Genomic DNA, 72,089 nt, shown 5'->3' on the forward strand with positions numbered 1-72,089 from the left:
TCAAAACAAAACATCTTTCACCTTCTGACATAAAATATATTTATTTGAATATCATCTTTCACCATCCTTGGATTGTGGGAAATTTGATTTTCAGCACCTCTACTTATTCCCTATATGTGCTTGGAGCATGTTGGCCCTCAATATAAAATATTTCTCAAATATCTGAAATAATTTCTCATTAAAACTGAAAATACATGAACTCTTTGGAAGTATGCTGACAATGTGATAAAGATATCTGGTGAGAGGTGAAGTGGGATACGTCCTCAGAGAGGGTATATCTATAAAAAATGTATTAACATCAGTTTCCTGCAAGCAAAATAGAAATTATAGTATTTCAGCTACATGAGTTATGCCAGTTTCAGGGAAAATTAGTCACGTTGCTCTCTTTTTTTCCAAGAGTTGCCTTCACCATATGGAACCAGGGAACAATACACACATTTCAAAATTTCTTCTCGTGGGACTTTCAGAGGTACCAGAACTGCAGCCCCTCATATTTGGGCTTTTCCTCTCCATGTACCTGATCACTGTATTTGGAAACCTGCTCATCATCCTGGCCGTCAGCTCAGACCCCCACCTCCACACCCCCATGTACTTCTTCCTCTCCAACCTGTCCTTGGTAGACATCTGTTTCACCTCCACCACCATCCCAAAGATGCTGCAAAATGTCCAGATACAGAGCAAAGTCATAACTTATGAAGGCTGCATTGTCCAGATGCATTTTTACATTCTCTTTGCAGGATTAGATGACATTCTCCTGACTGTGATGGCCTATGACCGCTTCATGGCCATTTGCCACCCCCTGCATTACACAGTCACCATGAGCACCCAGCTCTGTGGATGGCTGGTTCTGGTCTCCTGGATCATTAGTGTCCTGAACTCCTTGTTACATAGCTTAATGATATTGCGATTGTCCTTCTGCGCAGACTTGGAAATCCACCACTTTTTTTGTGAAATCCAACAGCTGATCCAACTTGCCTGTTCTGACTCTTTCCTCAATAACGCAGTGCTGTATTTTGGATCTGTAATTATAGGGGGTGTTCCCCTGGCTGGTATCATTTACTCTTACTCTAAGATAGTGGCCTCTATCTGTGGAATCTCATCTGCTCAGGGCCAGTATAAAGCATTCTCCACCTGTGCATCTCACCTCTCTGTTGTCTCCTTATTTTATTTTACATGTTTAGGAGTGTACCTTAGCTCTGCTGATACCCACAGCTCAGAAGCAAGTGCAATAGCCTCAGTGATGTACACTGTGGTCACACCCATGCTGAACCCCTTCATCTACAGTCTGAGAAATAAAGATGTAAAGAGGGCTCTGAAAAGATTCTTTGGGATGGAAACTTTTTAATAGGCCCATTTGCCCTTGGACTGAAGAAATGCCCATGACAGCAGGACTCAAAGCCTCATAGGCAGATATTGTGATTCATTGTTCAGATTGTAATAATAGTAACTGCTTCTTCAATTTATAGCCTGGTATATCCATTTATTTGATTTAAACTTATCTATAAAATTTTAAAAATATCATTTATTAAATTCTCTCTGTTATCTAAGTTGTTTTGGTCATTTTTCTACTCTCTCAAATTGATTCAACTTCTTGTGTGACATATATGTAAATTTCCATTTATCTCATGAGACTTCACCCATTTCTTAAGAATAAATTCTTCTGAAATGAAATACTTTATACTGAGTATTTTTTCTTTCATTTTACTAAAGAATAATCATGAATTTTGCTTATGGAAAAAAACTGTGCCCAAACCTATTACATAATTTCATAGAAGAGTAAAATATGAAACTACATTTTATCACATTTTGGTTCATCATATCTTGAAAAATCACCACTGTAATTGCTCTTTCTGAAAAATTGTAGACATTAACAGATAGTGTGTTTCATAGTACTTCATCTGGTTTTATGCCCTCACAGTATACTGTTCTCTATGTAGCTCAGTGTCCACTTTACCCACATGAGTCACTGGCAAAAGTCAGCATCAAAAACATGTCTCTAATTGGTGTGTACATGAAACAAAAATTTCAGTAAGAGTTTGACATTATAAAACCTAGAGTCAGAGGGGAACTTAAGTATGATGTAGCAAAAATTTCTGTCAGATTATTTCTATGCAAACTTTTTTTTTTGGTGTCATTTACTTATTGGTGCATGTCATTTCATTGTCTGTGTGTAAAGATGTTTATCACTGGGGTGAAGGATTGTTTGGTGTAATTGTATCTTTTTCTGCTTGAAAAAAATTCCATTGCTGCGGCCTAAGAATGTGATTCTTTCCTATGCTCTAAATGAATTATGTTCTCCACTCTAATTTCTTTCAAAATCAGTAAAAGTCAATGGATAATATAAATATCATATGTGTATGATATATGTGATATAAAATATATAAATAAAACACTTTGACACTTTGCTTTCTTCCTATCTCCAACCAATTTTAGCTGTGACTCAACTACTTGTGCTTAACATATTACCTTAAACCACGCAGCACTAGAAATGTTTAATTTTTAGTTGATTCATTAACATGTAATTGCATACAATGAACTGCACATTTTTAAAGTATACAGTTTTCTAAATGTCCAAAATTAAGAGTATACTATATGGTTCCACTTGTGAATAATTTAAAAGGGTGCACAATAAATTTTAATTTCTTCACAATGTTCTTATTAACAATATAATTTCCCTGAGCCTCAGTTACCTGTGATGACCATTGTATCTACTACTGTGGGCAGGAATCCCTTAGGAGAAATGGAGTAGCCATCAGAGTCAACAAGAGAGTCCAAAATGCAGTACTTGGATTCAATCTCAACAATGACAGAATGATCTCTGTTCATTTCCAAGGCAAACCATTCAATATCACGGTAATCCAAACCTATGCCCCAACCAGTAACGCTGAAAGAAGCTGAAGTTGAACAGTTCTATGAAGACCTACAAGACCTTCTAGAACTAACACCCAAAAAAGATATCCTTTTCATTATAGGGGACTGGAATACAAAAGTAGAAAGTCAAGAAACACTTGGAGTAACAGGACAATTTGGCCTTGGAGTACAGAATGAAGCAGGGCAAAGGCTAATAGAGTTCTGTCAAGAGACGCACTGGTCATAGCAAACACCTTCTTCCAACTATGCAAGAGAAGACTTTATACATGTACATCACCAGACGGTCGACACCGAAATCAGATTGATTATATTCTTTGCAGCCAAAGATGGAGAAACTCTATACAGTCAGCAAAAACAAGACCAGGAGCTGACTGTGGTTGGATCATGAACTCCTTATTGGCAAATTCAGACTGAAATTGAAGAAAGTCGAGAAAACCACCAGACCATTCAGGTATGACCTAAATCAAATCCCTTATGACTATACAGTGGAAGTGAAAAATAGATTTAAAGGACTAGATCTGATAGACAGAGTGCCTGATGAACTATGGATGGAGGTATGTTACATTGTACAGGAGACAGGAATCAAGACCATCCCCAAGAAAAAGAAATGCAAAAAAGCAAAACGGCTGTCTGAGGAGGCTTTACAAATAGCTGTGAAAAGAAGGGAAGGGAAAAGTAAAGGAGAAAAAGAAAGATATACCCATTTGAATGCAGAGTTCCAAAGAATAGCAAGGAGAGATAAGAAAGCCTTCCTCAGCGATCAGTGCAAAGACATAAAGGAAAACAATAGAATGGGAAAGACTAGAGATTGCCTCAAGAAAATTAGAGATACCAAGGGAACATTACATGCAAAGAACAGCTCAATAAAGGACAGACATGGCATAGAACTAACAGAAGCAGAAGATATTAAGAAGAGGTGGCAAAAATACACAGAAGAACTGTACAAAAAAGATCTTCACGACCCAGATAAACATGATGGTGTGATCACTCACCTAGAGCCAAACATCCTGGAATGTGAAGTCAAGTGGGCCTGAGAAAGCATCACTACGAACAAAGCTAGTGGAGGTGATGAAATTCCAGTTGAGCTATTTCAGATCCTGAAAGATGATGCTGTGAAAATGCAGCACTCAATATGGCAGCAAATTTGAAAGACTCAGCAGTGGCCACAGGACTGGAAAAGGTCAGTTTTTATTCCAATCCCAAAGAAAGGCAATCCTAAAGAATCCTCAAACTACCAAACAATTGCATTCATCTCACATGCTAGTAAAGTCATGCTTAAAATTCTCCAAGCCAGACTTCAGCAGTACATGAACCATGAACTTCCAGCTGTTCAAGCTGGTTTTAGAAAAGGCAGAAGAACCGGAGATCAAATTGCCAATATCCACTGGATCATTGAAAAAGCGAGAGTTCCAGAAAAAACATCTATTTCTGCTTTATTGACTATGCCAAAACCTTTGACTGTGTGGATCACAATAAACTGTGGAATATTCTGAAAGTGATGGGAATACAAGACCACCTGACCTGCCTTTTCAGATACCTATATGCAGGTCAGGAAGCAATAGTTAGAACTGGACATGGAACAACATACTGGTTCCAAATAGGAAAAGGAGTACGTCAAGGCTGTATATTGTCACCCTGCTTATTTAACGTATATGCAGAGTACATCATGAGAAACGCTAGGCTGGAGGAAGGGAGAAATATTAATAACTCAGATATGCAGATGACACCACCCTTATGGCAGAAAGTGAAGAGTAACTAAGGAGCCTCTTGATGAAAGTGAAAAAAGAGAGTGAAAAAGTAGGCTTAAAGCTCAACATTCAGAAAACTAAGATCATGGCATCTGGTCCCATCATTTCATGGCAAATAGATGGGGAAACAATTGAAACAATGGCTGACTTTATTTTTCTGGGCTCCAAAATCACTGCAGATGGTGATTGTGGCAGTGAAATTAAAAGACACTTACTCCTTGGAAGGAAAGTTATGACCAACTTAGACAGCATATTAAAAAGCAGAGATATTGCCTACAAAGTCCATCTAGTCAAGGCTATGACTTTTCTAGTCATCATGTATGGATGTGAGAGTTGGACTATAAAGAAAGTTGAGCGCCGAAGAATTGATGCTTTTGAACTGTGGTGTTGGAGAAGACTCTTGAGAGTCCCTCTCAAGACCCAAACAGTCCATCCTAAAGGAGATCAGTCCTGAGTGTTCATTGGAAGGACTGATGCTGAAGCCAAAACTCCAATACTTTGGCCACCTAATGGGAAGAGCTGACTCATTTGAAAGGATCCTAATGCTGGAAAAGATTGAGGCCAGGTGGAGAAGGGGACGGCAGAGGATGATATGGTTGGATGGCATCACTGACTCAATGGACATGGGTTTGTGTGGACACTGGGAGTTGGTGATGGACAGGGAGGCCTGGCGTGCTGTGGTTCATGGGGTTGCAAAGGGTCAGACACGACTGAGCGGCTGAACTGACCTGACCTGAACTAAGCCTCAGTTTTTATTTCATAAGAAAATATGAGATGGTAAATTCTAGCTTCACTTGGATATTGTGAGATATGTATGCAATGCATAGAAATATTTGCTGAGTCCACAAACCATGTTCAAGGTTAGGAGTACATATATGTTTATATGTGCCTGCATCTGTATACACCATTCTCTGAAATAAACCCATTCACATATATTTATTGCACACAGTCTCATTAGTGATCTCACCGACTGTGTTGAAAGAAAACTTGAGAGAAAGTTGGAAGGATAGAAGTAAGAAAAAAAAAAATGCTTGAATTAACATAAACTAGAAAGAATGTAGAAATGTTAACAGAAAGATTTAAAGTAGGTTATTAATTTCAATAATGATGTACTTTTCCTATTTTAAATTTCAAAGGCCTCAAAATCAGAGCCACACTTACATTTAGATAAAAAAAATTCTGTGTATCAGCTAATGGGAAAAAGATCTCTAAGGTGACTCTGATTTCCTCCTATATATGGTAGGAGTTCAACACAAAATGTCCTGTTTAAGAGAACCTTATTGTGTGAATCTGAGCTCCTAGAAATAGTAGATGATTGGACAAATATATTTTAGATTCCTATTGCTAGAATAACAAATTACCACACCTGTGTGTTAAAAAAAGTGCCTGCCATAAAATTCTGTAAGGTCAGAGGCCTGAAGTCTCATTGAGCAAGACTGTGATCCTTATGGATATTCCAAAACAGGATGCATTAAATTTTCTGTTTTACTTCTAGTGGCCACCACCATTCCATAGTTCAGAGTCCTTCCTCCATATTCAAATGCAGGTGCCTGGCATTTTAACTCTCTCTCTAATTCCAACTCTTACTCTCTCTTGCATGGTTAGAAAAATCATCATAATTGTATTAGCCTGACCTGGATATCTGTGCTAATATTCTTAAATAAAGATCAATGATGAGCAACCTTATTTCCTCTGCTATTGTAATTAAACTAGTTATGTAAACTAGGCTATTCTAAGGTTCTTGAGATTTTCCTGTAGACATCTTTAGGAGGATCTTATTGTGACTACTGCAAAATCTTATTCTAATAGAAATTATTTGATGTCTCTTAATACTTCTATAAAAAATCAAACACAAAATTTATCACTACCTAAAAGGTGATCAAAAATCTTTTCTTTCAAAATTAAGAAAGAATGGAGGATTCTGGGTGAAGGCCTAAAACTACTTACACCTGAATCTAACACAGAATCACTTTCTTGGTACTTAAATTGACATCCACAGACCAGGACCTGTACTATCAAATAACACTTAGGATTTTGTTAGAAATGCAGGGCCCCAGGCCCCTGATCTGGCCTACTGAATAATAACTTACATTTGAAATACAGTCCTTGGTAATTTGTAGAAACAGTGGATTCAGAGAAGTGCTAGTCTAGAATAGGTTTCATCACCTTCTCAGTGTTGATATTTGGGAAGTATGATTACTTGCACTGGATGATGTCCTGTACATCAGAAGAGTTCAGTAGGACCCCTTCAAATATTGCCAAATATCTTTAATTGAAAAATAAGTCTTGGTTGAGAATCACTACTCCAGTGTTTGAAAACTGGGAGCCTCCTGAGAGATTCCAATCAAGACTCCATCTCTTATTTGGTTTAAAATATTGAACACTTCCCTAGTGGCTCAGACAGTAAAGTATCTACCTACAATGCCGGAGACCTGGGTTCGACCCCTGGGTTGGAAAGATTCCCTGGAGAAGGAAATGGCAACCCACTCCAGTACTCTTGCCTGGAAAATCCCATGGATGGAGGAGCCTGGTAGGCTACAGTCCATGGGTTGCAAAGAGTCAGGCATGACTGAGCAATTTCACTTTCACTTTCATTGAGCTTAACATTAAACCTTTCTGAGTATCATTAATATAATGGGGGATGAAGTGCATAAGGGGACTACATCATAAATGTTGTATGATGACTATACTTGTTTATGGCTACATCACAAATAAAAATTTTTGCAGACAATCACGATAATGTTCTAAGGTAGGTTATAGTATGTTGTTACTGTTGTTCACTCCCTAAGTCACATCCTTGGTTTTCATATTAATTAGAAAGATCCTGACCAGGTTGTTCAGTCCCACAGTCGTGTCTGACTCTTTGAGACCCCATGGACTGCAGCAACCCAGGCTTTCCTGTCCTTCACCATTTCCCGGAGCTTGCTCAAACTCATGTCCATGTAGTCGGTGATGCCATCCAACCATCTCATCTTCTGTTTTTCCCTTCTCCTCCTGTCTTCAATCTTTCCCAGAATCAGGGTCTTTTCAAATGAGTCAGACTTCACAGCATGTGTCCAAAGTAATGGAGCTTCAGCTTCAGTATCAGTCCTTCTAATGAATATTAAGGATTGATTTCCTTTAGGATTGACTGGTTTGAAATCCTTGCAGTCCAGGAGACTCTCAAGAGTCTTCTCCAACACCACAGTTCAAAAGCATCTATTCTGCACTCAGCCTTCTTTATAGTCCAACTCTCACAATCATACCTGACTACTGGAAAAACCATAGCTTTGATTAAGTGGAACTTTGTCAGCAAAAATAATGTCTCTGCTTTTTAATACACTGTCTATGTTTGTCATAGCTTATTCCCCCTTGAAAATAAAGTTTGTCACCATTTCCATTGCTTCCCATCTATTTGCCATGAAGTGATGAGACCAGATGCCATGAAGTGATGAGACCAAATGCCATGATTGTAGTTTTTTGAATGCTGAGTTTTAGCCAGCTTTTTCTCTCTCCTCTTTCACCTCCATCAAGGGGCTCTTTAGCTCCTCTTCACTTTCTAGCATATGAGTGGTGTCATCTGCATATCTGAGGTTATTGATATTTCTTCAGGCAATCTTGACTCCAGCTTGTGATTCACCCAGTTCAGCATTTCACATGATGTGCTCTGAATATAAGTTAAATAAGCAGGGTGACAATATACACCTTTGATGGATTCCTTTCCCAGTTTGGAACCAGTTCAGGTCTAACTGTTGCTTCTTGACCTGCATACAGATTTTTTCAGGAGGCAAGTACAGTGGTCTGGAATTCTCACCTCTTGAAGAATTTTCCACAGTTTGTTGTGATCCACACAGTCAAAGGCTTTAGTGTAGTCAATGAAGCAGAAATAGATATTTTTCTGGAATTCTCTTATTTTTTCTATAATCCAACAGATGTTGGCAATTTGATTTCTGGTTCCTCTGCCTTTTCTAAAACCAGCTTGTCCATCTGGAAGTTCTCAGTTCATGTACTGTTAAAGTCTATCTTGGAGGATTTTTGCATGATCTTGCTCTCATGTGGAATGAGTGAAATTGTGCAGTAGTTTGAACATTCTTTGACATTGCCCTTCGTTGGGATTGGAAAGGAAACTGACATTTACCATTCCTGTGGCCACTGTGGCCAAATTTCCTGACATACTGAGTGAAGCACTTTCACAGCATCATCTTTAGGATGTGGAATAGCTCAGCTAGAATTCCATCACCTCCACTAGCTTTGTTTGTAGTGATGCTTCCTAAGGCTCACTTGACTTCACATTCCAGGATGTCTGGCTCTAGGTAAGTGATCAACCATTGTGGTTATCTGGGTCATTTCCATATGACCCAGCAATCCCACTGCTGGGCATGCACACTGAGGAAACCAGAATTGAAAGAGACACTTGTACCCCAATGTTCATCACAGCACTGTTTACAATAACCAGGACATGGAAGCAACCTAGATGTCCATCAGCAGATGAATGGATAAGAAACCTGTGGTACATATACACAATGGAATATTACTCATCCATTAAAAAGAATACATTTGAATCACTTCCAATGAGGTGGATGAAACTGGAGCCTATTATACAGAGTGAAGTTAGCCAGAAAGAAAAACACCAATACAGTATAACACATATATATGGAACTTAGAAAGATGGTAATGATAACCCTGTATGTGAGACAGCAAAAGAGACACAGATGTATTGAACAGTCTACAGGATACTTGGGGCTGGTGCACTGGGATGATCCAGAGGGATGGGATGAGGAGGGAGGTCGGAGGGGGGTTCAGGATGGGGAGCACATGTACACCCATGGCGGATTCAAATCAATGTATGGTAAAACCAATACAATGTTGTAAAGTAAAAAAAGTTGTATCACATTTGGCGAGCACCTGGAAAGCATTCTTCTTTGCTATTGGAAAAAGGTCAACTTCATCTTTTATAAGTGTATTTGAATCCAAATATATTAATATGTGAAAAAATTGTAACTTGAGTACTCCTATATTCCCACATTTTATAATCCTTTAAGTTATTTTATTTCTAAGTCTTTGGGAATTTAAGTTGAAATAGTAGCCCATGTTGATATCACTAAATTGTTAATATTTTATGTCCTTATAGAAGTTAATTGTAGATTTTTATTCAATATTGTTGCATTCAGTTATCTTGAAATCACTATGAAAAGTGAAAATATTAGTTGCTTAGTCATATCTTACTCTTCGGGATTCCAGGGACTGTAACCCATCAGGCTCCTCTGTCCATGGAATTCTCCAAGCAAGAATACTGGAGTGGGTAGCCTCTCCCTCTCCAAGGGATCTTCCAGACCCAGGAATTGAATCTGGGTCTCCTGTTTTGCAGGTGGATTCTTTACTGACTGAGTCAGCTGGAAAGCCCAATGTACATCTGTACTGCACCTTATTCTTGATTCTTTCTACAAATAATTGAACATCTACTCTGTGGCACTGCTTCTAGGAACATTGAGTATTACATTCAGTTAAAACTCAGCAGTGGCCACAGGACTGGAAAGGGTCAGTTTTCCAATCCCCAAGAAAGGCAGTGCCAAAGAATGTTTAAATTACTGCACGATTGCACTCATCTCACACTCCAGCAAAGTAATAATCAAAATTCTCAAAGCCAGGCCTCAACAGTACATGAACCATGAACTTCCAGAAATTCAAGCTGGATTTTGAAAAGGCAGAGGAAAAAGAGATCAAATTGCCAACATCCATTGGATCATAGAAAAAGCAAGAGAGTTCCAAAAAACATCTACTTTAACTTTATTGATTACACCAAAACCTTTGACTGTGTTGATCACAACAACCAGTGTAAAATTCTTCAAGAGATGGGAATACCAGACCACAGACCACCTGACTTGTCTCCTGAGAAATCTGTATGCAGGTCAAGATGCAACAGTTAGAACTGGACATGGAACAACAGACTGGTTCCAAATTGGGAAAGGAGTATGTCAAGGCTGTGTATTGTCACCCTGCTTATTTAATTTATATTCAGAGTACATCATGCAAAATGCCGGGCTGGATGAAGCACAAGCTGGAATCAAGATTGCTGGGAGAAATATCAATAGCCTCAGATATGCAGAACACCACCCTTATGGCATAAAGTGAAGAGGAACTAAAGGGCCTCTTGATGAAGGAAAGAGGAGAGTGAAAAAACTGGTTTAAAACTCAACATTTAAAAAACTAAGATCATGACATCCAGTTCCATCACTTCATGGCACATAAATGGAGAAACAATCGAAACAGTGAGAGACTCACTGCATATGGTGAGTGCGGCCATGAAATCAAAAGACGCTTGCTCCTTAGAAGAAAAGCTATGACCAATCTATACAGCATATTAAAAAGCAGAGATATTACATTGTCAACAAAGGTCCATCTAGTCAAAGCTATAGTTTCTCCAGTAGTCATGTATGGATGTTAGAATTGGACTATAAAGAAGACGAACACCAAAGAATTGATGCTTTTGAACTGTGGTGTTGGAGTAGACTCTTGAGAGTCACTTGGACTGCAAGGAGATCAAACCAGTCAGTCCTAAAGAAGATCAGTCTTGAATATTCACTGGAAGGACTGATGCTGAAGCTGAAGCTCCAATACTATGGCCACCTGATGCAAAGAACTGACTCCTTAGAAAAGACCCTGATGCTGGGAAAGATTGAAGGCAGGAGGAGAAGGGGACGACAGAGGATGAGACGGCTGGATAGCATCATTGGCTTGATGGACATGAGTTTGAGCAAGCTCTAGGAGATGGTGAAGGACAGGGAAGCCTGGGTTGCTGCAGTCCATGAGGTTGCAAAGAGTCAGAGACAACTGAGTGACTGAAGTGAACTGCATGTCTACTCTTTTGCCAATTTTATTACTAATATATGTCACATAATTAAGTCAATACCATTTTTTGCTTCTTTAAGTTATATTTTTTCAATTGAAGTATAGTTGATATGGGCTTTCCTGGTGGTGCTAGTGGAAAAGAACCCACTTGCCAATGCAGGATACATGAGATGTGGGCTTGATCTGTTAGTTGGGAAGATCCCTTGGAGGAGGGCATAGCAACCCTTTCCAGTATTCTTGCCTGGAGAATACCATGGACAGAGGCCCCTGGCAGGTTACTGTCCATAGGGTTTCAAAGAATTGGACCCAACTGAAGCGACTTAACACACACAAGGATAAAGTGCAAGGAGGTTAGACCTCTGAAAGGCAGGCAAGTTCATGGGAAGAGGGTAATAAAAACTAGATTCATCTGACTTCTAATTAGCCTTCTGGGAAAAGAGACTCATCAGGAAAATTTTCCTATCTAGAACAGTGTCCCACAGGGAAGTGTTGTGCTCAAATGTGGGAGAAACAATGGAAACAGTACCTAATGAACAGACATGGGGAGCTGTAAAATCTCCTTGGCTGAATCCCTCAGTCTGTACAACATTGGGGTGCACAGGGCATGGTTACTGGTTTTGGAGGCCTACATCTGAGTAAGGACCAATGTTTCCCTCTTTCTTTCTGACCTGCCTGAGAACAGAGCTGCAGTCTTCATCATCAACCATCCACGGAGGAACTTGGATATACACACGGGGATTTTCCTCCTGTTGTCCCCATCCAGGTGAACGTGAGAGAAGTACCTATAGGTACTTCAAGGAAGTTTGAGAGAGAATACAAGTGGAAAACTTTTTTCTGAGGTCTCTTGAGAGCCTAGTCGGCCCACACCAGGGCTGAGATATTAGCCATTGTTGTTTACTAGGTTGACTAATTAACTTATAATTCATTTATTCAATATGTTAAAGAAGTGTTTGATGAACTCAGCAGCACAAGAATGAGTGTTGACAATTAAGTGATGGGAATGGAAATCCAGTTAGATGAGGATGAGCAAGCAATGAGGAGCATAAAGTGGTTCCAGTAAAATCAGAGCATGTTAGAGCAGTTATACATTTAAGGAGAGTAAGACAAGTTGGTTTGGAGGCATGGGAAATGAAATATCCACACTTACAAAAATACTTTTAAATTTGGGAAGTATTTGAATACCTTCCATTTTTATTAGAAAGAGCCACATCTATGGAAGTATATATTGCCTTGCAATAGCGTTCTTGAGACAAACATTTCACAGTATCTTTCCTCACATTAGATATTCACAGGAAAATATTGTGCTTAGAATGCAAAGAGGGGTATGAAAAGGAATCTTACTTTGGAATTCTTAAATACCAAGAGGTAGGGAAGCAAGGGAGACATTTGGAAGGTAGAAGGAAAAAACAAGCAAATTCACTTCTCTGTGATACTTAATAATTTAGTAAGAGAAGGGAACTATGCTAAACTTTTACACATATTGACTAAATTTGCCTTCCAAATTAGGAGGATAGATACCACTCTCCCCACTATTTGAATTAAGTCATTAATGCTTAGAATGGGTCTGTAGATCCACTACATTCAAACGGCTAATATGTGATAGCACTGAGTTTCAAAAGTCAGTTTTCTGAATCAAAAGCTTTGTATTCAAGATCATTTACAAAAGTCTGTTACCATTTATCCTTTAAAATCCTCGTCTATTATTGTGTATTGTCTATTTTCTGTTGTAAGTTGTGGGTTTATTCCCTTGGAAGTGTTAGTTGCTCAGTTGTGTCCAACTCTTTGTGATCCCATGCCTGCAGACCACCAGGCTCCTCTATCCATGGGTTTTTCCAAGGAAGAATACTAGAGTGGGTTGCCACTTCCTACTTTAGGGAATTTTCATGACCCAAGGATCAAACCTAGGTCTCCTGCATTTCAGGCAGATTCTTTACCATCTGAGCCACCAAGGAAGCCCTTATTCCCTTTGCTCACTTTCTACTGGAATGCTCCTGTTGTCCTAAAATGATTATTCCTTCCTGCTTTGATAAATTGCTCTAGAATAATTTATGAGGTATTTTGAGCATCAAGGTAATATAACTGGTGTTGGAAAGCTACCAGAATCAATGAATCTTTCTCTTTTCCATGGTCTCTTAGGAACCAGCTGAGTTTATTAAATTTTGCTTTGAGAATGAAAATATTCAATACAGGGATGTGGGGGACTCGATGGTGTAGATCCTTGATGCCATCAGACTTGTCCTAGAGGATGAAACGCCTGCATAACAGAGGTATACATACCCCAAGACCTGTACCCTAGGACAAGGCAACCACTAAGGAATGTGACCCACAGGTAGACCTTATTTTCTTCCACAGGAATTTTCACTCTCTCAATTTTTTGAACTACTTTTAATTGTTTTTAGTGCATACATCTGGCATACATCAGTCATGTCCAACCCTTTCCAAGCCCATGGACTGTAGCCCACCAGGCTCCTCAGTCCATGGGATTCTCTAGGCAAAAATGCTGGAGTGTGTTGCCATGCTCTCCTCCAGGGGATCTTCCCAACCCAGGGATTAAACCCATGTCTCTTGCATCTCCTGTACTGCAGGGGCATTATTTACTGCTGAACCACAGGGGAAGCCCAATACAGAGCACAAGGTAGTCATATTTGAATGGAATATAGTGCATGGGAAGTTTACCATCTAGAATTGGGTACTATTTCTACATCTAGGGCAAAGGTAACATAGGGATGATGACTTTCTTTCATCACTCCTTTCATAATTATTGTGGCCAAAAGTGAGAAGAGCCAGAGAGTAACAAGCCCAGTAAGACGTGATGTGTGTAAGTGTGTGTTGTGGGGAGTGAGCAATTCTCTGGGAAGTGATACTTAAATTTATCCACTCCAAAATGTTACCCTTTAAACACAGACACAATAATGTCAACCAGAAGATGCAAATAAAGGAGTCAATTCATTTTAATTCATAGGAATCAAAACAAATATAAAAATGTGAAAGTAACAACATGTGGATGAGGGCCTCCTTGTGTCTGAAGGTTCAGCTGTAGCAGGAAGACCTTGTTCCTTAGCATCCTCTGATGCCATTTCTCCTCACACTCACTCTTGCTTGTTCCCCTTGACACTTTTGCTGCCTTTTGAGTCTTCAATATTTGAAACAAGCCCTACCCTCCGGTACTTTGCAGAGTCTTTTCCCAATAGGGCACACTGGGTCCCCAGGTAAACTGATGTCTCTGGATTCTCTTACTTCAGGTCTCTTTTTTTTGCAGATCTTCCTGAACTATCACTAAAGTGTAACATATCCATGCATGGCAATTTATACCTGCCTTTTTTCCCCATATCATCTGTTACCACATGAGACAGCATATGTATATTTTTCCATTGGCTCACTCATATTCTTTCTTCATCATTGCATTGTTGGAAGTTTTGTTCTCAGCATCTTCACACATTTACCCTAGAAGATGGATGGTACTCAACATGAATTTTTAGAATATATGAAAGGCATTTGTTTTAAAACTGTATAATCATGACCTCTTGGGGAAAAGGTTGAGTGTTAAACAGGAATTTCTAATCATAGATGACACAGTAGATTCCTTAAAGATGATTAAATATTGTAATTCATTGCATTTTACTGTGTTAATGTGCACACAGGTAGAAATTAATCATGAAATTTTTTTTTGTTCCCTAGTTGTGATCACCACCACATGGTGCAAAGAAATGATACAGGAATGGCACAATTTATTCTTCTAGGATTATCAGAGGAACTAGAACTGCAGCCTCTCATATTTGGACTTTTCCTCTCCATGTTCCTGATCAGTATGTTTGGGAATCTGCTCATCATTCTTACCACCATCTCAGACTCCCACCTCCACACCCCCATATATTTCCTCCTCTCCAACCTGTCCTTTGTAGACATCTGTTTCATCTCCACCACCATTCCAAAGATGCTGCAGAACATAAGGACAAAGAGAAAAGTCATTTCCTATGAAGGCTGCATCACCCAGATGTATTTTTACATACTATTTGTAGAGTTGGAGAACTTAATTCTAACTGTCATGTCCTATGACCGCTTCATAGCCATCTGTCACCCCCTGCACTATACAGTCATCATGAGCCCTATTCTCTGTGGACTGATGGTGCTGGTGTCCTGGATGATGAGTGCCCTGAATTCCTTGGTGCAAAGCTTACTGGTACTGAGACTGTATTTCTGTTCAGTCTTGGAAATTCCCCACTTTTTCTGTGACTTGAAAGAAGTACTCCGACTTGCCTGTTCTGACGCCTCTCTTAATAACACTGTGATGTATTTTGCAGTTGGGCTCTTTGGTGCTATCCCCCTGGCTGGTATATGTTACTCATACTCTAGGATAGTTTCCTCCATATGTAGAATCTCATCAGCTGAGGGGAAGTATAAAGCATTTTCCACCTGTGCATCTCACCTCTCTGTTGCTTCCCTATTCTATTGTACGGGTTTAGGATTGTATCTTAGCTCTACTGGAACCCACAGCTCACACTCAAGTGCAATAGCCTCAGTGATGTACACTGTGGTCACACCCATGCTGAACCCTTTCATCTACAGTCTGAGAAATAAAGACATAAAGAGGGCTCTGAGAAGATTCTTTGGAGTGGCAGCTATGAAAGGGCCATTTGTCCTGGGGCTGAGGAAGTGCTGGTAATTGCAGCGCTCAAAGCATTAGAGTCAGAAATTGGGATTCTTTTATTTTATTTTATTTTTCATTTATTTTTATTAGTTGGAGGCTAATTACTGTACAATATTTACTGGGTTTTGTCATACATTGACATGAGTCAGCCATGGATTTACATGTATTCCCCATCCCGATCCCCCCTCCCACCTTCCTCTCTACCCAATCCCTCTGGGTCTTCCAGTGCAAATAGAACTGCCATATGACCCAGCAATACCACTTCTAGGCATACACACTGAGGAAACCAGATCTGAAAGAGACACGTGCACCCCAATGAGAAATTGGGATTCTTGATCAGATTGTGGAAACAGCACTTGTTCCTTATATGTATTGCCTGGCTTTTGCATTCTTTGATTTAAAATTCAGCATATAACTTAAGTAACTCAATTGATTAAGCTTTCTTAATAAGCTGATGCATGGACAATTTTCCTTTTTTTAAATATATTTTTCTACTTTCCCTAAGTTTTTCCCAAACATGGGTGAGAAATATTTGGAAATTTCCATTTATTTGGTAGGAAAAATTGGATTCCTTAAGGCCATTATCTTAAGCAACATCCATCTTCTCAAGTATTTTTAAAAAATTCTTCTCTACTCAAGAGGGAAAATTGCCTTTGGCAGCTAAAGTAACTTGTAGAATTCAACTGCAGAGTAAAGTCTGAAACCAACGTTTTGATTTTGGCTCTGGCATTTTTCTATATCATCCATTTAACTGTGCTTCCTGATAATATGGAATTTATTCATGCCACTGAGCTTTATAACTGGTCTCCTGGTGTCATAATTATTCAGCCTGTGTCCCCCATATCTACCACGTGTTGTTCCTGTTGTTGTTTAGTCGCTAAATCATGTTTGCCTCTTTTGCAATCCCACGGACTGTAGCCTGCCGGGCGTCTCTGTCCATGGGATTTTCCAGGCAGGAATACTGGAGCATCCCCCTTGAGCCTCCCTCCCACACCAACTATTCCACTAGGTTGTCACAGAGCACCAAGTTGAGCTCCCTGTGTTATTCTTTTTTGGCTAAAAAATTCCTGTGCTACCTACAATTATGGCTTTTCTATTCGTCTGAACAAGGGATCTTCTCTTTTATAAATTTTGTCATAATCAGTAAAGAATTAGAAATAGTGAAGGAACAATAGCCAGGTAAACCATTACACACCTGCTTCCTGCTCAGGAGTCTTCAACCTTCGTGGTCAAAGGATGACTCAATAATCCTCAAATTTTTTACCCAGTCTGTGATTCAGGATCACCATTCATCTGCACAGCATGCATGTCCTTCCAACCTCCCCAAGTTCCCTGGAACAGAACCTTAAATGAGATCATTGATAATCCAGTAACAAGTTTAAACAATAATCAGGAATATTGTCTCCAAAGCAACACATATGCTTAAAATAAAAAGCAGTAGACCATTACATCTGCTTTCATTGCCATTTGCTTTGATTTTTATATCAGTTGGCAATTGCTGCATAACAAGCTGTCTTAAATCATATGGTTTATTAAAGTGCCTTTCATATCAAATGAGATTATATAGTTGGTGATGTTCTGGTCCACTTTTCAGATGCTCATAAGTCCATAGAGCTGTAAGTCTCTACATTGTGTATGTTGTGTATGATCCTATCAACCCAATGTGCTCACTCTGCACCAATGCAGAGTCTTCACAATAATGAATTCAAGAATACTAGACTTTCAACAAATCCCCAAGGCATAAACCATACTACCTTTGTCTGTATTAGATACTGGTGTCTCCCACATATATCACCCTGATTCCTTTCCTTTCATATGTGAGCTTTCTCAGTCCAACTACAAACTGCCAGCTCCTGGAGTTCTTTGCCCAAGAGCTTCATCTGACAAACAGCTTTGTCTGGTCAACCTCTGCCAATCTGCATGGCTATCTACTAGTTACAGTGAAATAATACCCCCTGCAATGTACTTCTTCTCATACAGCATGCCCATACTTGACCTCTAGAAATTCATTATTAGTAGCACTTTACCTGAAACATGTCTGCCTACAAGGTGATCTTTCCCAGGCAAGCTGTTCCACATCCATATCTCTCATTGGACGTGTCTGTCTTTCTTTATGTTTCAAGCTAGTTGGTTTCTCTGGCATCATGCCTCCCCTGAGAGGGAACAGCTCAGTGCCATAAATGGCTTTTTGTACTGTGATTTCTCCCCCCAAAAGTGAGAGCATATGAGTGAGAGCCCAGCTTCCCCAGCTGTGCAGAAGACCCAGCTCTTTCACGCCCATCCAGAAAACTGACATGAACTTCGTGAGAAGGAAGTGGGGAGAAACTGGAAGAACAGCAGCTAAGACTCTTGAAAGGCATCATAGTTAAGCAGATTCTAACAACTGCATCATGAACTTCATCGGGAAACGTTCTAAATGTGTTGATGATTGTACATATCTGTGAATGTGCTAAAAAGTTGAATTGTACATTTCAGATTGGTGAATTATATGGCATGTGAATTATATCTCAATAAAACTTAAAAAAAAATCCAACATTTTTTAAAGAAGAAAAAATTAAACTACAGTTCGATATCCCTGATAAGTATACATGGAAAAAATGTAAAGAAAACAGTGGTAAACCAAATTCTACAGAGGGTTAAAAAGATCATACCCCAGGATCGCATGGGGATAATTCCTGGGCCACAAGAGCATTGTGCATTGAAGAATGTACGGCAGCATTCCTGGCCTCCACTTACTAGGTAGCAGTAGCACCTGTCCAACTGTAACAACCAAAACATCCGCAGAGAATCTCCATTGTGCCCCAGAAGCAAAACCACCCCAGCCGAGATACACTGTCCTATAGCATGAGAACTGGAAATATCTTGAGGGAGTTCCAATCAAAGCTCATCCCTTACTCAGTTCATAACTTTGGACAGATCTCCGAGTTCCATTGCTGCAAGTGCAGAATGAGGTACATCATGGTATGGATATCAGACAATGAACTTTCATGAGAAATAAGAAAATCAACTTTAACGAAAAATAAGACAATCCATAAAATGCTCCAAGTTCAACACATGGTGCATCATAAAAGCCAAATGTATAATATAACCAACATTTTATAGATGTTAATGGCATCCCTTAATTTGCATCACTAACATGAATTTCCCAGTTGATTTTGCAAATGTATCATGAATCTAAGTTCTACAGTCCCAGTGTATCTAGAACAAAGGAACACATCTCTATCCCTTGTTGAGAAAGGGAATAGCAGTTTTCTAGAGATGTCAGGAGATGTTCTCACCACAAGAAAATACTTTGGAGGTCCATGTGTCCTACTCAAGAAAAGTTCCTCAGCCTTAGATTTGGAGAAACTGTCAACTTGAGGTTGTGATAAGGTGCAGTGAAGTCAGGGCTTTGGAAGCCAGATGAGTTCATGGAAAAGGAATAGTAAATCTGAACTCATCTGTCTTCTGATCTGGTCTCCTGGGGACAGAGAATAAGCAGGGGGGAAAATTCCTCCTGTCCAGACAAGAGTCCCACAGGATTATGATGCATTCAGAGGTGGGAGTAACCATGGAAACTGTGCCTAATGAGCAGACATAGAGAGCTATAACTGTTTCTCCACCTGCAGTCCCACAGCAGGGTTAACCTTGGGTAGACAGAGCATGGTTTTTGCTTTTGTAGTAGTAAATCTGGCTGGAGAACCAATATTTCACTCCTTCCTGCCATCCTGTCTGAAGCAAGAGCTTCAATCTCCATCATCAACTATTCAGGGAAGAATTGGATTTCCACATTAAACTGTCAGTTTCCAAGAATTGGAGAACTTCGACTCAGAGACTCTGTTCAGATGAGTCTGACAGTGGGAGGACCTTCAGGAAAGATTCAGAGGGAATCTAAGTGGAGACTTTGGAGACCTCCAAAGTCACAGGAAGGTTCAGCCAGCCTAATCTAGAGCTAAGAGATTGCCACGTTTTTCTAAATGGACTAATATATTCAAAATTGACATGTTTAAAATACTAAAAATACTGTCTGTGGACTCAGTAATACAAGGATAATTGTTGAGAATTAACTGATGGGAGTGGAATTCCAATTGGATGAGAATGAAGAAGACATGGGAAGCACAAAGTGGTTCCCATAAAATTAGAACATACCTGAGGTGTTTGGCAGTTCAGAGGAGTAGAAAAACAGAATATTGAGTTTCGAGATGTGAACAGCAAAGTTTTTGCAAACGAGGTGTATTTGAACATGTTCTATTTTTTGTGAGAAGGATACAGACCCATGGAAGTACATAGTATGTTACAACAGCAATTCATGACACTTGCTTTTCTCAGCATTGTCTCCCACTTGGTATTAACATGATAAAGAATATTTTGTATAATATGCATGAAGGAATATGCCAGCGAGCACTGCTTAGTAATTATTTAATTACCTGGGAGGCTAAATATATGTCTGGCTTTGTTGGTGCTGTGGGCTGTCCCCCACCAGGCTCCTCTACGCAAGGGATTTCCCAGGCAAGAATATTGGAGCAGATTGCCATTTCCTTCTCCAGAGGGTCTTCCCAACCCAAGGATCAAACCTGAGTCTCCTTCTTTGGCAGGTGGATTCTTTAAAAATCTTTGGCTTTGATAGACATTTACTTTCTAAACACGAATTGTCTTTGCAAGTATTTAGCTTTGTGTTCTGGGATCTGAGTGTTTTATCCCTTTTTAAAATCCCATTCTTAAAAAAAAATAAAAAAGTTTTTTTTTTTTTTTTTTTTTAAGATGGCAGAGGAGTAGGACGGGGAGACCACTTTCTCTCCTACAAGTTCATCAAAAGAACAACTGAATGCAGAGCAAACTTCACAAAACAACTTCTGATCGCTAGCTGAGGTCATCAGGCGCCCAGAAAAGCAGACCATTGTCTTCGAAAGGAGGTAGGACAAAATATAAAAGATAAAAAGTGAGACAAAAGAGCTAAGGACAGAGACCCGTCCCTGGAAGGGAGTCTTAGGCGGCCTTGCTTGGGCTAGGGTCCGGGCCTGAGTGCCCTGAGGACAATCGGAGGGAGCTTCTGTGAGGTGCCAACTTGAACTGTGGGAGACCAAAAGAGAGAGAGAAAATTAACCGGCCGGAACACACTGCCGGCCGTTCGCAGAACAAAGGGATAGAGAAAGTCCCGAGAAGAGCTCGCAGGCTGCGGACCGGCCCAGCCCCGCCGGAGGCAGGAGGCAGAGGGGAGGGGAAGGTCGCGGTGAGACACAGGGCGCAGGCACCCGACCGGCGCGGGCGGGGACTGGGGCTGGGGACGCAGAGGGCGGAAGGCGCGCGCACCCGACTGGCACCAGCGGAAACTGAGACTGGGTCCGTGGAAGGGAGTGAGTGCGCCACACCTGGGGATAGTGCGCCCATCAAGCCCCTCGCTGCCTGGACCGCTCTGACGGGGAAGGCACAGAGAGCAGGCGCAGCTTTTCCTTCCGCGCTTTTGTGTAACACCCGAGGGCTGGAACCTCGCGCAGCGCGGGGCGCGCTCCATATAGAACAGCCGGGAGCCTGAGCAGCGCAGACGGAGAAAGCAGCGTCAGCCCCTCCCGGCAGCACAACGGAACTAGCTACCTGAATAAGAGTCCACCTCCGCCCGCCTGTGTCAGGGCGGAAATGAGGCTCTGAAGAGACTGGCAAACAGAAGCCAAATAAACAAAGGGAACCGCTTCAGAAGGGACTGGTGCAACAGATTAAAATCCCTGTAGAAAACACCGACTTCACCGGAAGGGCCCTGTAGATATCGAGAAGTGTAAGCTGGAACGAGGAGCTATCTGAAACTGAGCCGAACCCACACTGACCGAAACAGCTCCAGAGAAATTCCTAGATATATTTTTACTTTTTTTTCTAAGTAAGGAAAAAAAAAAATTTTTTTTCTTTTTATATTTTTTCTTTTTTCTTTTTTCTCTTTTATTTTCCTTTAAAATTCCCTATTACTCCCCCATTACTCCTTAACTTTCATTTTCATAGATTTTTATGATTTTTTTAATTAGGGGAAAAAAAAATTTTTTTCTTTCTTTTTTTTTTCTTTTTCTTTTCTTTTTTCTTCTTTTTTTTCTTTCCATTTTCTCTTTTATTTTCTATTTTTCTTTTTCTCTTATTTCTTTTAAAGTCCGCTAGTACTCCTCTACTACTCTTCATTTTCATTTTCACTACACTATAACCTTACAAAAAAAAAAAAAAAGAGAAGCCCTATCTTTAAACCGAAGATTATTCTCTCCCAATCTTGACTCTCTGTTTTCTACCTCAGAACACCTCTATTTCCTCCTTTCCCCTTCTCTTCCCAATCCAATTCTGTGAATCCTTGTAGGTGTCTGAGATACGGAGAACACTCTGGGAACAGACAGCTGCATAGATCTGTCTCTCGCCTCTTGAGTCCCCCTTTTTCTCCTCCTGCTCATCTCTATCTCCCTCCTCCCTTTTCTCCTGTTCATGTAACTCTGTGAACCTCTCTGGGTGTCCCTAACGGGGGAGAATCTTTTCGCCATTAACCTAGAAGTTTTATTATCAGTGCTGTATAGTTGGAGAAGTCCTGAGACTACAGGAAGAATAAAACTGAAATCCAGAGGCAGGAAACTTAAGCCCAAAACCTGAGAACACCAGAAAACTCCTGACTACATGGAACTTTAAGTAATAAGTGACTGTCCAAAACCCTCCATACCTACACTGAAACCAACCACCACCCAAGAGCCAATAAGTTTTAGAGCAAGACATACCACGCAAATTCTCCAGCAACACAGGAACATAGCCCCGAATGTCAACATACAGGCTGCCCAAGGTCACACCTAACACATAGACCCATCTCAAAACTCATTACTGGGCACTCCATTGCTCTCCAAAGAGAAGAAATCAAGTTCCACGCACCAGTACACTGACGCAAGCTTCCTTAACCAGGAAACCTTGACAAGCCAATCGTCTAACCCCACCCACTGGGTAAATCCTCCACAATAAAAAGGAACCACAGACCTCCAGAATACAGAAAGTCCACTTCAGACACAGCAATCTAAACAAGATGAAAAGGCAAAGAAATACCCAACAGGTAAAGGAACATGAAAAATGCCCACCAAGTCAAACAAAAGAGGAGGAGATAGGGAATCTACCTGAAAAAGAATTTAGAATAATGATAATAAAAATGATCCAAAATCTTGAAAACAAAATGGAGTTACAGATAAATAGCCTGGAGACAAAGATTGAAAAGATACAAGGATTGTTTAATAAAGACCTAGAAGAAATAAAAAAGAGTCAATTAAAAATGAACAATGCAATGAATGAGATCAAAAACACTTTGGAGGGAACCAAGAGTAGAATAACGGAGGCAGAAGATAGGATAAGTGAGGTAGAAGATAAAATGGTGGAAATAAATGAAGCAGAGAGGAAAAAAGAAAAAAGGATCAAAAGAAATGAGGACAAACTCAGGGACCTCTGGGACAATGTGAAATGCCCCAACATTCAAATCATAGGAATCCCAGAAGAAGAAGACAAAAAGAAAGGCCATGAGAAAATACTCGAGGAGATAATAGCTGAAAACTTCCCTAAAATGGGGAAGGAAATAGCCACCCAAGTCCAAGAAACCCAGAGAGTTCCAAACAGGATAAACCCAAGGCGAAACACCCCAAGACACATATTAATCAAGTTAACAAAGATCAAACACAAAGAACAAATATTAAAAGCAGCAAGGGAGAAACAACAAATAACACACAAAGGGATTCCCATAAGGATAACAGCTGATCTATCAATAGAAACCCTCCAGGCCAGAAGGGAATGGCAGGACGTCCTGAAAGTAATGAAAGAGAATAACCTACAACCTAGATTACTGTATCCAGCAAGGATCTCATTCAGATATGAAGGAGAACTCAAAAGCTTTACAGACAAGCAAAAGCTGAGAGAATTCAGCATCACCAAACCAGCTCTTCAACAAATGCTAAAGGATCTTCTCTAGACAGGAAACACAGAAAGGTTGTATAAACGTGAACCCAAAACAACAAAGTAAATGGCAACGGGACCACACCTATCAATAATTACCTTAAATGTAAATGGGTTGAATGCCCCAACCAAAAGACAAAGATTGGCTGAATGGATACAAAAACAAGACCCCCATATATGCTGTCTACAAGAGACCCACCTCAAAACAAGAGACACATACAGACTAAAAGTGAAGGGCTGGAAAAAAATATTTCATGCAAATGGAGACCAAAAGAAAGCAGGAGTCGCAATACTCATATCAGATAAAATAGACTTTCAAATAAAAGCTGTGAAAAGAGACAAAGAAGGACACTACATAATGATCAAAGGATCAATCCAAGAAGAGGATATAACAATTATAAATATATATGCACCCAACATAGGAGCACCGCAATATGTACGGCAAACACTAACGAGTATGAAAGAGGAAATTAATAGTAACACAATAATAGTGGGAGACTTTAATACCCCACTCACAACTATGGATAGATCAACTAAACAGAAAATTAACAAGGAAACACAAACTTTAAATGATACAATGGACCAGCTAGACCTAATTGATATCTATAGGACATTTCACCCCCAAACAATCAACTTCACCTTTTTCTCAAGTGCACACGGAACCTTCTCCAGAATAGATCACATCCTGGGCCATAAATCTAGTCTTGGAAAATTCAAAAAAATTGAAATCATTCCAGTCATCTTTTCTGACCACAGTGCAGTAAGATTAGATCTCAATTACAGGAAAAAAATTGTTAAAAATTCAAACACCTGGAGGCTAAATAACACGCTTCTGAATAACCAACAAATCATAGAAGAAATCAAAAAAGAAATCAAAGTATGTATAGAAATGAATGAAAATGAAAACACAACAACCCAAAACCTATGGGACACTGTAAAAGCAGTGCTAAGGGGAAGGTTCATAGCATTACAGGCTTACATCAAGAAACAAGAAAAAAGCCAAATAAATAACCTAACTCTACACCTAAAGCAATTAGAGAAGGAAGAAATGAAGAACCCCAGGGTTAGCAGAAGGAAAGAAATCTTAAAAATTAAGGCAGAAATAAATGCAATAGAAACTAAAGAGACCATAGCAAAAATCAACAAAGCTAAAAGCTGGTTTTTTGAAAAAATAAACAAAATTGACAAACTATTAGCAAGACTCATTAAGAAACAAAGAGAGAAGAACCAAATTAACAAAATTAGAAATGAAAATGGAGAGATCACAACAGACAACACCGAAATACAAAGGATCATAAGAGACTACTACCAGCAGCTCTATGCCAATAAAATGGACAACTTGGAAGAAATGGACAAATTCTTAGAAAAGTATAACTTTCCAAAACTGAACCAGGAAGAAATAGAAGATCTTAACAGACCCATCACAGGCAAGGAAATTGAAACTGTAATCAAAAATCTTCCAGCAAACAAAAGCCCAGGACCAGGTGGCTTCACAGCTGAATTCTACCAAAAATTTAGAGAAGAGCTAACACCTACCTTACTCAAACTCTTCCAGAAAATTGCAGAAGAAGGTAAACTTCCAAACTCATTCTATGAGGCCACCATCACCCTAATTCCAAAACCAGACAAAGATGCCACAAAAAAAGAAAACTACAGGCCAATATCACTGATGAACATAGATGCAAAAATCCTTAACAAAATTCTAGCAAACAGAATCCAACAACATATTAAAAAAATCATACACCACGACCAAGTGGGCTTTATCCCAGGAATGCAAGGATTCTTTAATATCCGCAAATCAATCAATGTAATACACCACATTAACAAATTGAAAGATAAAAACCATATGATTATCTCAATAGATGCAGAGAAAGCCTTTGACAAAATTCAACACTCATTTATGATTAAAACTCTCCAAAAAGCAGGAATAGAAGGAACATACCTCAACATAATAAAAGCTATTTATGACAAACCCACAGCAAGCATCACCCTCAATGGTGAAAAATTGAAAGCATTTCCCCTGAAATCAGGAACAAGACAAGGGTGCCCACTCTTACTATTCAACATAGTGTGGGAAGTTTTGGCCACAGCAATCAGAGCAGAAAAAGAAGTAAAAGGAATCCAGATAGGAAAAGAAGAAGTGAAACTCTCACTGTTTGCAGATGACATGATCCTCTACATAGAAAACCCTAAAGACTCTACCAGAAAATTACTAGAGCTAATCAATGAATATAGTAAAGTTGCAGGATATAAAATTAACACACAGAAATCCCTTGCATTCCTATATACTAACAATGAAAAAACAGAAAGAGAAATTAAGGAAACAATACCATTCACCATTGCAACAAAAAGAATAAAATACTTAGGAGTATATCTACCTAAAGAAACAAAAGACCTATACATAGAAAACTATAAAACACTGATGAAAGAAATCAAAGAGGACACAAACAGATGGAGAAACATACCGTGTTCATGGATTGGAAGAATCAATATTGTCAAAATGGCTATTCTACCCAAAGCAATCTATAGATTCAATGCAATCCCTATCAAGCTACCAACGGTATTTTTCGCAGAACTAGACCAAAGAATTTCACAATTTGTATGGAAATACAAAAAACCTTGAATAGCCAAAGTAATCTTGAGAAAGAATGGAACTGGAGGAATCAACCTGCCTGACTTCAGACTCTACTACAAAGCCACAGTCATCAAGACAGTGTGGTACTGGCACAAAGACAGAAATATAGACCAATGGAACAGAATAGAAAGCCCAGAGATAAATCCACGAACCTATGGACACCTTATCTTTGACAAAGGAGGCAAGGATATACAATGGAAAAAAGACAACCTCTTTAACAAGTGGTGCTGGGAAAACTGGTCAACCACTTGCAAAAGAATGAAACTAGAACACTTTCTAACACCATACACAAAAATAAACTCAAAATGGATTAAAGATCTAAATGTCAGACCAGAAACTATAAAACTCCTAGAGGAGAACATAGGCAAAACACTCTCCGACATAAATCACAGCAAGATCCTCTATGACCCACCTCCCAGAATATTGGAAATAAAAGCAAAAATAAACAAATGGGATCTAGTGAAACTTAAAAGCTTTTGCACTACAAAGGAAACTATAAGTAAGGTGAAAAGACAGCCGTCAGATTGGGAGAAAATAATAGCAAATGAAGAAACAGACAAAGGATTAATCTCAAAAATATACAAGCAACTCCTGCAGCTCAATTCCAGAAAAATAAATGACCCAATCAAAAAATGGGCCAGAGAACTAAACAGACATTTCTCCAAAGAAGACATACAGATGGCTAACAAACACATGAAAAGGTGCTCAACATCACTCATTATTAGAGAAATGCAAATCAAAACCACAATGAGATACCATTACACACCAGTCAGGATGGCTGCTATCCAAAAGTCTACTAGCAATAAATGCTGGAGAGGCTGTGGAGAAAAGGGAACCCTCTTACACTGTTGGTGGGAATGCAAACTAGTACAGCCACTATGGAAAACAGTGTGGAGATTCCTTAAAAAACTGGAAATAGAACTGCCATATGACCCAGCAATCCCACTTCTGGGCATACACACTGAGGAAACCAGATCTGAAAGAGACACGTGCACCCCAATGTTCATCGCAGCACTGTTTATAATAGCCAGGACATGGAAGCAACCTAGATGCCCATCAGCAGATGAATGGATAAGGAAGCTGTGGTACATATACACCATGGAATATTACTCAGCCATTAAAAAGAATTCATTTGAACCAGTCCTAATGAGATGGATGAAACTGGAGCCCCTTATACAGAGTGAAGTAAGCCAGAAAGATAAAGAACATTACAGCATACTAACACATATATATGGAATTTAGAAAGATGGTAACGATAACCCTATATGCAAAACAGAAAAAGAGACACAGAAATACAGAACAGACTTTTGAACTCTGTGGGAGAAGGTGAGGGTGGGATATTTCAAAAGAACAGCATGTATACTATCTATGGTGAAACAGATCACCAGCCCAGGTGGGATGCATGAGAGAAGTGCTCGGGCCTGGTACACTGGGAAGACCCAGAGGAATCGGGTGGAGAGGGAGGTGGGAGGGGGGATCGGGATGGGGAATAAGTGTAAATCTATGGCTGATTCATATCAATGTATGACAAAACCCACTGAAATGTTGTGAAGTAATTAGCCTCCAACTAATAAAAAAATTAAAAAAATAAAAATTAAAAAAAAAAAGTTTTTTTTTTAACAAGATTGTTGTATGGTATTTAATTCTTCTGTACCATGTAGGTACAGATACATTAGTGGTGTTGTGTGGAAGTTTATAAATTGTATGTGATCAAATCTATCAGTCAGTCACAGTGCTCCCCTCATTGCTTTTAAACATGAAATTTTTTTGCATCCTTAATAGCAAGGAATAGATTTTTATGCATATTACTATCTTATTTAGCACCCAGTTTTCCTTACTTCTACTGTTTTATGTCTTGTGATTAAATCTATAGTTTTTAAAGAGCAATTATCTCCTGTCAAGTTGTGGAACATACTCATCTGTATGCAACTAAAGAGCTCTTGCATTGTTTAATAAGCATGACTGATCCCATTAATAATTATATAGAATGAAATTATAAGTTAGATACTGCTTCCTTCAGTATTGATTAAAAACTGTATTTTGCTACTCTTCTATTTCCAAGGTGTCCCATTCGTCTTAAATTACAGACCCATACTGTAATTAATATATTATTATTTTATATATTTTTCAGATATTAGTATTGCATATTTATTCAATTTGATACAATTATTTGAATCTACTCTATTTAGCAGAGCTTTATTTTCAGCACCACTTTTTTATTTATTGACTTGTCATTTTCTTAAAATTTTTTTCAACTTAAATGCACACTTTGTTGAAAATCTAGAAGTAAATAAAGCAGATGATGTCTCTGCTCATTTGGATAATACATTATAATAAAGAAAGCAAAGACAATGAAGTAAATGCTTTTATTACATAAGGTAAGTGAAGTCGCTCAGTCATGCCGATTCTTTGCGACCCCATGGACTGTAGCCCACCAGGCTCCTCTGTCCATGGGGTTCTCCAGGCAAGAATACTGGAATGAGTTGCCATTACATAAGGTAGACAGGCATAAATCATATGAAGGAGGGGGTAGATTGTCATCAAAAATGCAGGATTTTATAGCATATGTTCAGCAGTAGGGTGTCATTATCCTGTTGGATGAGGAACAGAATTAGAATGACAGTGTGCTCATTGGTTTGTCAAAAAAGATATCAAAATCCAAACCACAAGAAATCAAATGTGAGTAAAGGGCCAGGCTCACCCACTACTGGGAGATACAAAAGCAGGTGTGGTTAAATAAACATGGAGTAGGAAAAGGAACAGCAGTTAGATCAGGGGCTTGAGGTGGGCGCCATCATGAAGCAAGTGGAGTAGCCAGTGTGTGGTCCCTTGAGTCTGACGTTGCTTCAGCACAGAGCTACTGCCCTTCTTTTTGAAACTGGCTATTCTGACAGTGTCTTCACTCATTAGCATCACTGACCATTTAAAACTACTTTTTTTTCCTTTACTGCAGTGGATTCTAATTTTTTTGAATGCATCCCAGAATAAACATGCCTATAACAGAGGGATCAGTCATGTGCACATGCAAACACACAACTGCATATTGGTACACACACACACACACACACACACACACACAAACAACTAGGGCTTCCCAGGTGTCTCGGTGGCAAAGAATATGCTGTCAATGCGGGAGACACAGGTTTGATCCATGGGTCGGGAAGACCCCATGCTGGAATAAATGGCAACCTACTCCGGTATTCTTGCCTGGGAAATCCCGTGGACAGAGGAGACTAGCGGGCTATAGTCCATGGGGTCAAAGAATCGGGCACAAGTGAGCATATGCATACACACACACACACACACACACACACACTACTAAACAAAGAGAATAAATACCAGTAATAACCATTAATTTACTGATAGGAAGGAACTCTGCTAAAGTTATTATATGAATTGACTAAAACTATCGGCTACCTGGGGAGGTTTGGACACTATTTATGTGAGGATGAGAACATTTAGGATAGATTGGATGTTTCTCCAAATTCAAACAGCAGTGGTAGATCCAAGATTTAAAATTTGATTTCAAAATTTTCCATATAATACCTCTTAGGCAGGTCTTTTACCATTTCATCTTTAAAATCTTCACTGTTTTTAGAAATGAGGTGCTTCATTTTGTAAATTGTGGTTTTAGTCCCTTTGCTCATGTTTCTAGTGGATAGGATGTCTTGATCTAGTAAATATATGACTCCTTTCTCATTTGTATAAATTGCTTTTTGTGGCTCTTCTATTAATAGCTATTCTGGGAATCAAGAAGGTGTAACTGGGGATGCAATGCTGCCAGAACTGGGGAAGCTTTCTCTTCTTTTCAATCTCTCAGAACCACCTGAGATTATTAGAACATTTCCCACATGATGTGCATCTATTTTATGTATCTCTATTTTTTTTTTTTAATTTCACTTATTTACTTTTGCCTGTGCTGGGTCTTCTTTGCTTCAGGGCTTTACTCCAGTTTTGGCGAGTGGGAACTTCTCTCTAGTTGTGGTGCATGGGCTTCTCATTGTGCTTGCTCCCCTTGCTGTGAAGCACTGGCTCTAGGGTGGGTGGGCTCAGTAGTTGTGGCTCCTAAGCTTTAGAGCAAAGGCTCAATAGTTGCAACACATGGGCTTATCAGCTCTGAGGCATGTGGGATCTTCCTATATCAGGGATTGAACCTGTGTTTCCTGTATTGGCAAGTGGCCTCTTTGCCACTGAGCCATCAGAGAAGCCCTATCTCTATTTCTTGAACTAAGTTTTTCGTTGTTTAGTCACTCAGTCATGTCCAACCCTTTGTGACCCATGGACTGCAACATGCCAGGCTTCCCTGTCCTTCACCATCTCCTGGAGTTTGCTCAAACTCATGTCCTTTGAGTCAGGGTGCCATCCAACCTTCTCAACCTCTGTTGTCCCTTTCTCCTCCTGCCTTCAATCTTTCCCAGCATCAGGGTCCTTTCCAAAGAGTCAGCTCTTTGCATCAGGTGGCCAAAATATTGGAGCTTCAGCTTTAGCACTAATCCTTCGAATGAATATTCAGGATTGATTTCCTTTAGGACTGACTGTTTTGAACTCCTTGCAGTCCAAGGGACTCTCAAAAGTCTTCTCCAACACCACAGTTTGAAAGCATCAATTCTTCTGTGTTCAACCTTCTTTATGGTCCAACTCTCACATCCATACATGACTACTGGAAAAAAACCATAGGTTTGACTAGATGGACCTTTGTAGGCAAAGTAATGTCTATGTTTCTTAATATGCTGTTTAGGATTGTAATAATTTTTCTCAAAGGAGCAAGCATCTTTTCATTTCATGGCTGCACTCAACATCTGCAGTGATTTTGGAGCCCACGGAAATAATATCTGTCACTGTTTCCATTGTTTCCCCACCTATTTGCCATGAAGTGATGGGATGAGATGTTATGATCTTAGTTTTACGAATGTTGAGCTTTAAGTCAATTTTTTCACTCTCCTCTTTCATCTTCATCAAGAGGCTCTTTAGTTTGTCTTTGCTTTCTGCCATAAAGGTGGTATTATCTGCATATCTGAGGTTTTTGATGTTTTTCCAGGCAATCTTGATTCCAGTTTGTGCTTCATCCAGTCCAGCATTTCTCATGATGTACACTACATATAAGTTAAATAAGCAGGGTGACAATATACAGCCTTGATATACTCCTTTCCCAACATGGAACCAATCCATTGTTCCATGTCTGATTCTGTTGCTTCTTGACCTGCATACAGATTTCTCAGGAGGCTGGTAAAGTGGTCTGGTATTCCCATCTTTTTAAGAATTTCCCACAATTTGGTGTTATTCACACAAAGGCTTTAGCGTAGTCAATAGAGCAGAAGTAAATGGTTTTTTTTCTGGAACGCTCTTGCTTTTTCTATGATCCAATGGATGTTGGCAATTTGAAGTCTAGTTCTTCACCTTTTTCTAAATCCAGCTTGTGCATCTGGAAGTTTACAGTTCATACACCATTAAAATCCACCTTGGAGGATTTTGAGCATTATTTTGCTAGCATTTGAAATGAGTGCAAATGTGTGGTAGTTTGAATATTCTTTGGCATTGCCTTTCTTTGGTATTGAAATGAAGACTGACCGTTTCCAGTCCCGTGGTCACTGCCGAGTTTTCCAAATTTGCTGGTATATTGAGTGTAGCATTATTACAACATCATCTTTTAGTATTTGAAATAGCTCAGCTGGAATCCCATCATCTCCACTGCTTTGTTCATAGTGATGCTTCCTAAGGTTCACTTGACTTCACATTCCAAGATGTCTGACTCTAGGTTAGTGGTAACACCACGGTGGTTATCCAGATCATTAAGATCTTTTTTGTATAGTCCTTCTGTGTATTCTTGCCACCTCTTCTTAATATCTTCTGCTTTTGTTAGGCCCATAGCATTTCTGTCCTTTTTTGTATGCATCTTTGCATGAAATGTTCCCTTGTAATCTCTAATTTTTTTGACAAGATCTCTAGTCTTTCCCATTCTGTTATTTTCCTCTGTTTCTTTACATTGTTCACTTAGGAAGACTTTCTTATCTCTCCTTGTTGAATTTGCATTCAGATGGGTGTATCTTTCCATTTTTCCTTTGCCTTTTGCTTCTCTATGAAAAGGCTAAATGATATGACACTGAAAGATAAGCTCTCCAGGTTGGTAGGTGCCCAATATCCTACTGGAGAAGAATGGAGATTCTTCTTGGATCCAAGCTCCAAGAATGGAGCTTCAGAAGGAATGAAGATGCTGAGCCAAAGTGGAAACATATGTGTTTGGTGGTGAAAGTAAACTCTGATGCTGTAAAGAACAATATTGCATAGGAATCTGTAATGTTAGGTCCATGAATCAAGGTAAATTGGAAGTGATTAAACAGGAGATGGCAAGAGTGAACATCAACATTTTAAGAATCAGTGAACTAAAATGAATGGGAATGCGTGAATTTAATTCAGATGACCATTATATCTACTACTGTGACAAATAGATGGGGAAACAATGGAAACAGTGAGAGACTTTATTTTGGGGGGGCTCCAAAATCACTGCAGATAGTGACTGCAGCCATGAAATTAAGACGCTTGCTCCTTGGAAGAAAAGTTATTACAATCCTAGACAGAATATTTAAAAGCAGAGACATTACTTTGCCAACAAAGGTCCATCTAGTCAGAGCTATGGTTTTTCCAGTAGTCATGTATTGATGTTAGCTGGATTACACAGAAAGCTGAGCACCGAAGAATTGATAGTTTTGAACTGTGGTGTTAGAGAAGACTCTTGAGAGTCCTTGGACTGCAAGGAGATACAACTAGCCCATCCTAAAGGAAATCAGTCCTGAATATTCATTGGAAGGGCTGATGCTGAAGCTGAAGTTCTAATATTTAGGCCCCCTGATGAGAATAACTGAATTGTTGGAAAAGACAGTGATGCTTGGAAAGACTGAAGGCAGGAAGAGACAGGGATGACAGGGGATGAGATGGTTGTTTGGTATCACCAATTCGATAGACATGAATTTGAGTAAGCTCTGGGATTTGGTGATAGACAGGGAAGCTTGGCATGCTGCAGTCAATGGGGTTGCAAAGAATCGGTCACAACTGAGCAACTGAACTGACGGTGGGCAGTAATCCCTTAGAAGAAAAGGAGTATCCTTCATAGTCAACAAAAAGTCCAAAATGCAGCACTAGGGTATAATCTCAAAACAACAGAATGATCTCTGTTCATATTCAAGGCAAATCATTCAGTGTCAGAATAATCCAAGTCTATGCCCCAACCACTAATGCTGAAGAAACTGAAGTTGAATGGTTCTATGAAGACCCTCAAGACCTTCTAGAACTAACATCAAAAAAAAAAAAAAATTCCTTCTCATCATAGGGAACTGGAATGCAAAAGTGGAAAATCAGGAGATACCTGGAGTAACGGTTAAGTTTGACCTTGGAGTACAAAATGAAGCAGAGCAAAAGCTAACTGCGTTTTGCCAAGAGAACACACTGGTCATAGAAAACACCCTTTCCAACAACACAGTAGATGACTCTACACATGGACATCACCAGATGGTCAATACTGAAATCAGATTGATTATATTCTTTGCAACCAAAGATGGAGAAGCTCTATACACAAGTTTGGGAGCTGACTGTCTTAGTTCATGGACTCCTTATTGTCAAGTTCAGACTTAAGTGGAAGAAAGTAGGGAAACCTACCAGACCATTCAGGTATGACCTACATCAAGTCCCTTACAAATATACAGTAGTGAATGTGACAAAGATTCAAGGGATTAAATCTGATAGACAGAGTGCCTAAAGAACTATGGACGGAGGTTTGTAACATTGTAGAGGAGGTGGTGATCAAAACCATTCCCAAGGAAACAAAAGTGCAAAAAGACAAAATGGTTGTCTGAGGAGGCCTTACAAATAGCGGAGGTTTTTATACTTATTTAAATACAGGACAGAAAATGGTCACACTTTAATGAAGGCCCAAGTTCACATTTCCCAGGCAGGCTTACCAACTGGACTATGAATGTTCTTTATTCTTTAGGGTAAAGATAATTTGATTGGCAGCTTTATTTCTAGAGTGTTCCCCGCCCCCCTCATTTTGGTGGTTAGGAATGAGAAGGGGCTTCCCTGGTGGCTTAGACAATAAAGAATTTGTCTGCAATGCGGGAGACCTGGGTTTGATCCCTGGGTTGGGAAGATCCCCTGGAGAAGGCAGTGGCAAGGCATACCAGTATTCTTCCTGGAGAATCCCATGAACGGAGGAGCCTGGTGGGCTACAGTTCATGGGGTCACAAAGAGTTGGACACTTTGTGAGCGACCAACACTTTCACTTTCTTTCAGGGATGAGAAGAGTCTGGTAGCATTGTGCCCCTAACAGGACAAAATATGATCTGTGTTGTGGGTGTTTTGTGGCTGATGAACAGTTCTGCCTGTTGACTATTTGACCCCACATACATTAAAGTGACCCTTAAAAGACAGAAACCAGAATGTTAACGTACATATGAAGATAAGGAGAATCCCTGTGAGTAGGATCCATGTCTAGTCACAGGATGCCTCAAAATTCACAGGATGGAATCAAAATTCATGATGAGCAAAGAACAGAATTTGACCAAGGGACTCCTTAGGCCCTGAAGTCTCAGTTGTGGTAAGGAGTCCACCTCTTTCTTCAACTCTCTGACACTGTCTGTCATCACCCTCCCTGTGCTCTTTGCTCACCACACTGGAAATATATTGAGCCTGGAATGTCTGAAATGAGAACCTTCCTCAGATCCTTTGCACTGTCTCTTCCCTTCAGGGCACACACTTCCCCAGATAACTCTTTGTCTGCCAACTATTTTTCCTTGAGGTTTATGTACAAATATCCCCCTGCTTTTCAGTCTTCCTGAACTCAGAATGAAAATAGCAAAACCACCCACTCTCTCTTATGTTTGCTTTTGCTTGACATACATTTATAATTGCAGCATTTTCAACATGTTACTTATGTCCATTTATATAAAAATTAATCATAGTATTTTAAAATTTTAGTCTTTACCACCACACGTGAGAAGAGGCAATGATACACAATTTTCAGGATTTGTTCTTCTGGGATTATCAAAGGAACCAGAACTGCAGCCCGTCATATTTGGGCTCTTCCTATCCATGTACCTGATCACTGTGCTTGGAAACCTGCTTATCATCCTGGCTGTCAGATCAGACTCATGTACTTCTTCCTCTCCAACCAGTCCTTTGTAGACATCTGTTTCACCTCCACCACCATCCCAAAGATGCTGTGAAACATCCAGACCGAGAGCAAAGGTATCACCTATGAAGGCTGCATCACCCAGATGTATTTTTCCATGCTCTTTGTTTGTTGGGACAACTTTCTCCTGGCTTCAATGGCCTGTGTCCACTTCTTCACCATCTGTCACCCCCTGCACTACAATATCATCCTGAACCCCCAGCTCTGTGGACTGCTGATGCAGGTGTCCTGGGTCTCAAGTGTCCTAAATTCCTTGTTACAGAGGTTAATGATGTTGTGATTGTCTTCTGTACAGACATGGAAATACCCCACTTTTTCTATGATCCCAATCAGATGTTCAAACTGTGATTTTGGAACCCAAGAAAATAAAAATCTGTCACTACTTACACTCAGATTATAACTGGGAGATCACTAATCTCTATGAACCCCATTTCTACAATGGAAAACCGAGTTCATAATAGTAATACTTCACAGAATGATGTTTTCTAAAAGATAAATCATACAATCTCTAGGAGATGCTAAGATCTAAATATACCTGTAACAATTAACAAACACGTTTTAAGGAGGAACAAAAATAGCCAGTCTTGTGCTAGAAGATGAAAAGTGTGATTGTTCTGGCAGTATCATCATAAATCCAAGCTGTGTGTTTGCCAAGGTTTTATATTAAAGTGACACTGTTAGTTCAGTTCAGTCACTCAGTCGTGTCCAACTCTTTGTGACCCCATGAACTGCAGCACACCAGTCCTCCCTGTCCATCACCAACTCCCGGGGTTCACCCAAACCCAAGTCCATCACGTCAGTGATGCCATCCAACCATCTCATCCTCTGTCATCCCATTCACCTGCCCTCAAACTTTCCCAGCATCAGTGTCTTTTCCAATGAGTCAGCTCTTCGCATCAGGTGGCCAAAGTATTGGAGCTTCAGCTTCAACATCAGTCCTTCCAATGAACACTGAGGACTGACTTCTTTTAGAATGGACTGGTTGGGTCTCCTTGCAGTCCAAGGGACTCCCAAGAGTCTTCACCAACACCACAGTTCAAAAGCATCAATTCTTCGGCACGCAGCTTTCTCTATAGTCCAACTCTCACATCCATACATGACCCCTGGAAAAACCATAGCCTGGATTAGATGGAGCTTTGTTGACAAACTAACGTCTCTACTTTTCAATATGCAGTCTAGGTTGGTCATAACTTTCCTTCCAAGGAGTAAGCGTCTTTTAATCTCATGGCTGCAATCACCATCTGCAGTGATTTTGGAACCCAGAAAAATAAAGTCAGCCACTGTTTCCACTGTTTCCCCATCTATTTCCCATGAAGTGATGGGACCAGTTGCCATGATCTTAGTTTTCTGAATGTTGAGCTTTAAGCCAACTTTTTCACTCTCCTCTTTCATCTTCATCAAGAGGTTCTTTAATTCTTCACTTTCTGCCATAAGGGTGGTGTCATCTGCATATTTGAGGTTATTGCTATCTCTCCCAGCAAACTTGATTCCACCTTGTGCTTCTTCCAGCCCAGCGTTTCTCATGATGTATTCTGCATATAAGTTAAATAAGCAAGATGACAATACACAGACTTGACATACTCCTTTTCCCATTTGGAACCAGTCTGTTGTTCCATGCCCAGGTCTAACTGTTGCTTCCTGACCTGGATACAGGTTTCTCAAGAGGCAGGTCAGGTGGTCTGGTATTCCCATCTCTTTCAGAATTTTCCACAGTATATTGTGATCCACACAGTTGAAGACTTTAGCATAGTCAATAAAGCAGAAATAGATGTTTTTTTCTGGAATTCTCTTGCTTTTTTGGTGATCCATCAGATGTTGGCAATTTGATCTCTGGGTTCTCTGCCTTTTCTAAAACCAGCTTGAACATCTGGAAGTTCACGTTTCATGTATTGCTGAAGCCTGGCTTGGAGAATTTTAAACACTACTAGCCTGTGATATGAGTGCAATTGTGCGGTAGTTTGAGCATTATTTGGCATTGCCTTTCATTGGGATTGGAATGAAAACTGACCTTTTCCAGGCAACAGGACTAGAAATTCTCCAAATTTGCTGGCATATTGAGTGCAGGCTTTTCACAGCATCATCTTTCAGGATTTGAAATAGCTCCACTCTAAGGCCCACTTGACTTCACATTTCAGGATGTCTGGCTCTAGGTAAGTGATCACATCATCATGATTATCTGGGTCGTGAAGATCATTTTTTTTTTTTTTTTTTTTTTTACAGTTCTTCTGTGTATTCTTGCCACCTCTTCTTAATATCGTCTGATTCTGTTAGGTCCATACCATTTCTGGCCTTTATCGAGTCCATCTTTCCATGAAATGTTCCCTTGGTATCTCTAATTGTCTTGAAGAGGTCTCTAGTCTTTCACATTCTGTTGTTTTCCTCTATTTCTTTGCATTGATCACTGAGGAAGGCTTTCTTATCTCTCCTGGCTATTCTTTGGAACTTTACATTCAGATGCTTATATCTTTCCTTTCACCCTTTGCTTTTCACTTCTCTTCTTTTCACACCTATTTGTAAGGCCTTCTCGACAGCCATTCTCTTTTTTGCATTTCTTTTCCATGGGGATTGTCTTCATCCCTGTCTCCTGTACAATGTCATGAACCTCTGTCCATAGTTCATCAGGCACTCTATCAAATCTAGACCCTTAAATCTATTTCTCACTTCGACTGTATAGTCATAAGGGATTTGATTTAGGTTATGCCTGAATGATCTGGTGGTTTTCTCTACTTTCTTCAATTTCAGTCTGAATTTGGCAATACAGAGTTCATGATCTGAGCCACAGTCAGCCCCTAGTCTTGTTTTTGCTGACTGTATAGTTCTTCTCTGTCTTCGGCTGCAAAGAATATAATCAATCTGATTTCGGTGTTGACCATCTGGTGATGTCCATGTGTAGAGTCTTCTCTTGTGTTGTTGGAAGAGGGTGTTTGCTATGACCAGTGTGTTCTCTTGCAGAACTCTATTAGCCTTTGCCCTGCTTCATTCTGTACTCTAAGGCCAAATTTTCCTGTTACTCCAGGTGTTTCTTGACTTCCTACTTTTGCATTCCAGCCCGCTATAATGAAAAGCACATCTTTTTTTAGGTTAGTTCTAAAAGGTCTTGTAGGTCTTCATAGAACCGTTCAACTTCAGCCTCTTCAGCCTTACTGGTTGGGGCATAGGCTTGGATTACCGTGATATTGAATGGTTTGCCTTGAGATCATTCTGTCGTTTTTGAGATTGCATCCAAGTGCTGCATTTCAGACTCTTTTGTTGACTATGATGGTTACTCTGTTCCTTCTAAGGGATTCCTGCCCACAGCAGTATACATAATGGTCATCTGAGTTAAATTCACCCATTCCAGTCCATCTTAGTTCGCTGATTCCTAGAATGTCAATGTTCACTCTTGCCATCTCCTGTTTGACCACTTCCAATTTACCTTGATTCATGGACCTAACATTCCAGGTTCCTATGCAATATTGCTCTTTACAGCATCGGACATTGCTTCTGTCAGAAGTCACATACACAACTGGGTTTTGTTTTTGCTTTGGCTCCATCCCTTCATTCTTTCTGGAGTTATTTCTCCACTGATCTCCAGTAGCATATTGGGCACTTACCAACCTGGGGAGTTCCTCTTTCAGTATTCTATCATTTTGCCTTTTCATACTGTTCATGGGGTTCTCAAGGCAAGAACACTGAAGTCGTTTGCCGTTCACTTCTCCAGTGGACCACATTCTGTTAGACCTCTCCACCATGACCCGTCCGTCTTGGGTCACCCCACACATCATGACTTAGTTTCACTGAGTTAGACAAGTCTGTGGTCCATGAGAACTAGTTCCCAATAACCTGGTTCCAACTGAGCAGGTTCCCAACTCAGGTAAATAAACTTATCCTACAAACAAATGAACTAATTCCAACTAGGATAGGCTTACCCCCCTAAGAACTATTTCCCCAGTGAACCAGTTCCAGCTCAGGTACAGTCCAACAACAATTCCCCTCCCTAACAGGGTACCCCAACCAAATTGGATTGCCCTTCAAAGGAAAAGCCCAAATTGAGGTGGGGGAATGTTACCAGTGTGCACACTGTAGAGACTTACCCTACAAAATTTAGTCTGACAAACGTCAGTTTCTTGCCTCAACTGCCAAGCACTGGAGAAGCTGGTGCCATGTAAGGGAATCTTGGAATTACCTTAAATGTAAATGGGTTGAATGCCTGAACCAAAAGACAAAGACTGGCTGAATGGATATAAAAACAAGACCTGTATTTATGCTGTCTGCAAGAGACCCACTTCAAAACAAGGGACACGTACAGACTGAAAGTGAAGGGCTGGAAAAAGATATTTCACACAAATGGAGACCAAAAACAAAACAAAACAAAACAAAACAAAACAGGCATGGCAATAGTCATATCAGTAAAATAGACATTAAAATAAAGGATGTTAAAAATGACAAAGAAGGACACTTCACAATGATCAAACGATCAATCCAAGAAGCAGATATAACACTTATATGTGCACCCAATATAGGAGCACTGCAATAAGTAAGGCATTATGAAACAAGCATGAAAGGGGAAATTAACAATAACACAATAATAACGTTAATACCCCACTCACACCTATGGATAGATCAACTAAACAGAAAATTAACAAAGAAACACAAATTTTAAATGACACAGTGGACCAGTTAGACCTAATTGATATCTATAGGACATTTCACCACAAAAGAATGAATTTCACCATTTTCTCAAGTGCACACAGAACCTTCTCCAGGACAGATCACATCCTGGGCCATAAATATAGCCTTGGTAAATGCAAAAAAAAAAAAAAAAAAAATTGAAATCATTCCAAGTATCTTTTCTCACCATAATGCAGTAAAATTAGATGTCAATTACAGGAAGAAAACTATTAAAAATTCCAAAATATGGAGGCTAAACAACACACTTCTGAATAACCAATAAATCACAGAAGAAATAAAAAAAGAAATCAAAACATGCATAAAAGCAAAGGAAAATGAAAACACAACAACCCAAAACCTATGGGACACTGTAAAAGCAATGCTAAGGGGAAGATGCATAGCAATATAGGCATACCTCAAGAAACAAGAAAAATGTCAAATAAATAACCTACCTCTACACCAAAAGCAACTAGAAAGGAAGAAATGAAGAACCCCAGGGTTAGTAGAAGGAAAGAAATCTTAAAAATTAGGGCAGAAATAAATGCAAAAGAAACAAAACAGATCATAGCAAAAACCAACAAAGCTAAAAGCTGGTTCTTTGAGAAGACAAACAAAATTGACAAACCGTTAGCCAGACTCATCAAGAAACAAAGGCAGAAGAATGAAATCAACAAAACTAGAAATGAAAATGGAGAAATCACAACAGACAACACAGAAATACAAAGGATCATAAGAGACTACTATCAGCAACTATATGCCAATAAAATGGACAACTTGGAAGAAATGGACAAACTTTTAGAAAAGTATAACTTTCAAAAACTGAACTAGGAAGAAATAGAAAATCTTAACAGACCCATCACAAGCACGGAAATTGAAACTGTAATCAGAAGTCTTCCATCTAACAAAAGCCTAGGACCAGAGGGCTTTACAGCTGAATTCTACCAAAAATTTAGAGAAGAGCTAACACCTATCCTACTCAAACTCTTCCAGAAATTTGCAGAGGAAGGTAAACATCCAAACTCATTCTATTAGGCCACCATCACCCTAATGCCAAAGCCAGACAAAAATGCCACACAAAAAAAGAAAGAAAGAAATCTACAGGCCAATATCACTGATGAACTTAGATGCAAAAATCCTTATCAAAAGTCTAGTAAACAGAATACAACAACATATTAAAAAGATCATACATCATGAACAAGTGGACTTTATCCCAGGAATGCAAGGATTCTTTAATGTTCACAAATCAATCAAGGTAATATAGCAAATTAACAAACTGAAAGATAAAAGCCATGTGATTATCTCAATAGATGCAGAAAAAAACCTTTGACAAGATTCAATATACATTTATTACAAAAAGCCTCCAGAAAGGAGGAATAAAAGGAACATACTTCAACATAATAAAAAGTATATACGGTAAACCCACAGCAAATATTATCCTCAATGGTGAAAAACTGAAAGTATTTCCCCTAAAGTCAGGAACAAGACAAGGGTGTCCACTCTCACCACTACCATTCAACATAGTTTTAGAAATATTGGCCACAGCAATCAGAGCAGAAAAATAATTAAAAAGGAATCCAGATTGGAAAAGAAGAAGTAAAATTCTCATTGCTTGCAACAGACATGATCCTCTACATAGAAAAACATAAAGATTCTACCAGAAAATTACTAGAGCTAATCAATGAATATAGTAAAGTTGTAGGGCATAAAATTAGCACAGAGAAATACCTTGCAATCCTACACACTAACAATGAGAAAACAGAAAGAGAAATTAAGAAAACAATTCCATTCACCATTGCAACATAAAGAATAAAACACTTAGGAATATATCTACCTAAAGAAACAAAAGACCTATATCTAGAAAACTATAAAACACTGATGAAAGAAATCAAAGAGGACACAAATAGATGGAGAAATATACCATGTTCTTGGATCAGAAGAATCAATATAGTAAAAATGAGTATACTACCAAAAGCAATCTATAGATTCTATGCAATCCCTGTCAAGCTACCAACGGTATTTTTCAGAGAACTAGAACAAATAATTTCACAATTTGTATGGAAATACAAGAAACCTTGAACAGCCAAAGCAATCTTGAGAAAGAAGAAGGGAACTGGAGGAATCAACCTCCCTGACTTCAGGCTCTACTACAAAGCCACAGTCATCAAAACAGTATGGTACTGGCACAAAGACAGAAATATAGATCTATGGAACAAAATCGAAAGCCCAGAGATAAATCTACACACCTATGGACACCTTATCTTTGACAAAGGAGGCAAGAATATACAACGGAGAAAAGACAATATCTTTAACAAGTGGTGCTGGGAAAATTGGTCAACCACTTGTAAAAGAATGAAACTAGAACACTTTCTAACACTATACACAAAAATAAACTCAAAATGGATTAAAGATCTAAGACCAGAAACTATAAAACTCCTAGAGGAGAACATAGGCAAGACACTCTCTGACATAAATCACAGCAGGATCCTCTATGATCCACCTCCCAGAGTAATGGAAATAAAAGCAAAAATACACAAATGGGACCTAATTAAACTTAAAAGCTTTCTCACAACAAAGGAAACTATAAGCAAGGTGAAAAGACAGCCTTCAGAATGGGAGAAAATAACAGCAATTGAAGCAATGGACAAAGAATTAATCTCAAAAATATATAAGCAACTCCTGCAGCTCAATTCCAGAAAAATAAATGACCCAATCAAAAAAATGGGCCAAAGAACTACATAGACATTTCTCCAAAAAAGACATACAGATGGCTAACAAACACGTGAAAAGATGCTCAACGTCACTCATTATCAGAGAAAGGCAAATCAAAACCACAATGAGGTACCATCTCACGCTAGTCAGAATGGCTGCTATCCAAAAATCTACAAACAATAAATGCTGGAGAGGGTGTGGAGAAAAGGGAACCCTGTTACACTGTTGGTGGGAATGCAAACTAGTACAGCCACTACTAAGAACAGTGTGGAGATTCCTTAAAAAACTGGAAATAGAACTGCCATATGACCCAGCAATCCCGTTGCTGGGCATACACACTGAGGAAACCAGAATTGAGAGAGACACATGTACCCCAATGTTCATTGCAGCACTGTTTATAATAGCCAGGACATGGAAGCAACTTAGATGCCTGTAAGCAGACGAATGGATAAGAATTCTGTGGTACATATACACAATGGAATATTACTCAACCATTAAAAAGAATACCTTTGATTCAGTTCTAATGAGATAGATGAAACTGGAGCCTATTATACAGAGTGAATTAAACCAGAAAGAAAAACACCAATACAGTATACTAATGCTTTTAAATGGAATTTAGAGAAATTGTAATGATAACCCTATATGTGAGACAGCAAAAGAGACACAGATGTATAGACCAGTCTTTTGGACTCTGTGGGAGAAGGCGAGGGTAGGATGATCTGAGAGAATAGCATTGAAACATCTGTATTATCGTATGTGAAAAAGATCACCAGTCCAGGTTTGATTCATGAGACAGGGTGCTCAGGGCTGGTGCACTGGGACGACTCTGAGGGATAGGATGGGGAGGGAGGTGGGAGGGGGGTTCAGGATGGGAAACACATGTACACCCATGGCTGATTCACGTCAGTGTATGGCAAAACCCACTACAATATTGTATAGTAATTAGACTCCAATTAAAACAAATAAATTAAAAAAATAAAAAAAATAAAAATGGAATCATGGTTGGGATTATTTGTTGGGAACCTTAAGGTTTATTCCTCTGGGAAGACAGGGCAGTTCATGTAAAGAGTAATAAATGTTGACTGCCTCTGAGTTTTAATATTGTCTCCCAGACACAGAAAATGAGCAGGAAAGTGTTTCTATCTGTCCAGATCAGCATCCCTCAGGGAGATCAGTTATTAGAGGTGGTGGAAACAAGAGAGAAATATGGTAATGAGCAGACACGGGAAGCTATAAATATCTCCTCTGCTGCATCCCTCAGCCTGTGCATCCTTGGGCTGGACGGGACACGGTTGTTGTTTTTGTAGTCATTACTGACTTAGGGGACCGATGCTTGACTGCATCCCACTGTCTTGTCTGGGAACAGAGCTTCTATTGCCATCATCAACCATTCAATAGGAATTTGAACATCTCTGTTGAGACCTTCCTCTCAGAGACTCACCCAGGTGAGTCAAGAACCAGATAAATACTGCAGAAGATCAAAGGGAATGACAATCAAAACATTCACCCGAGTTCATCTGAGAGCCAGTCCAGGCTAACCCAGAGGCAAGATCATTGAAGTTGTTTGTGTGCTTGATTAATAATATATTCATTTTTTATTCCAAAAATAGAAGTGAAAATTTAACTAACAATGCAAGGTCAGGGTTAACCATTAAAAGCTGAACATGAAAGCCCAATGAGAAGAGGGAATAGGAGGTATAAAGTGCTTCCAGTAAGAGTAGAATATAAGTTCAAGGATTTTGCAATTAACTGGAGAAGAGACAAAGGGTATTAGCTGTGGAAGGATGTACAGAGATGTGAGGACTTTTTTTTTTTTTTTTTTTAATATGGAGCATATTTGACTATGATGAGGAGTATCCAGACTAAGGAATGCCTCCACATATTTTCTTGAAACAGCAGTTCATGAGATATACATATATTTGACAGTATTTCTTCTCTCAATGTAGAAAATAAAACATACTATTATGTGAAAAATGATGTATTAATGAGCTTCATCTGTACTTATTTCCTGTAAGAGTGAATACATTTGTAGATAAGCTAACCAATCAGTTTCTATGTTGAAAATGTAGAGACATGACTAATCAGGACATTTCTGCTTTTTAATTTATTTTTTTAAAATATATTTATTTATTTTAATTGGAAGATGGTTACTTTATAAGATTGTGATGGCTTTTGCAACACATTAACATGCATTGGCCATAGGTATACATGTGTCTCCTCAGCAGAAACCCCCTCACACCTCCTTCCCCACCCCATCCCTCCAGGTGAATCCAGCATGTTTTACTTCTGTTTTATATTTTATTCTTCCAAACAAAGAATTAAAAATTTTCATCAAGCTTGCTGTTTGCCATTTACTTATTTTATGTATATATATAAAGTTTGTACATAATGTCTGAGAGTTTATAAATTTTGTGTGGCGAAATCAGTGTCAATTCATCTTATTGCTTTTCATTTTTTGCAATTCATCTTTATTGCTTTAAAAAAAAAAGTGTAACTGAAGGAATAGAGTTGTCACTTAAATATTCTGTACTTAAAAATCCTTGCTCTAAGTAGAAATGAAAATGTTCTTCTGTTTATCAGGTGCTAATAAATCATGCTTTTTTATGCATTTCCAACTACCTTTGATATCTCTTATCCCTTATTGTTTAATTTATTCTATTTTGATCAGATCAATCTATGAATGTTGCACATATTCAGTCACTAATATTTGGAAGGCATTCTCCTCTACATTTAACTAAAGACAACTTTATGTTCCATACCTGAATTTGAGTCCATATGTCCCCATGGAAGAGGAAGTTATAACTTAGGTCCTGCTTCCTCCCCACATTATAAAAGAGTTTCTGTCATAGTCTTTCATTTTCAAATCTAAAATTGAATTAGTGACACATGTGATATCATTAAATTGTAATTATCATATATCATTTCTTTGAGAAGTCATTTCTGGACTTTCCTTAAGTTTTGTTTCCTATAGGCATTTTTAAAAAAAAGTATCTTTTATTGAGATGTAATCAACATATGTTATATTAGTTTCAGGTTTATAATATAATGATCCAATATTTATATATATTTTGAAATGGTTACCAAAATGAGTCTAGTTAATACATGCCACCAAGTGTAGTTACAATTTTTACCTTGATAGAAACTTTTAAGATTTACTCTATTAGCAACTTTCAAATATGCAATGCAGTAGTATTAACTATAGTCACAATACTGCATATTATAGCCCCATGACTTATTTATCTTATAACTGGAAGTGTGTACCTGTGACCCCTTTCATCCAGTTTACCCACTCCCACTCCCTGCTCCTGCCTCTGGCAGTCACAATCTGTTCTCTCTATCTATGAGCTTGGCTTCTGGTTTTGTTTTTTTGATTCCACATATAAGCAAGATCTCACAATGTTTATTTTTCTCTGTCTGACTTATTTCATTCATCATAAAAGCCTGCATGGCAATGAAGACGCAGCACAGACAAAATAAATAAATAAATAATTTATTTAAAAAATAATATTAAGAAATAAAACAAAACAAATAGGATATAAATATGCAATATGCAGTATAGGGAGTATAACCAATATTCTGGAATAATTTTAAATGGAGTATAATCTATAAAAACATCAAATCACTATGTTGTACACCTGAAACTAATAAAACAGTTTCGATACACCAGTTTTTATGAAAAGAATGAAATCTTGCTATTAGCAACAACTTGGTTGGAACTTGAAGCCATTATGCTAAGTGAGATAAGTCATATAGGCTTTTTAACATATGGAGTTTCCTAAAGCACTGAAGACACATGTGGACTTTATGACTTGAAGTTTCAGCAGTAACACGGAGGCTACATAATTTTTCAGCATTCTCTGACAATATCTCTCCTCACTAATCCTCCTGCTCATTTTCCCTCACCAGATTGGCTTCCTTGTATCCACTGGGTCATCTTAAACAAGCACTTTCCTCAGGGCCTGTACACTGGCTGCTCCCTTGTAAGGACACTCTTCCCCAAGTCTGTTCATGACACTCACCCTTCTTTGAAGTCTGTTCAAATAGCATCTTGTTTGCAGTTCTTATCTAAACATGCATAAAATAGTATTTCCTTTTCACTCTTGCTTTTATGCCAGCTTTCTTTTTATTTTATGGGTCTCTTTTTAAGAGACCCGTAAGCATAAGACATGCTATATACACATTTAAATTTCTATGTAACTTTTTATTTGCTTATATCCTTTTTGCCCAACCAGATTTTATGAGCTTTTGTTTTCCAACACCCTAACTCCTTGCATAGATAGCACCTGGAATATTGTCACAATTCAATTTATATTCTTCAAATGCATGAAAGAATTTCTCATTAAAATTGTAGTATACATAACATGTTGGGGGAAACTCTGACCGCGAGACAACTCTGCTAACTAGAGATGCCACAGGAGGTTCCTTCAAGTGCATAAGATCCATGAACAAAATGTTGAAAGCAATTATTGATGGCAAAATATAAATGGTAGCATTTCTACCACATGAGTAATGATGCTTTTGTGTGGAAATAAATCATGCTATTTCCTTCTTTTTCCATAGTCACCATCAACACATGGCAATAAGAAACCTAACAGGAGTTTCACAGTTTCTTCTTCTGGGATTCTCAGAGGAATTAAAATTGCAACCGTTCATATTTGGTCTTTTCTTCTCCATGTACCTGATCACTGTATTTGGAAACTTGCTCATCATACTGGCCATCAGCTCAGAAGCCCACCTCCACACCCCCATGTATTTCTTCCTCTCCAACTTGTCCTTTGTGGACATTTGTTTCACCTCCACCACCATCCCAAAGATGCTGTGGAATATCCAGACACAGAGCAAAGTCATAACCTATGAAGGCTGCATCACCCAGGTGTATTTTTTCATGCTCTTTGCAGGACTGGACATCTTGCTCCTAACAGTGATGGCCTATGACCGCTTCATGGCCATCTGTCACCCCCTGCACTACATGGTCATCATGAACCCCCAGCTCTGTGAACTGTTGGTGCTGGTGTCCTGGGTCATCAGCATCCTGCATTCCTTGTTACAAAGCTTAAGTTTGTTGAGACTGACATTCTGTACATTCTTAGAAATCCCTCACTTTTCCTGTGAACTCAATCAGATGATCCAACTTGCCAGTTCGGACACCTTTCTCAATAATGTGGTGATGTATTCTGGAGCTGTGCTGCTGGCCGGGGGTTCCCTCACGTGTATTCTTTACTCTTACTCTAGGATAGTTTCTTCCATAGGCAGAATCTCATCATCTCAGGGGAAGTATAAAGCATTTTCCACCTGTGCATCTCACCTCTCTGTTGTCTCCTTATTTTATTGTACGGGTTTAGGAGTATACCTCAGCTCTGCTGGTACCCACAGCATCCACTCAAGTGCAACAGCCTCGGTGATGTACACTGTGGTCACACCCATGCTGAACCCCTTCATCTATAGTCTGAGAAATAAAGACTTACAGAAGGGTCTGAAAAAATTCTTTGGAAACATAATCATAAAAGGTCCTATTGGCATAGGTCTTAAGAAGTAATTAGTCGCTAAGTCATGTCCAACTCTCTGTGACCCTTTAAAGACTGTAGCCCTCCAGGCTCTGTCCATAGGATTTCCCAGGCAAGTATACTGGAGTGGGTTGCCACGCCCTCCTCCAGGGGATCTTCCTGAACCAGGAATCAAACCCATATCTGCTATGTCTCCTGAATTGCAGGTGAATTCTTTACTCGCTCAGCCAACAGGGAAGCCTAAGAGGTCTGAATTCTCCTGGCTTATAACCCGATCTCTTGAGAACAGAGCATCAGCAGGAAAAATTTCTTTCTGTCCAGGCCAAGTTCCATAGGGAATTCATGTGCTTACAGGCCATTGAAAAATGAGAGAAATGTACATAATGAGCAGACAGAGAGAGCTGTAAATATCTCCTCTGCTGTGGTCCCTGAGCTTGTACAACCTGAGTGTGGATAAGACACAGTTGTTGCTTTTGGAGTCCTAAGTCTGGCTTAAGTTTCGATAGTTTAACCCTTCCTGTGGTCTCATCTGCACACAGAGCTTCAGTCTCCATCATCAACCATCCAGGAAGGAATTCAGACTTCACCTAGGGAACTTTCTCTCAGAGTTCCCATGCTGGTGATTCTAAGAGCCCAAAAGACACTGCAGGAACAGGTCATAGAAAATGAAAATCAAGAATATTTACCTGAGGACATGTGAAAAATTATTCAGTCTATCCCAGAGTCCAAAGAACACTGTGGTGGTTTGCTTGTTTGATTGAAAGATTAAAGTATTTTTTAGATGCTAAAAAGATAACTCAGTAAGGCAATGCTCAGTGATGACAATTAAATGACAGGAAAGGAAGCCCAATTACAAAAGACAAGAGAGTCATAAAGGGCTTCCAGGTGGAGTATAATAGAAAGTATATCCAAGTATCTTACTAATTCACTGGAAGAAAGAGGTATGGTGTTAACTGGAAGGACATAAAATGAAGTGAAGGCATTTTTTTCTAACTTTCAATAAAGGGCATATTTGACTATATTTCCTTACTGATGAGAAAGGTCCATACCAAAGAAGGCCTGCAAACACATCCTTGCAAGAGCAGTTGCAAGAGACATGTATTTCACAGTATCTTCTATGGGGAAAAAAAAATGGAAGGACAATAATTAATTTGCATAAAGGGGAATGCTAATGAACTTGAATTATTCCATTACTTGTGATGCTTGAATATGTAAGTGGATTTGATAACTATTTACTTTCTGTATCTCAAATTATTGTTATGACTCCTTTCCTTGGTAGAATAGAACTGGAGAATTTCTATTCTTGCTTATAATTATGATCATTTTTTATGTGGAATGTAATTTTTTATTTAATTTTATTTTTTTCATTTATTTTTATTAGTTGGAGGCTAATTACTTTACAATATTGTAGTGGTTTTTGTCATACATTGACATGAATCATCTTTCAAATAAACAGTTGGAGGTTCCCACCACCCCCTCATACTGGCTATTTGTCCTTTAGTTCTTTACTTATGTATAGATGTGTTTGAGGGGAATTGTGAATATACGTGAATTTGGTGTGGTCAGACTTCTCAGTTAATCATATCGTATACTCTCCGTCGCCTTCTATTTATTTGTTTATTGGCAGACAGTTGCTTCACCACGCCGTGGTGGTTTCTCAGCGCTGTGACGTGAATCAGCTGTATGTACACACACATCCCCTCCCTCGGAGACCTCCCTCCCATCCCCGTCCGTCTCTCTAGGTCGTCACAGGGACTGAGCTGAGCTCCCTGTGCGGCACCGTAGGCTGCCTCTAGCTTCTGTTTTACACACGGCATTGCTCCTGCGTCAGTCCCGGTCTCCCAGTTCATCCCCCTTCTCCCCTCCAGCTGTGTCCATATGTCTTTTGCCGATGTCTGTGTCTCTGTTCCCGCCCAATAAATAGGTTCCTCTGTACCATTTTCCTAGATTCCACTTACATGCATCACTATAGATTTTTTTTTTTTTAATTTTTTTTTCTGAAAGAAATTGAGCTGTCAGTTTAATATTCTCCACTTGCCGATCATTGTTTTAGACAAAAATGAAGTTGAAAGTTCTGTATCCTTCGTGCTAATAAATCACCGTTTACAGTTTTTCCAACATGCATTTACACCCCTGCTATTTCTAGTTGCTCCTTTATTTATTTATTTTTGGCCATCCTACATGGCATATGGGATCTTAGTTCTCTGACCAGGGATGGAACTTGTGTCCCTTGCAGTGGAAGTGCCGATTCTTAAACATTGGACCACCCGGGAAATCCCTAATTTCTCCTTTTTATTAGACCTATATTTAAAAGTTGCTTCACATCAAGCCATCACTTGGAAGGCATTCTTCTTTATCATTTGCCTAATGATCACTATACCTTCTTTGAAAATTGAAAGTGAAAGTCACTCAGTCATGCCAGACTCTTTGTGAGCCCATGGACTCCTCTGTCCATGGAATTCTCCAGGCAAGAATACAGGGATGGGTTGCCATTCCTTTCTCCAGGAGATCTTCCTGACCCAGGAATCGAACCTGGGTCTCCTGCATTGCAGGCAGATTCTTTACCATCTGAGCTACCAGGGTACACTGAAATCCACAGCTATTCACATAAGGTGAAATTATAACTTAAATACTGCTTTCTCCCTACATTTTAAAAGTCATTCTGTTTTATTCTTTTTTTTCAAGTTGTTGGCAGCTTAACTTTATATTAATGATCCATGTTGATTTTGTTAAGTTGTTACTATTTCACATTTTTATATAACAGAAATTTTCATTCCATTTTGTTACATACAGTTGTTTTGAAACTACTTTACTTAACCTAGTTTCATTCAAGTTAACATTTTTTGCCATAAATTCTTTAGATTATTTTAAAACTTCTCTTTCTGTATTATGCACACATATATACTCATACTAAAAGCACAATCGTTTTTCTTACTTTTGTCCCATTTTCCTTCTTACTCAATATTTCCTCACTATATACCCTCTCAGCACTAATGATGATGACATGATGATGACAGTGATGGTTCGCTATTATCATGGCATATGCTATTTCATGCACCATTTCATGGTGTGCCTGTGTTACTCTCATTTTGCCATTCCTAATCTTTATCATTAAACAACTGCTATGCAAATGCTATAAAAATATGTTGAGTTAGTTATGTTCAAACTGTCATTCTAACCAAGCATCCCCAGGCCACTTTGAGCAATGCCCAGACTTCTATGACAGTCACATGAGCAAGGGTCCACAGAGGTCAGAGAGGCTCTAACACCTGTAGAACACGGGACAGACCCCACCACAGTGAACTGGACCTGAATGCCAATTGTGCTAACACGGAAGAATCCTCAGTTAAAGAATCTCTGTATTTCATACTTCTCCTTTCAGAAATAGAAACCAAGATAGAACACATTCATCGTTGCCAAAGGAGGGACGTGGGGGTGGAATGGATTGGGAGATTGGGACTGGCATGTATACACTGCTATGTATAAAAGAGCAGCTAGTGAGAAATCACTGTGCGGCACAGGGAACCCTACTCGGAGCTCTGCGGTGACCTAAAGGGGGATAGAATCCAAAACAAGAGGGGATATGTGTGCATATGTTTATAACTGATTCATGTGTATAACAGAAACTGACACAGCATTATGAGACAATTACACTGTAGTATTTATTGTTTTTAAGTTAGAGATAAGGGGAGAATGAGAGTAAGCAGAGGCCAAGGAGGCCCAGAACACACAGTGGGAGAGGAAGCGGTGATCAATTGCTGCCATGAAGAGAAGATAGATACAGGAAATTTCTATCACACATTTAATGACTTAGTTATTTAAAGGAAGGGCTTTCCAGGTGTCTCAGCAGTAAAGAATCTGCATGCAATGCATGAGATGTGGGGTTCCATCCCTCGATTGGGAAGATCCCATGGAGTAGGAAATGACAACTCACTTCAGTATTCTTGCCTAGGAAATCATATGGACAGAGGAACTTGGTGGGCTGCAGTCCATGGGGTCACAAAAGAGTCAGTCATGACTGAGCAATTAAACAACAACAAATGTTAAAGGAAGTGAAAGCAAAAAAGTCAAGGATGCTGAGCTTGGAAACAATGAGTTTTAGATCTTCAGCTTCTGGAAATGCAACCCACTATGATCTCTATTTCCCTGTTCCTGATCTAGTGTTAAATTTTCCTATTTCAGTGCATTTGTTTGTGAGACTTATTTCTCCTAGCATTGCTTTAGACTACCTCAGTTTCTGACATGCTTCTTGAGCATTGTCTGTGTCCATCATAGCGCTTATTTTAATTGCAATATGACATTTATTTCTGTAAGTCTTTTACAAATGTATTTTTTCTTGGTTAAATTGTATCATCCTTGAATTGGGTTAAAAATCTTCGGTGACTAGCTTACTGTATAGCCTAGAGCAGGTATTCAGTAAGCATTTATTTAATAAGTGGATTAATGGACAATACATACATCTTTTCTTATTCCCATAAAATTTTGTTTTTACTCATTTTTTAAAAATTAACATCCTTTTTTTTTTCTTTTGTCACACAGCATTTGGGTCTTTGTTCCCTGACCAGGGATTGAACCCTTGATCCTTGCATTGGAAGCATGGAGTCTTAACTACCAGACTGCTAGGGTAGTTCCCAAAATTTAGCATCTTGTTTGTACTGTCCACTTTGGATATATTCTTGACTATGGTAATTGTTAAAGATATTTGTCAGTCTGAAAGCATTTAAGTTCCTAATGGAAAAAATCTTACTCACTATTAAAATAAAAATTGATTTAAAGTAAAAAAAAGAATATCTGTAGTTTGACTATTAATAGCTATCTTCAGATTGTTTCCCTAAAAAGTTGTAATCCCTCACATTTCTTCCATAAAAATCAGAGACTGCTTCTTTACTACCACTAGCACATTTGAGGGTAATTATTCTTACCCCAAAATGTGGAAGGTCTTTAAGTTTTTCGCAGGACAATAGTATGATAAAGATTTTTTGCTGTTCTCTTAGACTATATACTGAGTTCAAGCAAAGATTTTTATGCTTGGTCATGATTTTGATTTGCCTAGTATTATTATTATGTACCCACATGTTATATGACCATTTTTCTATAGGTATCAATCTTTCAAATAATTTTTACAAAATATTGTTTTTGAACTGACTTAAAGTACTTACTTTTTGTCATAAATTATTCCTCTAGTTAAAAATGTCTATTGTCTTACTTCTGAATATCTTGACTTATTTGCCATGGTTTCACCTACCCAAAGACTTTATATGTAGATTGCAAGATGTTTACCTATGAAATGTCTGTTACTCTTACACTGAGGTCATAACCTTTCTAATTTTTTATAAGATGTTTTACAGTGGGAAACTATAGACTTGGCAAAATAAATAGACATTTGTGTTTAATTTCATCAACAATTCACTTCTTCCTAATAAAGTGAAACGCAATCTTTTTTTTTTTTAATTTTTATTTTTTTATAAGTTGGAGGCTAATTACTTCACAACATTTCAGTGGGTTTTGTCATACATTGATATGAATCAGCCATAGATTTACTTACCACATATTAAATGTACATAAATAGAGACCTAAATCCTAATGTATTCAAGAAATAACTGAGAATGTGCTATATACCAGAACATTCTAGGAAGATTATGTTTTATGTTATTTTATATCTGAGTCATTGTCAATTTAATTACTCCATTTTGATATCATGAGTCAGAATGTCTCTCAGTCCTGTTGACTCTTTGCGACCTATGGACTATATATACAGTCCATAGCATTCTCCAGGCCAGAATACTGGTGTGGGTAGCCGTTCCTTTCTCCAGAGGATCTTCCCAACTCAGTAATCAAACCAGGACTCCTGCATTGCAGGCAGATTCTTTACCAGCTGAACCACAAGGAAAACCCATAAATTACTGCTGTTATATTTGTTACACAATTAGCTTTCGACACTGCATTCACATTTGTTTCCTAAACTTGTCTTGAAACCATGCTATTTAACCTGGTTTCATACTCCTTTTCCAAATTTTTCATTTTTTCTAAATTCATTTTTGTACAAGTGCATATATATTCAGTTCAGTTCAGTTTAGTTGCTCAGTCATGTCTGACTCTTTATATTGAACATATGTATTCACACACGGTTAAAATACAAACTTGAACATAAAAGGTGAAGTCTTTATCTGCTTGGAATCTGTGTTCATTGAGAAGATGAGTACAGTGAAGTAGATGTATGAATAACACAATGTCTCAGATAACTAATACGAAGAATGTTTCTCAGAGAGAAGGTTGGAATCATCATGACATGTATATTGTATGTGTATGGTCTGTGGAGGTCACTGACGGTTGGGCAAACTACGAACAAAGAATTAAGAGAAAAATGATGAAAACCCAAGAGTAGCAAAGAGAAGGGGCCACTTATGAAAAGAGAGAAAGAGGATTGCCTAGTCTGCTATTGGACCACAGAAAAACAACTAAACCAAAAAATATAAAACAGACACTGGAAAAAGAGGTTTTGTGGCCTCATCTTAAAGATGGGCTTTCCAGGTGACGCTAGTGGTAAAGAACCTGCATGCCAATGTGGGAGACATGAGTTGTGGGTTCGATCCCTGGGTCAGGAAGATCCCCTGGAGGAGGAAATGGCAACCCACTCCAGTATTCTTGTCTGGAGAATCCCATGGACAGAGGAGCCTAGTGGGCTACGGTTCATGGGTTTGCAAAGAGTCAGAGATGATTAAAGCAACTTAGCACAGGATAGCACATTAAAAGTGGTCAACATTCATTTTACATTATGTACTGTACTTTATAAACATCCTTTTATAAAGTGTTGTTGTTGTTGTTTTGTTTTTTTGCCTTTGCTCATTTTTATCTTGAGTGGTATAATCTGCAAGTGTTTTAAAGCATAAAGACATCACTACTTTATCTTTTGGGTAAGTGTATTCTTTTATATCATTTTTCCTGGGCATCAAGGGAGTATAATAGCACATGAAATGTCACCAGAACCAATGAAGGCTTTCTTTACTACAGTCTGTCAGGGACCATTTGAGCTTATGAGATCCTTCTTTTCTCTTATGTCCAATTCCCCTCTCTCTCTCTCTCCCAATGTATACATACATCATTTTTCAGTTTTATTTATTTATTTATTTTTGCCTGTGCTGGGTCTTCATTGATGTGTGGGCTTTTCTCTAGTTGGGGCGAGCAGGGTCCACTTTCTAGTTGCAGTGTGCAGGCTGCTTATTGTGGTGGTTTCTGTTTGGGGGAGCACGGGCTCCAGGGAACTCTGACTCAGTAGTTGTGATGCATGGGCTTAGTTATCTGGCGGCATGTGGAATCTTCCTGGAACAGGGATCGAACCTGTGACGCCTGCATTGACAGCCAGATTCTTAACCACTGGACCACTAAGGAAGTGCACATATATATATATATATCTTAAATTTCGGCTTTGAGAAAGAAAATAATATGTGTATATATATATATATGTGTGTATATATATATACATTAATATATAATATATTATATACTATGTTATTGTATATAATATATTATATTATGTATATTCTATTATATATTATATTCCACTATTAATTATATTATATTAATATATTATATTATATATTATATTAATGTATAATATATTATGTGTGCTATATATATCTAAATATATATATATACAAACATATAGCATCACAGACTCAATGGGCATGAATGCGAGCAAACTCCAGGAGATAGTGAAGGACAGGGAGGCCTGATGTGTTGCAGTCCATGGAAAGAATCAGACATGACTTATTGACTGAACAACAACATGAGTTTATGTAATAAATGTTCAACAGAAGTTTAATATGAAGCATCAAATGGCTATACCAAAGCAGAGCTCCAAGTTTATTGGTACTGTGCTCTGTCATTTCAGTTGTGTCTAACTCCTTGCAACCCTATGGACTGTAGGCCACCAGGATCCTCTGTCCATGGGATTCTCCAGGCAAGAATACTGGCGTGAGTCGCCATTCCCTTCTCCAGGGGATCTTCCTGACCCACGGATCGAACTTGCGTCTCTTGTGTCCCCTGCATTGCAGGCAAATTCGTTACCCACTGAACTATCTGGGAATGTTGGAAAATTTACAATCTGGAATTTCTGAGTGACATTTCTAGGTAATTTGCCATGATCATCTTGAGTTATATCAACATTTAACTTAATAAGGGTAGTTAGGGGTGAAAACGACATGGAAGTTACACAGCCTAGGAAGGAAGGTTCTACAGTGTGTGTGTGTTTTCATGCCTTGTGAAGTGTGTTAAGTTCTCTAAGCAGGAGTTCTGAGCACATACATTCCAAGGTGAATCTTATAACAGAGTTCTAAACTCAACTGACAGAAGGGATTCATTAGTACTTACAAGCCAACTTTGCAACAATTTCCTAAGGTTCTAAAAATACATAATGTATATAAAGGACTCCTTAATATTTGATGGTTCAGCAGCAGTGGGGAGGCCACCTTCCTCCTCAGCATCCTATGACATCATCTGTCCTCACTCTCCCTCCTGCCCATTACCTTTCCCATACTGAACATCTTAAAGAAGTACCTCCTTTACACAGCTGTTCTCCCTACCTGGCACACATTTCATCTGATGTGTTCATGGAAATGTCACCTTGATTTTCAAGTTTTCAAGTCTTATCATGAACATCCATAAAAAATAGCACCCCTCTTTACTCATTCTGTTATACCTGCTTTCATTTTCTTCATAGCATCTGTCACGATCCAAGAAGCTATACATAACTTTTTTTTTTTTATAATTCTCTGGATTTTTCTCTGTAGATGGATAGTCAGAGCTTTTATTTTTCAGCACCCTATACTCATTGCCTAGACAGCACCTGGAACATTGTTGGCACACAATTTAAATGCCCTGAAAAAATGAAAGAATTTCTCCCTAAATATGAGAAATATCTGACTTGCCAGGGAAAATGCTGAAAGTCGAACAAGCTTGCTAATTAAAGATGATATAAGAAATTCCACCAAGGGGATTGAATTCATGAACAAATTTTTGAAATTAATATTATGTAAATGGCAGCCCTTCAACAATGTGAGTGATATCTAATTGTGTAAAAATCAGTCATGCTATTTTCCTCTTTCCTCATAGTTACCTTCAGCCCATGGTACCAAGGAACCTAACACATGTTTCAGAATTTCTGGTACCAAGGAACCTAACACATGTTTCAGAATTGCTGGTACCTTGCTTGCTGCCACCATTACCGGTATACTGCCCGGGTCCCAGGGATGAAGGCTTCTCTAATGGGTCTGAGAAATCCTGAGTCACAGACTCTATCACCATCTTGTAGGTAGTTGGCTTCTCCTGTATGTCCCCACCTTAAAAGTACAGGTTTGTGGAGTTATCTGATAACCTGGTAGGTTGTGCAGAGGCACCTTTCTTGTGTGGTGGAAGTTTTCTTGGCTGTTGATTGAAGGGGAAAGACAAAAGGAGTCTTTCATAAAGCCATGATGTAGAAGGCAAGATACTTTAAATAGAAAAACCCGAAGTCTCCACCAAAAGTGTATTAGAATGATTAAGTGAAATCAGAAAAGTTGCAAGATAAAATATTAATATACAGAAATCTATAGCTCCCTATACACTAATAATCAACTATAAGAAGGAGAAAGGTAATATATATATATATATATATATATATATATATATATATATATATATAGTTAAAATCACATAAAATATGTCTAGAAATAACCTTAACCAATGAGGTGAAGATCTGTATTCAAAAATGTATAAAACATTGATGAAGAAAATCAAAGACAATAGAAAGAAATGAAAAGACATTCCTGTGCTTTTGGAGTGGAAGAATACTCTTAAAATGGCCATGCAACCAAAAACAATCTATAGATTTGATGCACTCTGAATTAAAATACTCATGATAATTTTCCCAGAAGTAGAACAAAATCCTAAAATTCACATGAAACTACAAGAGACCCAGAACTGTCAAAGCGATCCTGGGGAAATGACAATGACAACAAAGCTGGAGTCATGAGGATCCCAGACTTCAGACTGTACTCTCAACACCAAGACATGATGATCAGAACTGCATAGTACTGGCACAAAAACTGACTCATGAATCAATAGATGAGAATAGAGACCCCAGCAATAAACCCAAACATTTGTAACCAATCAATCTATGACAAGGGAGGAGGCAGGCATGCACCGTGGAGAAAAGATCAGTCCCTTCAACAAGGTGCACTGCCATAACTGAATGGGCATTTGTGCTCAGTCCTGTGCAGCTCTTTACAGCCTCGTGGACGAGCCCTCCAGGCTTCCCTGCAGGTGGGATTTCCCAGGCAAGAATACTGGAGTGGATTGCCATTTCCTTCTCCGGGGGATCTTCCTGACTCAAGGATAGAATCTGTGTCTCCTGTACTGGTGGGCAGATTCTTTGCCATTGAGCCACTTGGGAAGCTGGTGAAAACTAAACAGCCACGTGTAAAACAATGAGCTTAGAACATTTTCTCACACCACATATGAAGAAAAAATTCAAGATGGATTATGGACTTAATGTAAGACCTGAGTCATAAAATTCTGAGTAGTGAGGACATGGACAGTACATTTTTTACATAAATCATTGCAATATTGTTTAGGATCTCTGTCTTTTGGTTAAGGAAATAAAAGCAAAAATAAACAAATGGAACTTAATTAAATTGAAAAGATTTTTCACAGTAAAGGAAACCATCTAAGAAATGAAAAGACATCTATGTAATGGGATAAAATATTTGCAAATTATATCACTAGCAGGGATCAAAATACAAAATATATAAACAGCCTATACAACTCAATATAAAAAAATAAACAACTCAATAAAAAATGATCAAAATACCTGAATAGACATTTTTTTTCCCTAAAGAAAACATACAGATGGATAACCAACACATGGCAGGTTGATCAGTATCACTAATTCCTACAGAAATGCAAACCAAAAAAGCATGAGATGTCACCTTGCACTTGTGGGGATAGCTATTATCAAAGAGTCTACAATTAATGAATTTTGAAGAGGATCTCAAGAAAAGGAAACCCTGTACACTGTTGGTAGGAAAGTAAATTGGTGCAGCCACTATAAAAAATAGTACAGAAGTTCCTCCAAAACTAGAATTAGAACTATGCTATGATTAAGCAATTCCACTTCTGAGTATTTATCCAAAAGATGTAAAAACACTAAATAACATGTATTGCTATATCCATTGCCACATAGTTAAGATAATCAACATATGGTTTCAACCAAAGTGTTCATTGGCAGAAGAATGGACAAAGATGATGTGTTCTATACAATAGAATGCTACTTAGGTATAAAACAGTGAAATCTTACCATTTGGAACAATATGGCTAGACCTAGAAGGTATGGTTGTCTGAGGAGGCCTTACAAATAGCTGAGAAAAGAAAAGAAGCTAAAGGAAAAGGAGAAAGAGCTTGCTCAAATTCATGTCCTTTGAGTGAGTGATGCCATTCAACTGTCTCATCCTCTGTCTTACCCTTCTCTTCCTTCCTTCAATCTTTCCCTGCATTAGGATCTTTTGAGAGTCACTTCTTCACATCAGATGGCCAAAGTATTGGAGTTTCAGCTTCAGCATCAGCCCTTTCAATGAATATTCAGAATTGATTTCCTTTAGGATGGACTGGTTAGATCTCCTTGTAGGCCAAGGGACTCTCAAGAGTCTTCACCAACACCACAGTTCAAAAGCATCAATTCTTCAGTGCTCAGCTTTCTTTATAGTCCAACGCTCACATCCATACATGACTACTGGAAAAAACATTGCCTTGACTAGATGGACCATTGTTGGCAAAGTAATGTCTCTGTTTTTTAATATGCTGTCCAGATTGGTCATTGCTTTTCTTCCAAGGAGCAAGCATATTTTAATTTATAGGTTAATATAAAATAATCTATATCACCTGCAGTGATTTTGGAGCCCCAAAAATAAAGTCTGCCACTGTTCCCACTGTTTCCCCATCTATTTGTCACGAAATGATGGGGCCAGATGCCATGATCTTAGTTTTCTGAACGTTGAGCTTTAAGCCAACTTTTCCACTCTCCTTTTTCACTTTCATCAAGAGGCTTCTTAGTTCCTCTTCACTTTCTGCCATAAGGGTGGTGTCATCTTCATATCTGAAGTTATTGATATTTCTCCTGGCAATCTTGATTCCAGCTTGTGCTTCTTCCAGCCCAGGGTTTCTCATGATGTACTCTGCATATAAATTAAATAAGCAGGGTGACAATATACAGCCATGATGAATTCGTTTCCCAATTTTGAACCAGTCAGTTGTTCCATATCTGGTTCTAACTGTTGCTTCTTGATCTGTATACAGATTTCTCAGGAGGCAGGTAAGGTGGGCTGGTATTCCCATCTCTTGACTAATTTTCCACACTTTGTTTGATCTAGACAGTCAAAGGCTTTGACGTAATCAATAAAGCAGAAGGAGATGTTTTTCTGGTACTCTTATTTTTCAATGATCCAACAGATGTTGGCAATTTGATCTCTGGATCCTCTGCCTTTTCTAAATACAGGTTGCACATCTGGAAATTCACTGTTCATGTCCTATTGAAGCCTGGCTTGGAGAATTTTGAGCAGTGCTTTGCTAACATGTGAAGTGAGTGCAGTTGTGTGGTATTTTGAACATTCTTTGACATTTCCTTTCTTTGAGATTGGAATGAATACCTGAAAACTGATTCTAAATAGCATATGATAAAGAAAAATCCAATTCTTTGCTTGAATGAAGTAAACCAGAAATACAAAAGAAAAGGACTTGAACAGACAGTTTTCCATAGAGAAAGTAGCTGTCTAATTGATCTACAAATATAGTCAGTCCTACAGGAAATGGAATAATTGCAAAGTAAGCTCATTAGCACACCCCTTTTCATATAATAAATACATTTTTATTTGAATACTAAAAGAGGAAAGATGCTGTGAACTCTTTGACTCATGAGCTGCTCACATGAAAAATTGTCAGCATTCCTTGGTCTGGATATTTGTCATCACAGTCAAATATGCTCTGTATTTTCAAATGTGTCCTTATACCACTATACATCCCTCTATTGTTAATGCCCTACTTTATTCCAGTTAATCACATAGGTTCTTGGATTTAGCTTCTATTTTTAGTGGAAGCACTTTTCACCTCCTATTCTCTTTTCAAATCAAACTTCCATTTTCATCATTTAATGGTTGACTTTGTCCTTTACGTTACTGAGTCCAATATTACTTATATCTTTGTCATCATCATCATAAATACTCAAGTGAACAAACTAATGCAGTGATCTTAGCTCCAGGCTAGTCTGGATTGGCTGTCATGTGAACTCAGGTAAATGTTATGACTGCCACTCCCTTTAAGCTTCTTCTGCAGTATTTACTGGGTTCTTGGATTTATTTGGGTGGAGTCTCTGAGGGGGAGGCCTCTACAATGATGTGCAAATCTGTCTTGGATGGTTGATGATAGAGATAGAAGCTGTACTCCCAGACAAGACAGCAGAGTGTTGTCAAACATTTGTCTTGCACTGAGTTATGAATAACCACATACCGTTCAGTCCAAGGTTGTACAAGTTGAGGGACACAACAGAAGAAAAAAATTATTACCTCTTTTTACCACCACCTTCAATAATTGTCCCTGAGAGACACTGGTCTGAACAGAAAAAATATTCTACTCATTCTCCCTGTCTAGGACACAATGTTGTGAGCTGGATAGACTCAGTGATTATTAATCACTCTCCATGATCTCTACTGTCTTCAGGCATTGTAATCCTTAAGATCTCAGCACTTCTCCCAACTCTGAGTTCAAGTTTTCTCCAGGATCTAAGACTGAGGATACCCCTTTGATAAAGTCCCTAATCAAAACATTGCCTTTAGTAGATCACAGTCCATATCTCTCAGTTCAGTTCAGTCGCTCAGTCGTGTCCCACTCTTTGCGACCCCATGAATCACAGCACGCCAGGCCTCCTTGTCCATCACCAATTCCCCAAGTTTACTCAAACTCATTTCCATCGAGTCGGTGATGCCATCCAGCCATCTCATCCTCTGTCGTCCCCTTCTCCTCCTGCCCCAATCCCTCCCAGCATCAGGGTCTTTTCCAATGAGTCAACTCTTCACATGAGGTGGCCAAACTATTGGAGTTTCAGCTTTAGCATCATTCCTTCCAATGAACACCCAGGACTATTGTCCTTTAAGATGGGCTTGTTGTATCTCCTTGCAGCCCAAGGGACTCTCAAGGGCCTTCTCCAACACCACAGTTCAAAAACATCGATTTTTCGGTGCTCAACTTTCTTCACAGTCCAACTCTCACATCCAGACATGACCACTGGAAAAACCATAGCCTTGACTAGATGGACTTTTGTTGGCAAAGTAATGTCTCTGCTTTTTAATACGCTATCTAGTTTGATCATAACGTTCCTTCCAAGGAGTAAGCATCTTTTAATTTCATGGCTGCCATCACCATCTGCAGTGATTTTGGAGCCCACAAAAATAAAGTCTGACACTGTTTCCCATCTATTTCCCATGAAGTAGTCGGACCAGATGCCATGATCTTAAGTTTTCTGAATGTTGAGCTTTAAGCCAGCTTTTTCACTCTCTTCTTTCACTTTCATCAAGAGAGTTTTTAGTTCCTCTTCACTTTCTGCCATAAAGGTGGTGTCATCTGCATATCTGAGGTTATTGTTATTTCTCCTGGCAATCTTGATTCCAGCTTGTGCTTCTTCCAGCCCAGCATTTCTCATAATGTACTCTGCATATAAATTAAATAAGCAGGATGACAATATACAGCCTTGATGTACTTCTTTTCCTATTTGGAACCAGTCTGTTGTTCCATGTCCAGTTCTAACTGTTGCTTCCTGACCTGCATATAGGTTTCTCAAGAGATGGGTCAGGTGCTCGGGTACCACCATCTCTTTCAGAATTTTCCACAGTTTATTGTGATCCATACAGTCAAAGGCTTTGGCATACTCAATAAACCAGAAATAGATTTTTTTTTTTCTGGAACTCTCTTGCTTATTCAATGATCCAGTGGATGTTGGCAATTTGATCTCTGGTTCTTCTGCCTTTTCTAAATCCAGCTTGAACATCTGGAAGTTCACAGTTCACCTATTGCTGAAGCCTGGCTTGGAGAATTTTGAGCATTATTTTACTATCATGTGAGATGAGTGCAATTGTGCTGTAGTTTGAGCATTCTTTGGTATTGTCTTTCTTTGGGGTTGGAATGAAAACTCACCTTTTCCAGTCCTGTGGCCACTGCTGAGTTTTTCAAATTTGCTGGCATATTGAGTGCAGAACTTTCACAGCATCAATTTCAGGATTTGAAATAGCTCAACTGGAATTCCATCACCTCCACTAGCTTTGTTCGTAGTGATGCTTTCTAAGGCCCACTTGACTTCACATTCCAGGATTTCTGGCTCTAGATTAGTGATCACATCATCGTGATTATCTGGGTCGTGAAGATCTTTTTTGTACAGTTCTTCTGTGTATTCTTGCCACCTCTTCTTAATATCTTCTGCTAGGTCCATATCATTTTTGTCCTTTATCAAATCCATCTGCATGAAATGTTCCCTTGGTATCTCTAATTTTCTTGAAGAGATCTCTAGTCTTTCCCATTCTGTTGTTTTCCTCTATTTCTTTGCATTGATCACTGAAGAAGGCTTTCTTATCTCTCCTGGCTATTCTTTGGAACTCTGCATTCAAATGGGAATATCTTTCCTTTTCTCCTTTGCTTTTCACTTCTCTTCTTCTCACAGCTATTTATAAGGCCTCCTCAGACAACCATTTTGCCTTTTTACATTTTTTTCCATGGGGATGGTCTTGATCCATGTCTTCTGTACAATGTCACAAACCTCCTCCCATAGTTGATCAGGCACTCTGTCTATCAGATCCAGTCCCTTAAACCTATTTCTCAGTTCCACTGTATAGTCATAAGGGATTTGATTTAGGTCATACCTGATATCTCTTATAAACTATAGTTCATATCTTCAAGAAATGTTAACTCTGTTTGGTTTTTAAAAATACAAACCCTTGGGTTGTACATTACTTGGATTCATGACAATTTTGCCAAAACAACGAGCCGTTTCAGCTTTCTGTTACTAGCTAATGTCTATCCATCCCTCATCAGAAAATGCTTCTTAGATACAAAAGTTATGTTTAGATCTTAGCACCTTAGAGGTTTCTCACCTAATGTGTAAAAATGAGATTTTTAAACCCCAGTGCAAGGCCTGAAACCATAAAACTCTTAGAAGAGAAAGTAGGCAGAATACTCTTCGACATAAACCATGGTAATGTTTTTTGGAACTTTGCTCTAAAGCAAAAGAAATAGATGCAAAAAAATAAGCAAATGAGACCAAATTAAATACATAAACAGAAAATGAAACCATCTACTGAGCCAAAAGATAAGCTACAGAATAGGGTACGTAGTTACAAAAACCAACTGACAAAAAGTTAATATCCAAAATACATAATCAGTTCATACAACTCAATATCATATAAAGGAAAAAGAAAAAAAAATGAAACATGAGCAGAACAACGAACAATATTTTTTCAAAAGAAGACTCATGGCAGATCAACATTATTAATTTTTAGGGAAATTCAAATCAGGAGAGAAGAGCATTGAAATATATACATTACCATATGTAAAATAGGTAGCCAGTGGGAGTTTGCTGGATGACTCAGGGAACCCAAAGCTGGTGCTCTGTGACAACATAGAATGGTAAGACAGGGAGGAAGGTGGGAGGGAGGATATAAGAGGGAGGGGTCATATGTATATCTATGATCATTTCATGTTGTTGTATGACAAAAGCCATCACAATATTGTAAAGCAATTATCCTATAATAAAAATAAAATTTTAAAAAAAGCTTTGGGATTGATAGGAAAGAAGTCCTGTGTGAAAAGAACAACAACCAAAAAATGAACAGAGAAACTAAAAAGTAAAAACCACAATGAGATTCTCACTTACATCTGTCAGAATGTTTATTATCAATACATAAGAACCAACAATGCTGGTGAAAATGTGGAGAAAATGGAACTCTCTTACACTAGTGGTGGGAATGTAAGTTGGTGTAATCACTATGGAGAACAGTATGGAGGTTCCTCCAGAGTTTTAGAACTAATCCATGATCCAGGAATTTCATTCCTGAGTATCTGTCCAAGTAAAAGGTGCAGGTGTGCTCAGTTGTGTCCAACTCTTTGCAACTTCACAGACTGTAGCCCCCCAGGCTCCTCTGTCCATGGGGTTTTCCAGGCAAGAATAATTGAGTGGGCTGCCATTTTGTTCTCTAGGGGATATTCCTGACTCGGGGATTGAACCCCCATCTCCTGTGTCTCCTGCATTGGCAGGCAGACTGTTTACCACTGAGTCACCAGAGAAGGCCCTTTTCCAAGCAAATGAAAATACTAATTAATATGCATCACTATGATCATGAGTGCATATTTATGATAGCCAAGATATAGATACAGCCTAAGTACTCATCAACAGAAGAATGAATAAAGGCTATATGGATAAAGGATATATATATAATGGATAATGGATATGTATGTGTGCATATATAAACACAGCATACAGTTGAAATACTACTTAGGTAAAGAAGAGTGAAACTTTAGCATTTGCAACAATATGGAAAGATCTTGAGGGTATTATGCTAAGTGAAAGAAATGACAGCAAAAGACAAATACTATATAATTTCACATACATGTGGAATATAAAAAATATCAATTCACAAACAAAACAAAAATGTACATATCGATAAAGAAAACACAGTAGTGGTTACCTGAGGGAAAGTGTGATGGATGGAGGACAAAATGAATAAAGAAGGTGAATAATATTAACAGATGAAAACAAAATAAATGTTGGTGGTGAGCACACCAGTGTGTACAGATAATTCAAAATCTAATGTTGCAACATTAAACATTTATAATACTATAAACTAATATCACTGCAATAAAATGAAATATTGAAATATTACCTCAATAAAAAAATTAAAATAAAAAAAAAAGATGGTTGGATAGTATCACTGACTCTATAGGCGTGAGTTTGAGCAAGCCCCTGGAGGTGGTGATGGACAGGGATGCCCGGTATGCTGCAGTCCATGGGGTCGCAAAGAGAAGGAAATGACTGAGAGACTGAACTGAACTGAAAAAAATGAGAATGTTAGTGTTGGTGTGGATGTGCAGAAAAGTGAACTGTTACACACTATTGGTGTTAATGTAATTTATAGTACAGCCAGTATGCAAAAAAAAAAAAAAAAAGTATAAAAGTTACTCAAAAATGAAAAATAAAACTGGGATGAAAGTGAAAAAAATTGAAAGTGTTAGTCGTTTAGTCCTGTCTGGCTCTTTGTGACACCAAGGACTATAGCCTGCCAGGCTCCTCTGTTCATGGAATTCTCCAGGTAAGAATACTGGAGTGAGTTGCCATTTCCTTCTCCAGGGGATCTTCCCAACCCAGGGATTGAACCTACCTCTCCTGCATTGCAGGCAGGTTCTTTTCCATATGAGTCATCAGGAAAGCCCTAAAAAGCCTATATCCAAAGGACTAAATTCAGTCTCTTGAAGAGATATGTACAACCATGTTCATTGCAACATTACTCACTATATGCAAGACAAGAATACAACCCAAGTGTCCATTGGTCTGTGAACGGATTTTTTAAAATGTTTTCTGTAGAACAAAGAATCTTAAAATCCACAAAGAAATACAAAGGACCCCAAATTGCCAAAGCAGTCTTGAGGGGAAAAAAGAGCAAAGCTGGTGTATAGCCCTCTCAGATTTCTGACTGTACTACAAAACTATAGTAATCAAAAGAGCACTGTACTGGCACCAAAAAGGACACACAGATCAATGGAACAGAATAGAGAGCCCAGAAATAAACCCATGCACCTATAGCTGATTAACCTATAACAAAGGAGGCCAGGCTATACAGTGGAGAAAAGATAGTCTCTTCAACAAGTGGTTCTAGAAAAACTGGACAGCAACAGGTAAAAGAACAGAGATTAGAACATTTCCTCACACCGTATACAAAAATAAACTCTAAATTGTTTAAAGACCTAAATGTAAGCATGAAACCATAGAATTCCTAGAAAAGAACATATACAGAACACCTTCCAACATAAATTATAGCAATATTTTTTGGATACGTCTCCTAAGGCAAAATAGCTAAAAACGAAAATAAACAAATGGACCAACTAAATTTTAAAGCTTTCTCACAGCAAAGCAAAACATTAATAAAATGAAAAAAAAAAATAGCCTACTAAATGGTAGAAAATACTTGCAAATGACAAGACCAATAAGGTGCCGATATCCAAATTTGCATACAGCTCATACAACTCAATATCATAAAAATAATCCAATTAAAAAATGAACAGAAGACCTGAATGGGCATTTTTCTATAGAAGACATAAAGGTGGCTAACATGCCCATGAAAAGATGTTCAACATCGCTAATTACTAGAGAAATGCAAATCAAAACCACAGTGAGATATCACACCTTTCAGAATGGTTATCATCAAAAAGTCTACAAATAACAACTACTGACAAAGCTGTGGGGAAGAGGGAAACTTGTACACTGTTGGTGGGAATGTAACTTAATGCAACCATTATGGAAAATAGTATGGAAGTTTCTTAAAAAAACTAAAAATAGAACTATCATAAAACCCAGCAATTCCTCCTGGGAATATATTCAGAAAAAAATGAAAACACTAATTTGAAAAGATACATGCAGCCCAATGTTTGTAGCAGCAGTGTTTACAATAGCCAAGATACAAAAGCAATTTGTGTCTATCTTTCTGTTATTGATTCCTAATGTATTTTTTATGGTCAAATAGCATAATTTAAATGATTTATTTAAAATCCCTTATTTATTGCCCAGAATATCTATCTTGGTGAAATCTGCTTGTGCCTCTGGAAGGGATTTGCATATTGTTAATGCTAGGTTTAGTGTTCCATAAATGTCACTTTGATTAACATGAGTGATAGAGTTGTTGAGATCTATTATATTTGGGGATTTGATGTACTTGTAGAATTGATTACTAAAACATTTCCAACTGTAATTGTGTATCTGTATTTTTCTCCTAGCTTTATTTTCTTTTAACTCATGTATTTTGGAGCTATTTAACTAAGTTGTATTTCACATACAATATTTATTTCAGATGTATAACAAAGTATGCAGATTCAATTGTTAAAAAAAGTATACATTATGAAATAATCACCACAATAAGTCCAGTTACCATAAAAAATGTAATTGTGAAAAATGCAATCTCCCCAAGCCTAAATATCATTATTTCTGAATGTGCCACAGGATAATAAACAGCACTGCTAACAAATGTGCGGGCTTCCCTGATAGCTCAGTTGGTAAAGAATCTGCCTGCAATGCAGGAGACCCCTCTTCGATTCCTGAGTCGGGAAGATCCCCTGGAGATCCACTCCAGTATTCTTGGACTGGGAAGATACCCTGGAGAAGGGATATGCTACCCACTCCAGTGTTCTTGGGCTTCCCTTGTGGCTCAGCTGGTAAAGAATCCACCTGCGATGTGGGAGACCTGAGTTTGATCCCTGGGTTGGGATGATCCCCTGAAGAAGGGAAAGGCTACCCACTCCAGTATTCTTGCCTGGAGAATCCCATGGACAGAAGAGCCTATAGCCCATGGGGTGGAAATAGTCAGACATGACTGAGCAAGTGAAGTGAAGTGGCTCAGTCGTGTCTGACTCTTTGCGACGCCATGGACTGTAGACCACCAGGCTCCTCCCTCGGTCCAAGGGATTTTCCAGCAAGAATACTGGAGTGGCTTGCCATTTCCTTCTCCATGACTGAGTAAGCACACATGCAATTAATTATGGACTAATCAAGAAAGAAGCCTCAAGCTTAGACTCTGGAGAAAACGTGAACTCAGGGATGGGATTTGGTATTGGGATCTTAAGGTTTATTCCTCTGGAGGACAGATGAGATGATGGAAGGAGTAATAAACACTGTTTTGTCTGGCTTGTTGCATTGTCTCCTGGACAAAGAGAATAAACAGGAAAATCTTCCTGTCTGGTCCTATGGGGAATCAATTACTTAGAGGTGGGGATAACAAGGGAAATGTGCTAATGAGCAGACACAAGGAGTAAATATATCCTCTGCTGCATCCCTCAGCCTGGGCAACCTTGGGCTAGCCAGGATGTGGTTGTTGCTTTTGGAGTCATAACTCCTGCTGGCAAACCCATGTTTGACTCCATCCCACTGTAACATCTAGAAACACACTTTCTTTCTCCATCATCAACTGTCCAAGAGGATTTGACATCTATATTGAGACCTTCCTCTCAGAGACTCCACCCAGCTGAGTTCAGTGGTCCAGTAAATACTGCAGGAGAAGGTGAAAGGGAATGCAAGGCAAGAAGCTTTACCTAAGTTTACCTGAGAGGCAGTCCAGACTAACCCAGAGCTAAGATCACTGGAGTTGTTTTTGTGCTTAACAACTTAATATATTAATTTATGAAGCCAGAAGTAAAAGGGTACATTAAACTCTACAATGCAAAGGTCATTGCAACTCTTTGAGCTATAGCCTGCCAGACTCCTCAGTCCATGGAATTCTCCAGGCAAGAATACTGAAGTGGGTTGCCATTTTCTTCTTCAGGGGAATCTTCCTGACCCAGGGATGGAACTCTTGTCTCCTGTGTCTCCTGAATTGGCAGGTAAATTCTTTACCATCTGAGACACCTGGTAAGCCCCAATAGTGGACATGGAAATTCAATTAGAAGAGGAAATGGGAGGTGTAAATTATTCCAGTTAAAGTAAAACTTATGTCCAAGGATATTTGCAACTAATTGAAAGAGGGGATAAGAGTGTTGTGGAGGCATGTGCAGTGACGTAAGTACAGTGTTGTGGTTTTTTTTTTTTAAGACCCTATCCAAGGAATGCAGGCAAACATTACCTTAAAATACCTTTCGTGACACAAGCATTTCACAATATCTCGAGTTAATATTCAAATAAAAAAAATATTGTGTGAAAATGAGAATGTTAACGGGCTTAGTTTGCAATCATTTTTCTACCTGTAAGACTGAATATATTTGTAGAATACTTTTCTAGTTACATTCTCTATTTGACTGTTTTTCTACTTGCTTAAGTTCTTTGCTTTTATAGCAAATTCAATTTTTTTTCCTATTTCTTTTTTTGTTTGTATCCTCAAATAATTGGAATTTTTAATCGATTTTTTTCTTTAACATTTAGTTATTGTATGTATGTATGTATGTACGTATCTATCTATCTATAATCAATTTGGTTTAGTCACTCAGTCCTGTCCAGCTCTTTGTGACCCTGTAGACTGCAGCCCACCAGGCTTCCCTGTCCATCATATTGTATGTATGTATGTATGTATGTATGTATGTATCTATAATCAATTCGGTTTAGTCACTCAGTCCTGTCCAGCTCTTTGTGACCCTGTAGACTGCAGCCCACCAGGCTTCCCTGTCCATCATCAACTCCTGGAGCTTGCTCAAACTCATGTCCATCAAGTCAGTGATGCCATTCACCCAGCTCATCCTCTGTTGTCACCTTCTCCTCCTGCCTTCAATCTTTCCCTGCATCAGGGTCTTTTCCAATGAGTCAGTTCTTCGAATTAGGTGGCCAAAGTATTGGTGCTTCAGCTTCAGCATCAGTCCTTCCAATGAATATTCAGGACTGATCTCCTTTAGGATGGACTGGTTTGTTCTCTTTGCAGGTCAAGGGACTCTCGAGAGTCTTCTCCAACACCACAGTTCAAAAGCATCAATATGTATATATATATATATATATATATAAGTATTTGCAAAACTGAACCCCTGCCTCTTGAATCACCTGCATTGGCAAGCAGATTCTATACCGCTGAGACATCTAGGAAGCCCCTCTTTTGCATACTTGGTGTTATTAAATCACTCTTTGCATATATCCAACTACTTTCCATATCTACTGTTCCTCATTGTTTCTTTTCTTCTCTGGTGATTAGATTTATTTCTAAAAGTTGCACCAAAATAACTCTGTGTTAAGGCAATCTTTACATTTGATGAAAATCATCTTGTCTTCCATATGGGTATTTGAATCCTTCTGTCTCTGTTAATGGAGCTTCCCAGGTGGCTGAGCCGGTAAAAAAATCTTCCTGCAATACAGGTGACCTGGGTTTGTTTCCTGGGGGGAGAAGATCCTCTGGAGAGGGGAATGGCAACCCACTCCAGTGCTCTTGTCTGGAGAATCCCATGGACAGAGGAGCCTGGTGGGCTACAGTCCATGGGGTCACAAAGAGTCAGACATGACTGAGAGACTGAGCGTGTGCACACACACAGGTCTTTGTGTAAGAGGAAGTGATAATTCAGGTACTACTTTCTCTCAGTATTTTAAAAGATTTTCTCTCATTTAATTTTATTCCCAAGATTTTGGTAATCCACAAGCGAATTAGTGGCTTTTGCA

At 38.7% G+C, this 72,089-nt stretch overlaps 3 protein-coding genes across 3 annotated transcripts; all 3 read left to right on the forward strand.

The window, feature by feature from the left end:
* The first annotated feature begins 412 nt into the window (after positions 1-412).
* LOC122700870 (olfactory receptor 7A10-like) lies at positions 413-1,345 on the forward strand. Its single transcript, XM_043913902.1, has one exon. The coding sequence runs from the start codon at positions 413-415 to the stop codon at positions 1,343-1,345; it is 933 nt and encodes a 310-aa protein (XP_043769837.1).
* Positions 1,346-15,141: 13,796 nt separating this feature from the next.
* LOC122699876 (olfactory receptor 7A17-like) lies at positions 15,142-16,110 on the forward strand. Its single transcript, XM_043912307.1, has one exon. The coding sequence runs from the start codon at positions 15,142-15,144 to the stop codon at positions 16,108-16,110; it is 969 nt and encodes a 322-aa protein (XP_043768242.1).
* Positions 16,111-47,763: 31,653 nt separating this feature from the next.
* LOC122699879 (olfactory receptor-like protein OLF4) lies at positions 47,764-48,726 on the forward strand. Its single transcript, XM_043912310.1, has one exon. The coding sequence runs from the start codon at positions 47,764-47,766 to the stop codon at positions 48,724-48,726; it is 963 nt and encodes a 320-aa protein (XP_043768245.1).
* Positions 48,727-72,089: the final 23,363 nt, after the last annotated feature.

This window comes from Cervus elaphus, chromosome 9 (assembly GCF_910594005.1).
Source record: "Cervus elaphus chromosome 9, mCerEla1.1, whole genome shotgun sequence".
NCBI lineage: Eukaryota > Metazoa > Chordata > Mammalia > Artiodactyla > Cervidae > Cervus > Cervus elaphus.

Bases quoted from the DNA above. Each gene is read 5' to 3' on its own strand.
- LOC122700870 (XM_043913902.1), top strand. From the start codon at position 413: ATGGAACCAGGGAACAATACACACATTTCAAAATTTCTTCTCGTGGGA.
- LOC122699876 (XM_043912307.1), top strand. From the start codon at position 15,142: ATGGTGCAAAGAAATGATACAGGAATGGCACAATTTATTCTTCTAGGA.
- LOC122699879 (XM_043912310.1), top strand. From the start codon at position 47,764: ATGGCAATAAGAAACCTAACAGGAGTTTCACAGTTTCTTCTTCTGGGA.